We start from the raw sequence: 72,089 nt of genomic DNA, 5'->3' as shown, positions 1-72,089 counted from the left end.
GGGTCCTAGCAAGCTTGCTTCAAGTAGTGACCCTGGAACAGAAGGCTCCACCCAGTGAGCCAGCTAAGCTCAATCAACAAGCATTTATTAAGTGCCTACTATTTGCCAGACCGGGAAAGAGTGTGCCAGGTATGTGTTGAAGTGCTGATGATACAAAGACAAAAGAGAAACAGCCCCTGCCCTCCAGGAACTTCCATTCTAATTGGGAGATGACTTGGACACGTATGAATGGAAACGAATACATCCGAAGTGAATATGCAGGGTCGTTTGGGGAGGGAGGGCATCAGCAGCTGGGTGTCTGCCTGAGAAAGACCCTCTGCAGAAGAGCTAAGTCGAGTCTTGAAGGAAGCCAGGGATGCGGAGAGGTTGAGGTGAGGTACCTGCAGGCACGGGGGCCATCGGAGCAAAGGTTTGGAGATGGGGAATGGTGCATTATGAGCACAAAACAGTAAGGAAGTCAGTTTGGATTGCAAAGTGCCTGGAGGGGGATGATGACTTTTTGAAGACTAGAAAGGTAAGAAAGGAACAAGTTGTAATGAGCTTAAAATGCCAAGTAGAACGGTTTTTATTTGATTCCAAAGGAAATAGGGAACCACTGGAGTGTGTGAAGTGATCAGCAGATACCGGCTCAAGGACCTTACGTCTCCTAAGCTGCCCAGGGCTCGAGACCAGGCATGGTGGAGGCAACACCCGCATTGGGGAGATCATGGAGGTTTGGGGTTTACAAATCCCCACAACCCTGAGTGGGAGTCAGGGGGCACAAGTATTATTATCCCCATTTTTATAGAAAAGGAAACTGATCACAAACAGTTCATAGCATCACAGATTTAGAGCTGAAGTCGAACCTAGGGGCTGTCTAGTTCAGCCCTCCTCATTTTATAGGTGAGGAAACAGGGAGAGGTGAATAATTCATCCAAGGACATGCCACTATTAAGAGAGAGAGAGCCAAGATTGAACTCGAATCCTTTGACTATGCATCTAGTCCTCGTCTTTCTGTAGATGATGGGTCACTTGGCCAGTCAATCTTGGTACTGAGAGATTCTGATATCAGGACTGGTGATCTTTTCACTACAGTATGTTGGTTCTCCAAACAAGAGGTTCCACCAAGTCTGTGGTCCGTCTTATCTTTGGTGACTCCAGCTTCCAACCTTGATACCCCAGCTTCCAGTGGGACTAACTGAGGCCAGCTCTAATTATCAACCTGCAAGATGATACAGAGTCTTTATGTGTGAATTCTGCCCTCTAGAGAAGCACCGGGGCAAGACGCCACCTGTGGGTCCCAAACCTGAGCTGAGCAGAGCAGAGCAGTCCAAGATTCCTCTCATCCATTCTCACTTCTCTCCCGACAAGAAGTTTCCCTGCAAGCACAGAACAAGGGAGCCTGGTCCAATTACCAGCAGGGAGTCTCAGCTGCTCTACTGTGGGTTCTTTGATGGCTTCTGGCTCAAGGCAGAGAAGGAACGCCAATTGATTAGCCTCACTGCAGCTGTGAGATGCTGCAGATGCCCTTCCCTCCCCAACCTATTCACACCTCCCCTCTAGCTCAGTGTCCGCTGCCAGCTTCTCTGTGTATTCATTACAGCCTCTCAGGCCCAAGCATCACTGCAGAAAGGGTATGTGGTAGGGAGTCATGATCGCAATGACAACCACATCTCCTGCCTCCATAGCTCTTTTCAGTTTACCATAAGAGACAGAGTGCCCAAATCCTCTACAGGCATTGGCGTGCTGGTGCTAGCTCCCAGGAGCTGGTTGCTAAATTTTCAGTGTGAGCATTTACACCTCGGAAATTATCAAATGCTACAAATTAGGGCTTGATTTTTCATTCTGTTTATTGTCCAGACTTCAGAAAGTGATGAAGGAAATGTTAATGATGGGAATTAAACTTGAAAGTGTATCCTTCTACATTTTTTCCCCCAGAGAGCCAGTTGTTAAATATTTGCCAGCACATTTCTGACAAGTATCCTTGGGATGTCAGGAGAAAGTTAGGAAGGTTCTCAGCTTGTTGAGTGAACCCCTTTTAGTGAACTTGTGGAAAGACAGAAAAAGAGTCAAGCTTGGGCAGGTCACATCGACATTGCTGGAGGTGACTTCACCAGTGTCACACAGCTAACCAGTGTTCCAGCCAGGATGGGAGACCAGAATTCACGACTCAAAGTCTGGCATGGTATAGTGATTCTTCCTCAGACTTTTACTAGATATGTAACCCTAGGAGAGGTACTTAATCTCTCTGAATTCCAGTTTCCTCACCTGCAAAATGCATATCATAATATTATATACCTTATAATCATGAGGTCCAAATGAGATCACCTGTGGAAACCACTTTGCCAGTGTGAAAACGCTACGTACGTGTGGGCCACTGTTGTTGTGTGCACTAGTACACTGACCTGGGCCTTTCCCACATAGCTATAGTCTCCTAAATGATTATTTACTCAGCCATATGGGGACTTGGCAGCCCCCTCTCACCAACAATGAGGTTTCTATTCCTGAACCAGAGTCTGATAGCTAACGCTGTAGAAAGATGACCGCAAATACCTTATTTATTCAGCTATAAATTATATGCTTTTATGCTGTATAAACAAGTTTTCTAATGTACCTATAAATCAATTGGAGCACAATATAGCAACCAGTCCAACTAGTTCTCCTTCACAAACACTGTTCCTATCAAAATAGACTAACTTGACTCTATTTCCTGCCTTCTAGCATTTGCATAATGCCTTTCCTCAGGCCAGGAAAGTGCACTTCCCGTATGAGGTCAGGAGCTCAGCATCTCCAATCCTTGGCACTCTGGCTTCTCAGGGCTTCTCTGCGGGACTGCCCATCTAGCACCCCACCTGCCACCCCAGCTCCAGGGTCACCAGGGCTCAAACTCCCCAATCCAGTGGGCACTTGAAACTGAGAAATCAAACCAAGTCAACAGAGAGCCCAGGCTCATTTCTCAGAGCCAGGAGAAAAGGGATAGGGGAGCAGGTAGAGGCATTTCCCTCCTCCTGGGCTAGGGGTGAACTGGGTGTGATCTTACCCTCAGGGACCAGCAGGAAAGAGAGCAGGACTCCTTGTTTTAAGTAGGCAGCCAGCAGAAGGAGGCGACCCCCATCCTTGTGGTAGGAAAACAGAGAAACAGGGTGCTTCCACGTCAGGCTATCTGAGCATGCTTCACACAGGCTCCAAGCTCCCCATTCCATGCCTTTAGTCTAGTGCTGCACTCGTCTCCAGACTCCTTTGGAAAGAGGAGTACACCTTTCTCTTCTCATCCTCTTTCACACCCTACACAACCTGGTCACTCTGAATCCCCTGCAGTTCGTCATCCCAACCACATTCCCCGCCATCTGATTCTTTTTTCCCATCTCCCATATCCCTCCCACCCCAAAGTTTCAACCAAACACCCCTTTCACTGTGCCCTCTGGAATGCCTGTTTCATAGGCAACAAATTTCTTTTCATCCTAAATCATTTCTCCTCCCACTCCTTCCACCTTCTAGCTATTGCCTTCACCTGGCTCCCCCTGATAACGTAGTCTCCCAGCTTCCCCTTTCCAGCACTGGTTGCACTTTCTCTCATTCTCCTTAGCTCACTGGTCAAGGCAAGGGAATTGGAACACTCTTTGGTCTCCACTGACATTGTTTTTCCCACTGTTTTTCTCCCTACCTCCATCACGCAGTAACCTCTTCTCTTTTGACGTTCGTGCAAGTTATATCTACCACCCAATCACAATCCTGGTAACTGTAGTCTATAGACTTCCAGATCATTCCCCGTCCTTCCCCACTGAGTTTGGTACCTGGCTCAATTTTTCTTTCCTCCCCAGCTCCTGCCCTTATAATGAGGGGACTTCAATATGTATATTGACTCTTCCTCACACACCCTACCCACTCAGTTCCTCACCCTACTGCTTCCCACAAACTACCCCTCCATCTAAATCAGCCACATGCGAAGATGATCAGACCCTTTGGCCCTCACCTACAAATGTAGTTTAAGAATTCCCGTAATATATTGGCTTTCCACCATTCCTTCTTTTTTTCCTTTTCCTCATCCTACTCTTCATCCACACCATGAACTCTGATCCCTTGAGCACTCTGTGCTCTCTCAGTCCATCTTCCCTTCACTAGCCCCATTCTACCTTTCCAGTCTTCTTACACCTTACTCCCCAACACATACTCTGATCCAGGGGCACTGACTTCCTGGTCGTCCCATAAACAAGACACTCCATCTCTCATTTATGTGCATTTTCCCTGGCCGTCCCCGTGCCTGAAATGCTCTCTCTCTCTCTTCTGCTCTGACTACTGATCTCCCTAGCTTTCATTAAGTCCCAACTAAAATCCCACCTTCTTTGCAAAACCTCCCCTGTCCCCTCTTAATTCCAACACCTTCCTTCTATTAATTATTTTCTATTTTTCTGGCACGGAGCTTGTTTGTACATATTTTCGTGCTTATTGTCTCCTTCGGTAGATTGCAAGCCCCTTGAGGACTTTTGTTGCTGAGTTGTTTCAGTCATGCCCAACACCTGGTTACCCCATTTGGGATTTTCTTGGCACAAATCCTGGAGTGGTTTGCCATTTCCTTCTCCAGCTCATTTTACAGATGAGGAAACTAAGGCAAACAGGGTGAAGTGACGTGCCTGAGGTCACCCAGCTAGTAAGTGTCTGAGGCTGGATTTGAACTCATGAAGATGAGTCTTCCTGACTCCAAGCCTGACCCTCTATGCACCATGTCGCTCCCTAACTGCCCCAACCTTGAGGATAGGGTCTATCCTTTGCTTTTCTTTGTGTCCGTAGCTTTTAGAACAGTGCCTGGCATGTGCTTAATGAATGTTTATTGACTGACTGAATGAGTTCTAGACGAGGGATCTCCCTTTAGCAAGACAAGTCAGCTCCTTCTCTGTACCTTACAGACTTAGAGTGTTTCCTAGAGTGGGAAGTTAAGAAGCCTCCCAAAGTCACATTGTCGTACATATCAGAAGTAGAATCTCAACCCAAGTCATTCTGACTGAGAGTGGCCCTCTATCCATTATGCCACATTGCCTGGCACAGTGCTTAATAAATGTGTTTTCCAAATCAAGTCATATAAAAATATTTTCATAGCAGGAAAGGAATCATAGGAACATAAATTGTGAGAGATAAGGAAGCTGGGGCCCAGTGAGTGATGTGTCCAAGGTCACACAGGTGTGATAGAGCCTGGATTGGAACCCAGGGCCTTGGAGTCTAAATCCAGTACTCTTTAGACTGTGAGCTTCTTTAGAACAGGAACAATTTTTGTCTTTCTTTGTATCCCCAACACTCAGCAGTGCCTAGAACACAGTAGGTACTTAATAAATGCTCACTGCTAGAAATAATATGTATGATCCACTAATGTACAAAGCTCTTATCTTCTCAGCAGTAATACCTTTTTTCTGCTGCATCAAATCAGAAAGTGAAGGAACACCAGTAGGGCTATGCATTAACTTTTTGGGACCAGCAGGGCTAGTGGGATTCTGGGCTGGAAGGCTGGGCATAGGTTGGTTTGAGTCATAAACAGCAGGGGGCAGCAGAGGCCTTCAGAAATGGCTAGGTCATGCCTTTGCCTTCACCTGAGATCAAAGGAAGCAAGGGATGAGGGGAGGCTTGGAGGTTCAGAGTGGGATGGAGGAACTGAGTGCCAAAGAGTTGAAGAAAACAATCAGAGCAGGCAGGAGGGAAAGTCCCAGGAACCGGTAGGCGATCCAAAGATAAAGCAAGTAGCTGGAGGGAAGTAGGAGATAGAGGACCATGTGAAGATGTGAAACTGTCATTGGGATTCCGTATCTCCATCCCAGCAGAGAGACTAGAGAGGAGGGCAGAGGGGACCGCAGGATCCGGCCAGAGAAGTCACAAAACAGGAGGCAGGGAAAAAAGGAAGGGTGTGGGGACAGGGGCCAAGTGATCGGGAACTAATTTCTACCTGAGATGTTTTTGGGGCACAGATTCTGTTTTCAATGGGACCTGGGCAAGAGGCTGCCCATTTCCAATGAAAGGCACCCAGCTCACACTCGCATCATCGGCCTCACTCTTCAGACTTTCTACGTCATGCCACAGAAACCACTTCACCCTGGAAGTTCACTCTACCCATTGACTTCTCACATTGAAAGCATCAGCCACCTCTGCAGCCCTTCCCTCTGAATGCAGGGTTCCTCCCAGACTCTCCATCTCAAGGGGGATGCCTAGGCCAGGTTTCACTCTGCCACAGGCTGCCCTCCTGCACTCTGAATGAATTTCTCTACTATTTTTTCAACTCAGTTTTCTTTTATGTGTTGGCTTCTCCATTAGAATGCAAGCTCCTTGAGGGCAGGCACTGTCTTTTGCCTCTTTTTGTATCCCTAGCACTTTTTCTTTCTTTCTTTTTTTTTGGTGAGACAATAGGGTTAAGTGACTTGCCCAGGGTCACACAGCTAGTGTCAGTTGTCTGAGCCTGTATTTGAACTCATGTCCTCCTGACTCCGGGGCCAGTGCTTCCCCAGCACTTTTAACACTGCGCCTAGTGCATATGAAGTGCCTAATAAATGCCTGTTGATTTGGCTTGGCTCACTCAGGAGCCCCCTAGCAATTGAAGTCCTAGCAAAGGTGGCAAGCAGAAAGTCTCCCTCCCTCCTCCCTACATGCTAAGGGAGCCAGCAACAGGAATGGCAGAAGATAGAGAACATCACTTCCAGAAAATATGAAGAGCAATGGTGATTTTACAGTGACTCCAAGAAAGTTTAATGGTGGTGTTCCTGTTGGGAATAAGTAAGAGATCTGCAACCTGGGATGCAAGCTGAGCCTGAGGTATTTGGCAGGCTGTCTGTGGCTGTGGCTCTGATTGGTGGAGAGAATGACAAGCAAAAGGTGATATGTAAGCAGTAGAGTTGGTGTAAGAACTTTGGACAAGAGAGACATTTCTTTTCAAGAGGACATGTATGGTACCAAACCTTTGGGACACCAGACATGTGGGGAGAGAGACAGAGACAGAGACTGAGACAGCAGAGACAGAGAGAGAAACGGACATAGAGACAGAGATGAGAGAGATAGACACAGAGAGAGACAAAGATAGAGAGAAACAGAGAGAGACAGAGAGACAAAAAGAGACAGAGATAGAGACAGAGACAGAGAAACAGAGAGAGAGAGAGATTGTGGAAGCTGCAAACCTACAGAGGAAGCTGGCTCTTTGATATATTCCTGATTTGCAGCTTGCCTCTCTAGAGAGTTTGGGGAATTTCCCCTTGGGTGAGCTCAGGGCCTCTCTCTTGGTTGAGCTCATTCCCATCAAAAGAGCTCTATTTGCTCTTTGTATTTTCTGGCATATTCTAATCCATATATCTTCTCTAATTTCTATTTGCCTGGATAAATGGGTTTACTCACTAGTATTTGTAACAGTTTTTTGTGTAACCAATGTTTGGTGGGAAGGTGCCAACTATAAGCTTGGGATGGCCCTCCCTCTTTAGGGGATATGACCAGGAAATTTTTAAAAATTGAATCTATTATAACCATATAACATCAATATTTAATAGGTCAAATAGATATTCTATTCCAGAACTCCCTTCAAGGCTGTAGGAAAGAATACCCAGCCTGATGCTGCTGCCTAAGAGATTGCCTGCCTCCTCCCCTTAGCCATGGTGCTGGCTTTACTTCATGACTCAAGAGCGCCCAGACCTTGGTCAAAAGTATGGGAAAAATAGGGGTGTACGTTATGGAGTAGAGAAGCCCTGAGAGTTGCTAATGAGTTTAACAGGTGGAAGCCCCTCAAAAGACCAGTTTAGGGCTGATATAAGCAAACATTCCTAGCAGCTGGAGGGGTCCAAAAGTAGAATGAGCTGCTTCAGGAGGAAGAGAGTACTTCCTCATGGGCATTCCCTCTGGTTCGATCCACACCCTGGGGAACTCTTGCCCAGGCACAGGCTGGACTCAATGATCTTGGCTTCTCTCCAACCCAAAGGTTCTGTCATTCTTTTCTGGACCTTTTACTTCCCAGCATGCCTTGCCTTGATGAAGCCTCATGAAGGCAACAAAATATTGTGGGGTAGGGAAGAAAGGGCACCCAGCGGTGAGCTCTCTACTGGCATCTCTGCAATGACTCTTGCCCTTTTTTATTTGCTTGGTTTTTTGTTTTTTGCTAGGCAATGGGGTTAAGTGACTTGCCCAAGGTCACACAGCTAGTGAATGTTATGTGTCTGAGGCCGGATTTGAACTCAGGTCTTCCTGATTCCAGGGCTAGTGCTCTATTCACTGAGCCATCTAGCTGCCCCCTACTCCTGCCCTTCTTATAGAATTGTTTCTTGAAAGAATAGGTAAAATATGGTGCATCAGAATGAGTGCTTGATTTGGAGACAGAAATGCTGGGCTTCAATCCTGGCTTAGTCACTGTATTTTTGTGTTACCTTGGACAAGTCACTTAACATCTTTGGGTCTCAGTTTCCTTAGCTATAAAATGATGTGGTGGGCTAGATAGCTTTTACGTTTCTTCCAACTTAAAAGCTCTGACCCCATACAGCTGGGGGGACACAGGAACCCTATACATCCGAGGCCATCTCCATTTGTCCTGATCTATATCTGGCCACTGGACCCAGTGGCTCTGGAGAAAGTGAGGCTGGTGACTTTACACGGCTCTCCTCACTTAAATCTAATTCACTTGCAAGTCATGGCATCACCTTCCTGATGCATGGTCCTCTTCCAGAACCAAGGACAAACAGCGACATGGACCCTATAATACCCTAAGTGCTTCAAGCAGAACACAAAAGAAAACACAGACTAGTGAACATCTGGAGCTGTGTAAACAGTATGAGAGTATTTCTATAGACAGTAGAGCTGGGCCTCCTAAGAAGAAGGAATGATGACATGCCTGGCACTAAGTGCCATCAGGTGAGAGGTCACCCAATAAAGGCCAAAGAAAAAGGAGAGAAGTAACGGAGGTGACTGTTGAGCAGTGCTGGGGCAGCTAGCTTCAGAGCAGTGGGGCTGATGTGAAAAAATAGTGTGCTCATGGGGCTATATCTAACTAAAAGTTTTTCAAGACTTGTCAGACCATCATCCAATCCTGGTGATTCATGTGGGGACAAATCAAACCCTACTACCAGAAGGAATCTAGAAAGTATTGCTAGAGATTATAGCCCCCTAGATAAGAAAGGGAAATCCGTGGGGGGCACATGTGGTGTTTTAATCACTGGTGATGATTGAAGGCAGGGGATTTGGAAGAGAAAGGCAGACTTGGGAAATGAACAGCTGGTTGAGAAGATGGGGGCTAAGGATGGGATTTGAAATTCTGGGTCATGACTTTAAACAAAAGAATGATGGGCTCTTGGCCAAAGATGGAATAAACCTAACAAATTCGTAATTGTCTGGAGTCTTGGCAAAGCAAAGCTAACAAGAGGACTTTAAACTAAAAGTGGAGGACAGAGCAAACTACTCACATATATCTGCCAAGTCAGATATCACAGAGAGTAACAGATAAAAAAGGGAAGACTATCTGTAAAGGGTCCAATAATTCACAAAAGACAACACACAAGAAGAGAACCAGAAATCTGAAACAAAACGTGGTCTCAGATGATTCCACACAGGAGCAGAAAGTATTGGTAATGGAAGAGAAATTGAAGAATCTAATGAAAGGAGGCAAACTTGACCTCATAGTTGTCTCTGAAACTTGGTGGGGGTAAAGACTGTTGTCTGGAATAAAACTATGGAAGGAAATGCCTTTTTCAAAAGTAACATAGTAGAAAAGTGTCAGGGCAGTAGCATTGTACATGATGCAATGAAATTCAAGAACAAGAGAAGGGAAGCATGGCGGATGGCATTGAGGTGAAGAGCAATAGAAACAGAAGGAGAAACAATATCATCATACAGCACAGCCTAAAGACAGTCGGGTCAGAAAGAAGAAATAGATGAGATGTTTGGGAAACAACTCACAAGCTTGGCCCAGAGTAAAGGGAGATTTTAATTATTGGGACTCTGGCTCAAGTTATCTCTCTGCCCAAAGCAACTCATAATTTATTAGATTTTCCTAAAGATAATTTCACATTTCAAAGGGTGAAGAAAGCAAGGAAGATTATGTTTCTGGGTCACATTTTCACCAAAGAGAAATGGTTGTAAAAGTGAAAATGGTGAGAAATTTGTGGTCCTATGACTACTGCATCTTTGTGTGTGTGTGTGTGTGTGTGTGTGTGTGTGTATACATTGGAGTTAAGTGACTTGCCCAGAGTCACACAGCTAGTGAGTGTTATGTGTGTGAGGCTGGATTTGAACTCCAGGGCTGGTGCTCTTTCCACTGCACCACCTAGCTACCCATGACTATTGCATCTTAAAACTTGATGTGTAGAAGGGTGAGAAAGCCAGGCATATTCTGACCTAGTACAGAGCATAAAAGGCTAGGCACTAACTCCCCAACTCTCCTTTCCCTTTCCCTTCCCCTTCCCCTTCCCCTTCCATTTCCTCTTCCCCTCCCTCTTCTCCTCCCCCCTTCCCTTTTCTCTCTCTGTCTCTGTCTTTCTCTGTGTATCTCTATCTTTCTTTCTCTATCTCTGTCTCTGTCTGTCTCCCCTACCTCCTGATTTGGGACTAGCTCTCTCTCATATCACCTGTACCCACACTGATAGATCTAGGCAGGGTGGAGCCCTAGAAGGGTGTCTATGATGTTACTACAATTTGAATCTTGGAGTTTTAAGGGAACCCTGATATGGGGGAGCTATATGTCTACTATTCACAACTATAGCTCCTGAGCCCCCATTGATGTTTTCCCCATTTATATCAGTCACAATGACACCATTAACTTTTAAACATGAAACATTTCATAAACAAGAAGGCAAAAACAAGAGTGTGACATAACATTTACTCAATAGAAGGCAAAAAAAAAGAATAATCAAAAGACAATAGTCCGCCCATTTTTCTAATAAACCTAAGTCAAATTCTTTCACCAAATGCATGTAATTGTCTGTAGAGGTGAAGGAGAGAGTGGATACAAACTTACAGGAACTTGGCAGTGAGATGAGTAAGGAAACCCACGTACCCAGCTCAACTCATGACTCTGGTCATCTGGATATCTGTGGTGTCTTGCAGGACAATCTGCACTTTATGTCACCTGCTCATCTTCTGGTCCTCTTCTTTCTCTTGGGATGAGACTGTTTCTCTACTACTCCCAAGCTACCAAAGTAATGTTAAGTTCTTAGCTAACAGTCTTAAGCCTTAAATCAGCAGAGTTTCCCAGGTCTGTTCCCTTTGCTAAGCACTAAGGCAAACAGTTCCCTTAAAATCCTAGAATTTGCAAAGCTGTTCAAGTTGGCTTTTCCTAAACTTTGAGGGGTTCCCCCTCTTCAGCCATACAGGGTAATAAATGGGAATGTAGGCAAGCCTCTAAGGGGTTTCCCTTCTTTCAAGCTGTGGATGGCGTTAGAAAACAAAACAATCTTGCCCAGCAGCCAACATATGATACTGCCTTCTCCAATCAGCTCCCGGAATCAAACCTGTCCTCTCATCAGATCAGTTCCCTGCATCAACTGCAGAGTCTCTGTGTCTAGTCAATTGGTTTCAGCTTCTGCTCTGGTCTCAGCTCTGTTAACTTCTCAGCTCCACAGCTTTTGTGTTCTGTGTTTTATCTTCTGATGCCTCAGCCTCTGTAAGTTTTTCTCCAATCAGCCTCTTTGTACCCTCTCAAACTGGTTTTTCACATGGTTTCTGATTTGGTGTCTAAAACCTCAAAAAAGGGCTTCTTCATGTGCTGACACCCATATCCAACTTGGTTAAGAAACCCCAAAGCTGCATTTCTCCCAACTATGAGACAAATGGTTATACAGTAGTCTTATAGTCTCAAAACAGTTCTTTGATTCAGTTTCCCAAGAATAAACTTACAAATCCTAAAAGTTCTATGTAAATTTTTCTAGTCATTTTTCAGTCATCTCTGACTCTTCATGACCCCATTTGGGGTTTTCTTGGCAAAGATACTGCTTCTCTAGCTCATTTTACACATGAGGAATTGAGGCAAACAGGATTAAGTAACTGGCCCAGGATCACACAGATAGTAAGTGCCTGGGGTCTGGATTTGAATTTAGGAAGATGAGTCTCCCTGATTCTCAGTCCAGCGCTCTGTGCACTATGGCGCCACCTAGCTGTCCTAAGTGTAAATTAGCCTCCAGGAAACAGTGCTCTGAAGCCATGTTTACCATCGATCAGTACTGAGAGGCATGCTTTCAGCCTGGCCCTCTCAGAATCGTATGTGTCTTTCCTCGAGGTCTTTTATATGACGGATGGTTTTTCTCTCAGTTTCTCTTAGAAGTCTTACTTTTTCCTCAAGCTGCTTTCTTTGTATTTCTCACATGGCTGTCCTTTTTCTTTCCCCCTTTTGATAAACAAAAATGTCCACAAGGAAAGGGGCAGTACCTTATGCTAGGTTTTTAAAGAGTAGATTTCAAGAGATTCGTTAAAAAAACAAAACAAAAACCAGGTAGGATCCATTGGCCTAAAATGCTGTGAGGGAAGCCAGCTCAACAGGGACGGAAAGCTCTCAAGAACGAAATTCTGAAGATGCTAAGAGAAAAAATTCCAGTGAGGAAGAAGAGGGGCGGCTGGTATGCAGAATCAGCAAATCAAAGAGATGGAGAGCTGCATTGGACCTCAGTGCCTCCATGTAAACTCATACACAGATGGGGTCTCTGCTAAAACAGATGTAACAGGAGGCAGCCAGGTAACACAGTGGATAGAGCACCTGGCCTGGAGTCAGGAGGACCCGGGTTCAAATCCAGCATCAGACATTTTCTAGCTCTGTGACCCTAGGCAAGTCACTTAATCCCAATTACCTTGCAAAAACAAAGAACAGCAACAAAAAACAAAACCTAAACCAGCCACAACAGAACACACGCATACTTTACTGGAGACTTGCCAAAGATGGGAAACTTAACATCTGTCAGGATAGTCTCTTCTACTTTTGGGCTGCCCTACTTGTAATGAAAAAAAAATCTCCCCCTGACGTCAAATCTAAATTTATCTCCATACAATTCTGCTCATCACTGCTGTTTCTGCCCCCTGGGGCCAAACATTAGAAGGCTAGTCCCTGCGCCATGTGACAGCCCTTCATATGTGGGGAAACAACCACCATGCCCCCCTAAATCTCCTCTTCTCCAGGCTAAAGACATCTCTGGTTCCATCAGCGGGGCCTCACGTGACAAGAAGTCAATCCTTCACCATCCTGGTTGCTGCCTTCCCGACTCTGTCCCCTTATCAGCGTCCTTCTTCGTATGTGGGGCTAAGAACTGAACACAGTACTCCAGCTGAGGTCTGAAGAAGGACAGATGCCAATGGGTGACCAAATGTGTATCAGCGCTGCACATAGACACCCATAAATAGAGAGCCACAGTCCAGAAGGCAGGCCCAGGAAGGAAGATGATCTCTTACTACTTCCCAACTAGTACATGGGTCTAACACGTCTTCCAAACTCTGTCTACCTTCTTTCAAAGGCTACCCCAGAGTCTGCCAGTGAGCCAGACATTCAGGTCACAACCACAAGCGGAGTTAGGCTGGTAGACTGAGGGTCAGACAGAAGAAAATCCCAAATTAATTTCCATTCTGCCCTTGGGAGTTTAACTATAAAACCTATATGAAAAGTGGCTCCAGCCTACGTCCCCCAGGTGACTGCCAGGCCAGGAGTAGTGATCTGGCATATTTATTCTGTGAAATGTAAAACCTCTTTGGAAACATCCCCTCTCTTCTTAGCATACACCAGTGGCATTTACAGTCACACTGAGCAAACCAATGGAAAACAAAACCTTGATCCAAATGAGCCAAATTTAACAACAACAAAATCCCCTCATCATTGTACCATGAAAGATCCGTGTGACAGGAATAGAAAGCTTTAGGGGAAAATAATCTCTGACTGGGAAGATGTGGGGGAGAAAAGAGGGGAAGAGAGAAGAGACCCTCAGCTTCCTGTCTGCACAGCCTGGGGTGGTGGTGGGGGGGAGTCTGTTACTCCTGGAGAGGATACTGTAGCCTTCGCCTCCCAGAGCCAGGCTGGATACATCTCTTTTCCTTAGATACCTGTGAAAGATAAGTAATCTCTTTCTGTAATATAATGGCTTAAGCCCTCACTCCAGCCTGTTCTCTCCATTGTTAGCCACCAGTGACTAGTGCCCAAGCACCCTTTAACCTGGGGCCGCTGGGTGGCGCCATAGTGCACACAGTGCTAGGCCTAGAATCAGGAAGACTCATCTTCCTGAGTTCAAATCTGGGCTTGACACTTAGTAGCTGTGGGACCCTGGGCAAGTCACTTAATCTTGTTCGCCTCAGTTTTCTCATCAGTAGATGGGTCAGACATAGGGATGGGCCCATGCCCTGGGCCACTTCCAGAAAGAATCATGCTCTGGATTCCTTATTGGTCCTGTGGTCCCTGGGGTGCTGGGACACGAGGAGTTACGAAGGGCATATTCGTGTCTGTGCATGTGTGCATGTGTGTGTGCGTGTGTGTGGTGTGTGTGTGTATGTGTGTGAAGGGGATATTATTCTGAAGATTTGCTACTGAGCCAGACTTTAAGAGGAATGGCTCCTTTCTCATACTGGGTCCCCTCTGCATCTGGTTTTCCATGCCTTCTTGACCAAACTTGACTTATTCTTTAGTTTTCATTCTCGAGAAGGCCTAGCCCTAGTTTCCTGCTGTTGGACATTAAAAGCTGACAGGCACAGAAAAGGGCCTATAGAGACAGGGCACTTTCTATTTTCAGCTGGGAACCCAATCTCTTTGCATCTCAGAATGATAAGCAAGTCACCCTATGTAAGCCTACCACATCTTCCTGTGGGGATAGATCCCACATACTACCCTTTTTATTATTAATAATGTTATTTACAAATGAAGGAAACGACAAACACTCCAGTATCTTTGTCAAGAAAACCCCATGGACGGAGATCCACAGGGTCACAAGGACACACCTGAACAATAAAAAGTGTTTGTAATAGGAGCAGACAGTAGTTTGTCTGACGAGGCTCAGGGGGTTATAGTGGACCACAAGCTCCATATAAGTCAAATGTTGGATATGGTCATCAAAAACCTTCATACAGTTGTGGGCTGAATTGAGAGCCTTGTAGTCCAGGAACATGGATGCTGCCGTCTCTGTATTTTGCCCAGTCAGACCTCATCTGGTGTATTGTGTTCGGTTCTAAAGTGCTACAATTTTAAAAGGATTAAACCAGAGGTATGTCTAGAGGAGAGCAACCGGGAGGGGGAAGGTCTTGGAATCTAGATCACAGAAGATCATTTGAAGGAAGGGGGGATGTTCCGCCTGTTGAAAAGAAGACCTTGGGGAAAGAGAAAGCAGCTGTCTCCACAAGTATTTGAAGGACTGACCTAGGGAAGCAGGGTTAGACTTGTTCTAGTTAACCTGAGAAGGCAGAGCCAAGGAAGGAGGGCATATAAATTGTTGTCGTTGTTGAATCATTTCCAGGCATGTCTGACTCTTGGTGACCCCATTTGGGGTTTTCCCAGAGGCAAACTGGGTTAAGTGACTTGCCCAGGGTCATACAGTTAGTACATATCTGAGGCCTCATTTGAATTCAGGTCTTCCTGACTTCAGGCTTAGCACTCTATCCACCATGCCACCTAGCTGCCTGTATCTTTTTGCAAAGATACAAGTTACAAAGAGACATGTCTAGGCTTAACGTCCAGAAAAACCCTCCTATCAATTAAAACTGCCTCCAGGTGAAGTGAGATGCCTCGAGAGTGGTGGGTTCCACTTCACTGGAGGCTGTAAGCATGGATGCTGGGGATGACGCCTCTTCAGGTGTCTCATAGTAGGAGTTCCTCTCAGGTATGGTTCAGACCGGATGGAGGCTGAGCTCCCAGCTAACTCTGTGACCCCACCATGAACTTCAGGAAGGTTTCTTTGAGAAGATTTTTGACAAATTTCTTTGAGGAGACTTTGGGTGGGAGGTTGAGGGGGGTGTGTGCCAAAGACTACTGATGACTCTTAGAGAATTGGACCCACTGGGCTGTCTTTTTGCTGTTCCCCTTCTCACCACAAATTTCTTCATAGCAAACACAGGTATCAGAGAATGGATTGCTTCTCTTTCTGTGATCTTCAGCTGTCATCTCATCAGCCCTAAAAGCTCTGCTTTCCAAATATATCCTCCGTCATGCATGAAGAACAATGTTTCGAGAGAGTCATGATTTCTGTCAGTGCAGCTCCTCCCTTTGCCAACACAGCTCACCACCCCTCTGCTCCTCAGCAGACAGTTTAATGGGCAGCCGTGGTCAGAAATGTCCTTCGCTAGGTGGTAATTCACTGTGGAGATGAGCCTCTCTTGGACCCTGCATGGCAGGCCCACACTCTGAGCCAGGATCTCTAGCATCACCCCTTCTTACAAGAAGGAATCCAAAGAGGTTGTGGGGGAGAATGAATAATAATAACCACTCATAATCATACAGCCCTTTATAGTTATGGCAGTCAGGCCTCCTACTGTGGCCACTCCTAGGTCTGTGGTAGTCAAGGGGTAATTATTTATCCCAGTCCATAGCTTATGAGCCCCCATTTCCTCCAGAGCTAACCCCTACCCCACCAAGCCCAAAGCAATCACCTGACACCACAGCAAAACAAGGGGATGCTTCCTCAGAGTACAAGGGAGGCTTATTGACCTAGAGCTGGAAGGCCAGTTAGTTTAACCCCCTTCCTTTACAGATGAGGAAACTGAGGCTGAGAGGTGAAGAGCCTTGCCCAAGGCTACCCAGGTAGCAGGCACTGGAGAAAGGATTTCACCTCAAACCTCTGGCTCCAGAGCCAGTCCGGTGAGTACTTACACCACCTGTCATCTCTCTACCTGAAGGCCTGGTCTCTGTTCCTGAATAATCAACCACGGGATTATCCTGCCACCTCAGCAATGGGGCAAGAGCAGCAGAGCACGAGGTTAGTTTGGTTGCCCTGGGCTCTTAGCATGGCATCACAGGCGAGGGGCACTCACAGCAGAGCATGGGCAGATGAGCTGCAGAAGGGGCTGAAGAATGTTATTGCTGATATTGTTTCCTGGCAGAATGTCAGGGACTCCTTCCAACTCAACCTTTCTTCCCCCTCTCCTCTCATTCACCTCTGGTTCTTTCAGCCCATCCCCTAGTCTGCATCTCATTCCACATGAGCTTTCTACCCTCCTTCCAAACTGGATGTTCCAAAATTTTCTGAGCTAATGCATGGAATGCACTTTCCAGAGAAAACACAGGGTGGGTGTGCTCAGCTCCATCTCTTGCAAAATGTACAAAAACCTGTGGGCTAGGTAGGACAAGCATTACTATCCCAATTTCACAGATCAGGAAACTCAGCCTCAGAAAATTTATGCTAGGTTCCATAGCTACTCAGTGGCACAGCCCAGATTCAAACCCAGACCTTTCCCCTCCCAGTAAAGTGCTCCACATTGCACGGACCAACATTTCCATCTTTTTATCCTTTAACAGATTCTTGCTTCATAGCACAAAAACAAGATGCCAATGGTAGCCAAGGTCAAAAGCTGTGCAGCACTTTGTTATAAAGACAGTTACAAAAACCACAGAAGTGAAAGGGACCTAATCCTGAATCAAGCAGAATAAAACACAAATCCCAAATATTGCTTATAATAGTGGATCTGCCATCAAATTGAGTACAGTGTGACTTGACTCATTTTCTAGTCGCTTTTAAAGATTGAATATTAAGTCAACAAAGTTTTACAAATACTAGAGTATGTATTCTGTACTCCTTTGTACTCTATAGATGCAAAGATGAAGACCTGTATAGTCCCTGCCAAGCCAAGAAGCTGAAGACCTAATAGAATTGTAACGACAAAGTGTAAGGGTTTTCTACATGCCAGAATATAGCTCATAACCTAAGAGTTTGGGGTTTTTTTTTTTTTTTGGCAGATATAATCAATCAAGACATGACTATGGGCCAGGAGGAGGGAGGGCAATCACTTTACCTTCCTCAATTAGTTTTTTGGTCTTGTTCAGATTCATTTGCATGCCAATCTGTGAAAAATCTTTTAAGTGAGGCTTTTTAGCACCAGCTTTGACACAGTTCTTAGGGGGGTTTTTGGTCAGTACTTAAAATGGGTTTGAGGGGAAGCTTCATTCTAGGTTAAATAGGAGTTACAAAGGAATTTTCTGACCTTAAGTTCAATAATTGCCTCAGACAATGGACTCTGAATCAATACTAGACACAGTCAGACTAAAGAATAGACATAATCTTAGAGGAGGGGGCACTCTGGCTAGTTTTTATTGGATTGCCCTTAGCTAGTTGTGAGCTTTGAAGCCGTGCACTAAAAGACCTCAGCCTGTTCTTGTCAGGGAGAGGCTTTCTAGCCATTGTACCACAATAGACAGGCAGGTCAACATAAGATCTTGAAGAACTGAAGCCTGGGTGTGGGGAAGATATGTGACATCCAGAAGAGAACAACAGAAACCAGTGTAATAATATCACTAGAAGATATAGACAGCTTTATAGTGTTGAAGTTGTGTTGCCCTGGCTCTGTATGTGACCTGGCCATCCTGGTCACCAAGGTTCCTATTGAGTCCCTTTACATGCATGTTCCCTAGCCACACTTGCTACCTATGTGTGTGCCCTCTATACATATTACCTGATCATACATATTCTCTGCATGTATGCATGGTGTGGTAATTCTTTTTTTTTTTTTAGGCAATTGGGGTTAAGTGACTTGCCCAGGGTCACACATCTAGTTAGTGTCAAGTATTTGGTCTGAGGCCGCATTTGAACTCAGGTCCTCCTGACTTCAGGGCCAGTGCTCTATCCACTGCACCACTTAGCTGCCCCGTATGGTAATCTTTCCATGGAGTGTACTCCATATGTGCACAAGAAATAATATTTTCTTATTAATTTATTATGTTGTTTAATTACATATCCTTTGTTTGAGCTAATGTTTTTTCTGGCTGGCTGATAAAAAGTAAACACCAAAAACTATGGTTTTGAATGATTGCTCTTCCACAGTATGCCTCCAATATTGGAATAGTTTTGCTGGGGGCTCACCCAAGGAGGGCTACCCTAGGTGCTACCAATACAAGAAAACATTGGGTTTTTTTCCCCCTATAGACATACTGGAACATACACAGCATATTCTTTATCTTAGTCACCTTGCTCAAAACATTTCTGGAACTCCTCTTGGAATTCTCTTTATCCAGAGTGCCAATTGCACGAAAGAATTACTTTCCTTCCTTTAAACCAGGGTCTCATAACCTTTTTGGTGTTCTGGTCCCCTTTGGACCTCTTCTCAGAATCACGTTTGTAAATGAATAAAATATGTATAAGATCACTTATATTAAAGTGCAGTTATCGAAAAAAATCTTTTTTAAGTTTGGGACTCTCTTCCTCAGTCCAGTACTTCTTCTTTCTTTTTCTCTTTCCTTTGGTCCTTTTGTTCCCCTACATTCTACCCCACTTCCTCCCTTTTCTCCCCAGCTTCTTGTAAAGTGCTTGTGTCAATAGCTTAGAGACCACCAGGGAGGACTTTTGCCCACCTGGAGCTGAGACCCTGAGGAGAAGCTTTATAGCCAGGGTGGGACTGGGAGAGTGTGTGTGTGTGTGTGTGTGTGTGTGTGTGTGTGTGTGTGTGTGCAGTAAATATCAGAGCTATGTGTGACTGTGTGTGTGTGTGTGCGTGTGTGTGTATGTGTGTGATAGTGTGTGTACTTCTGGGAAAGTGCAGGAAGCTTTATACACAGTCTGTCCATCAGGAAACAACTGACTTTTGTGTTTGTCCATCTCCTGCCATAAAGGCCCTAAATGAGTGTAATTGGCTGAATGTCATAAATGGGAATCACAGGAAATGGAGAACTTTCAGTGTTCAGAAACAGATAGCAATGGGGAGGAGCTTTTGCTCATAAGGTCCCTTCTGCCCAGTATATTTAATTTAGGGAATCTTATTCTTTGAAAAAGGAATTGCTTTAGAAACATTTCTTGGGAGTGACTATAGACTGGTAAGAGCAGAAGGTGGCTTATACACTATTGGCTTAAAACTAAGAAGATTAGAAACTTTTTGCCAGGTAGCTAACTTTTCTGTGCCTGGATTTCCTCATCTGTTAATGAGGTGACTAAAACAGATCAGAGACCTCTAAACCTTTTTAATCATATACTCCTATCAGTAAGAAACTTTTAAGCATGTGGCCCTAATATATGCTATATTTATATATAAATCATAGACATATCACTGTACTAATATATTGGGTATGTTATAAAACAAAGACAAAAACAGACATTGAAAAGGATAAGAAAGATCAAATAAATGATGTTAAAATGTATTTTATTTAATGATAAAAACTTTATCTTCTCACTAAAACACTGCTATTATTAATATTTTAGTGAGAACAATATGATTGAATATGCTTCATTATTTTTAAAAGTCCCTGTGTATGTGCTAGGGAAGAGGGTGGACTTGTAAATAATAATTGCACACATAGGCTCTGGATGGTAATTACCCTAACCCACACTTGTGCTGGTAAGGTCTCTAGAGCGTGGTTACAGCTCATTTCAGAGTTCTAGCAACATCCCTGAGTGTCATTCTACTATTATCACTCATGTATCCCCCATCCAGTGTGTTCTTCCCCCAGAGCATCACCAATTAATATTTACTCAACATCATTTAACCAGAGGTCAGTGCCTCAATTTCATGTTGACTAGTTAATATCTTCTTGATAGCATTGATAACCAATTAACATAAATTAGCTTTTACAAAGGGATATTTCCTGAAAAGATATAGCAAGCACCACAGTACAAAAATATTCTGAACCCAGGGAACACTTTTCTCTTTATACCTTAGTGTCCTGGGCTGTGCAGGCTTAAATTTAAAGTGGCTGCTACCAAATATTCCACATATCAAGTTCTTATCTGGGTGTCACATAGCAGACAGACAGATTGCTCCCTTGCTGGAAGTTTCCAGTGTCGCACGGGGTAGATTCAAAGCTGGTCTAGGGCCAAGCAGGCTACTTCTCAGGGCTAGCTCCTTGCTGGTCTCAGCTGCTGGCAAACTCTGGTATGGACTCCAATTCCTATACCTTTGATGGCTTTTCTAACCTTGAAAAGCTCACCAGGTCATAGCCTAGAACTGAGTCCTGCCCTCATTTGCTCAAGAGCAGAAAAGAATGAATCATGGCACAGGTGGAAAAGCAGTGGTGCCATGCATTCATGGCTCCATGGTGACCCAGGAGGGAGATAAGCCAGCTGGCAGCAGGGCCTACTGCCTTTGGGCAGTTCTTGCTCACTCAAAGGCCTTCAGGGAAGACAGAGAAGTTAAGTTCCTTGCTCAGCTCTGGCTGAGCGGCCAATTAAATGTCTTTTCTTCACCATGCTGTAAGCAGACAGGAAAGAATTACAGAATATCAGTGAATGCTCCGAAGTGCAGGGCAGGGCCCCTCTGTTCTGTGTCCTGATGTATTTCTGAAGCAGGATTTCAAATCTCCACGTGAGTTGGCCCCAGGTAGGGCTTTCTGCATATTCTCCAAGGACTATGACCTCATTGGCTGGGCCCCATATTATACTAGTAATTAATTAATAATAGAAATATTTACCATTTATATAGTACTTAATATGTGCCAGGCACTATGCTAAAGGCTTTTATAATTATCTCATTTGATCCTCACAAGAACCATGGGGCATAGGCATTATTATCATCCCCATTTTACAGAAAAGGAAACTGAAGCAAACAGAAGTTAAATGCCTTGCTTAGGGTCACATAGCTAGTAGGTGTCTGAGGCTGGATTTGAATTCAGATCTTCCTTACTCCAGGCCCTGTGTTCTATTCACTGCACCACCTAGCTGCCTCTACTAATCCAATTAATTTGATCAATAAAGCTAAGTTAATTCATCGAGCAAGTGAATTTACTTTTTAGATGCTTTCTGTGAAAAGGTATAAAATACACCAAAAAACACCAAATAACAGGTCATAAGAATCAGTGAACCCAAAGACTTTTCAACAGGAGCAACATTTCTCTGGGTGTGCCTATTTACCACACACGATACAACTGATTTCAACTAAGAGGCAAGTCTTCCATAGAGGATAAAGCCATTCTGCGTTGTGTGGCTCTGCTTCACAGATAGTTGTCAGACTTTAATTTCCTGTTCAAGTATATATCTATGAATGTGAGGAACCGCATGAAATCTGGTTTGGTTGGACCATTGAGTAAAGGAAAGGGGGTATCGTATAACAAGGCAGAATGGGCAGATTGGGACCAGGTTGAGAAGGGTTTCAATGTCAGAGAGTGGAGTTTATATTTGATTTTTGTAGTAATAGGGGGTCACAGGAGTTTGTCAAGTGGAGGAGTAACATGGGCTATTCTGTGCTGCAGGAAAATCACCTTGGGGGCATTGTGGAGGATGGATCGAGCTTTTTGAGAGAGGGAGACCGATTAGGAGGTCATGGAAAAAGTACAGGTGAAAAGGCACGAAAGCCTGAATTAGGGCGGGCGTGCATGTGTGTGCGTGTGCGTGTGTGTGTGTGTGTGTGTGTGTGTGTGTGTGTGTGTGTGTGTGTGTAAGTGAAGGGAAAGGTAGGAAAGGAACTGACTTTGACAACATTTGGCCATTGCTTGGATATGTGAGGTGAGTGGAAGCAAGGAGTCCAGGATTACACTGAGGTTGTACACAAGGATGATGGTGCCCTTGACAGAAATAGGGAAGTTAGGGAGAGAGGAGGCTATGAGGGAAAGATAAGACTGAGATCCCTGGTGGAATCTCAACCACCTGTTCGTCTTCCTCTGGTGTGACTCATCTTCCCACCCTGAAGGAAATCAGAGGGGTATGGGGGGGGGTTGGGTGAGAGAGAGGGTGACTCTCATTACAGGTCACCGTCCCAGATTGCAGAGCCTGCTCTCCAAAGAGTGTATGCTGGGCAATCTGAGGCTAGGGATGGTCCCTGGGCAGTTGCCATTGTGGGTGCCCTGGCTTTGGTGAAGGTAAGAGGGGCAGAGTTTAGGAGCTTGTACAATTGCAGAAGGAAGCGTATAATTGACCAGTTATGAAGGAAGGATAGGAGTGGTTATGTTGGAAACAAGTACCAAGATTAGTGATTGCAGGGAGAGTGGAATGCAATCCCTCTTCCCAGCCTCCAATTGGCTGATCACACACTTCCCTGGGGCCATGCCATGACCCTACTTTGGAGACCACAGACTTCTTGTTTGGTGTATCGGACTTAAAGTTAGCAAGATCTGGATTTAAACGCTGCCATGACACTTACCAGGGTGTGACCATGGGTAAGTCCTTTCACCTTCGAGCCTCAGTTTCCTCGTTTGTAAAATGGGAGTGTACAGCACCACATTGTGAACTATGAGATAACATGAGCTACCTCAGAAGAGATGTTTGTGAAGCACTTCATACACTTTAAAATGCTACGTGCGTGTCAATAATCATTTTCTCAATTACTGCGACTGATTTACTTCTCCCCAGTTCTTTCCTGTTCCCCCTGACACTTTGAACTTTCAATTCAATTAATTCAACACATATTAATTAGGCACCTAGTATGTGTAAGGCAAAGAGGGAGTAGAGTATGCAGAGATAACGTGGTACAGTAGGTCGAGTTTTAGGCTTGGAGTCAAGAAGACCTAGGTTCAAATTCTACCTTGGGAACTACTTTTGAGACCCTGGACAAGTCACTGGACAAGTGTTTGTTGGTTTTAAACTCTTCCTCTTATGGTTTGTTTAACTGAAGTTGTGTTTTGTGAGCAAACTGGAATCATAGAGCTAGAAGAAGCCTGAGGTCCGGCAGCAGCCTGGTCATTTCCTGTGCAGAACCATAAGGTCCATACCTCATGCTGGTTATTGATCCTGTCTGTAAAACACCAGTCATTGCAATGGGCATCATGCCCAACACAGAACCATAACTAGGGTAGGGCAATCTAGGCTTTCCCTCAGGGCACTGAACTTTGGAAGGTGCAAACATTTAATACAGGTTCTCTTTCAGCATCACAGACACCATTGTGATAACTAATTCTCCTCCTTGTTCAATTGAATTTGTTTTAATGATTTCTTGTGACTGAATCTCTTAATCACTTTAATGGGACTGAATGTACTTCATTATTTTTGAAAAATCCCTGTGTATATCCTAGAGGATAGGATAGACTTGTAGATAATAATTATTTTCACTTCATGAATTATGAGTCCATAGTGGGATGGGATTTGGGTTGCTTGCCCTAGGCACATTTCCTCCCACCGGCCCCAGGAGCCAAAATTGCTAGTTATGGCAAACACAAAACTAGGAATTGACATTCTCTACTCACTATAGCTTCAAAGGCACCACCATAACCTCTAGGACAGATAAAGGATGAGGGCTACCATTATGGTCAAAACCAACCAGTCATATAAGGGACCATCTGTTAAATTGAGCCATTCTGACTGGCTGTGACACTAAGGACTGCATTCATCACTGCCACCAACACCTTCAACTTGATCCCTTCCCTATGGAATCAGTCACAAACAGGTCAAGCTGCTCGGATCTGCATCTTCAATGGAAACGCTCTGCAATTGAGAAAATCACCATAGAGCCTTCTTCCTTGTGATTCTTGTTTCTTGAGTGTATGTGAGTCTTTTTTAGATTTTCAGGTGTCAAAACCATGCCTACTGCTCTGATCAAGGGTAGATAGACACTACTAGACTCCCTTGGCCAAGTGCAGAGTCTTAAAGTCAGAGAATCTCCCATTTTGCCTTTTCTTGTCTGCTCTGGGCATCTACAAATATGGAACACCACACCCACCAGAGAAGCAACCTTGTATGAGACTCCAAAGACAGTGGAAGATGTTGGTGAGAGCTTCTGTGGAGGAATCATAGGACAAATGGGGCCCAGAGTCCCACAGCATGAGAAGGTGGAAGGGGCTGTCATTTGTTCCAAAGGAAGAGGAGCCCATATCAATGAGATCAGCACCACGCTGAAGTGTGACAGGGACGTTCAACCCCCCTCCAAGTCTCTGATGTCCTGAGATGTGTATGGTGCTTCCTCAGGAGCATGTCACTGGAACAGGCTGATACTGATGGTGGGTGGAGGGAGATGATGTCAGAACATCACTGGCCATGGAGTTATTTTCTCAAAGTTTTGTTGATCTCCTTTTTTAAAGTAAATATTTATTCATAGCATTTGTTCGTACTTCACCTACATTTCCCACAGTATTCCCTTCCCCTTCAGAGAGCAAATCCACATAACAAAAATTTGAAGAGGAAGAAATAACACTTGAGCCCATCAAGTCACTATCTTGTAAAGGTGGACGTTAGATGCAATGTTCCACACTCACAGCCCCCACAGCTGCAAAGAAGCAGCACTGCTTTGTTCATGATCTTTCCCTTCCCATTGCTGTGGGCATGTGCACACTGTTTTCCTAGGTCTGCTTGCTTACTTCACTTTGCATCAGCTCATCATGCGTCTTCACATGCTTCTCCATATTCATCATTTCTGACAGCACAGTAATGTTCCATTTATGTTCCACAACTTGTTTAGCCATTTCCTGATCAGTGGGCATTTAGCCGCTTAACTTCCAGTTCTTTGCTATTGCAAAAAGTGCCTCTGTAAACATTTTGGGTGTATAAGTGGACTTTTTGTTGTTGGCTTCCTGGAGGTGTATCCCTGGTAGGAGAATATGGGTGGTGGGGATTTTGAAGGTGAAGGTGAGTCGATAGGGAGAAACAGGGATAACACAGGCATCCTGTTGGACCTCCAATGGCACTGGTCCTAAAATCTGGGAAGCATCAACACTTCCTAGGGAAGTCGGGGCTTCTAGGACTGATAGGTCATGGAGGTGAATGGTCCATACCAGCCACAGGGAGAATGAAAAGAGACTTCAAATTGCCAGCAGTGAAGGAAGCTAGGTAGACCATAGTGAGGGTGAAGGGGGCTTCTCAGACTTAAACCACAACACTTATTGAAAGGGTAGATTGTGTCTCCCAATGTCTCATGTCTCAGGCAGGGATGTTTTGGACTAGATACTGTACCAACAGAAGCTGGTTTCTTCCCCATCTTGGGGGTGATTAGGGGACTGAATGGTATATGCAAGCTATGTTATATGCTGCTAAAACTTTTGCTTTGACTATACATTTGTTAATTTGATTAAATTGTGTGTTTAAGTTATGACTTTGTGTGAAGGGAGATAAATTAAGAGAAGGCAAAGAAAGAGGCAAGGCCAAATAGGTGGAAGTCCAATCAGAGACTGAATAAGTCATACTCTATGAGAATTGAAAAAAAGAACTGGGGGGTGACAGAGGTGTATGAGGAGGGCTGGCTGAGCAATAAGTTAGCATTATGTTCCACGAATGTGCTTTGATAGTATCTAAATTTCTATCTTTTTTATCATTGCATAAGCAGCAATTATAATTGTTCACATTTAAATACAGTTATCCCTTCCACATCTCAGGGATTAGGGGCAGGGCACCCCTGTGATCTGGAAAACCCGCATAAAATTTTTTAGCCCTCCCTTCGTACCAGAGAAGGAGTTTAAATTATTATGGTAGTAAAGAGATAAAATATGTTGATATTACATAATACTATACATATTTTTTATGTATTTCTAAGTTTCTGAACTTCTCCTTTGTCTTCTGTTGGCCTTTCACATGTTGTCTGCTGTAAAACTCCCACAAATTCCCATTTAATTTCTTATGCCAACCTGTCAATATCAAAACTGTGAGGGGGAAAGTTGTGATGTAGAAGGGATAACTGTAGTGCTTTAAGGTTTACACAGAACTTTAGACGCATTATTTTGCTTAATCTTTTGGCAACCCTGTGGGGTAGATGCTACTTACATGTTTTATTACATTATTGCGTACTACAAAACATATGTTACTGTTATATATTACATTACACTACACACACACACACACATACACATAAACAGCATTTTGCAGATGAGGAAACTGAGGCTCCAACAGCTTAAATGACTTGCCCAGGGTCACACAGCTAGTAAGTACCTGATGTGGGATTAGAACTCAAGGCTCCTTGACTACAAGTCTGATATACTATCTCCTATGCTATACTTCTCTCAGTAAATATGTATATAAATGGACCTAACAGCCATTTTTCATCGTCTTGCCCTCTTGCCTCTCTGCATTCATGTGAGCTCCTATGCCCACTTATGCCTCTTGAAATCCTTCTCTTCATCAAAGGTGTTATCCCCTCCAAGTTACCCCCAGCTAGAAGTAAACTATTCCTTCTTGAGTTCTTTATAGCACTTTGTTGGGACTTTTCTTAGCCCTTGTTACACTCTATCTTGTATCATACTTAATCCCCTTTTATACTGTATGCTTCTTTGGGCAAGGGCTATTTTTAAACACAGTAGGTGCTTCACATGGTGTTTGAATTGAATAGAAATGAAACTGTCAGGAGCTTGGGAGACATCAGTGGCTAATTTTGCTAAGGCTCACCCTAGAACAATGGGTCTCAAAGTGTGGTTTAGACACCCCTGAGGCTCCTCAAGAGCCTTTTAAGGGGTCTTCAGGGTCAAAATTATTCTCATAATAATACTAAGACATCTGCATTTCTAATACACTGAATATCAGTAGATATAATCTATACAGACAATAGTTTGGAAGGGAGTGTCTTCAATAATTCTGATTAACGGAAGGAGGTTGTGAGGCCAAGAAGTTTGAGAAATAGTACAACAAAGGTAAGTCACTTGATGTCCAACACAATCTCTTTTTGTGCTGGCTACTTAAAAAAAGACTCAGAGCTAAATATATTTCATATCCTCCAGGTAAAGTCACAACGGTTCTTTGATTCCCGAAGGCAAAGTTTTTGCTGGGCACTGTACTTCTTTCTGTTGAGATCAAGGGTTGACCCAGATGGTCCCTAAATTCCTCTCCTTTCTAAATCAAAGTCTCTTTTCCTGGGCAGTTACTGTGCCTTCCTTGTTTGTCTGTGGTCCTGACATGTGGTTTCATCAGAATTCCTTCTGTGGAAACTCCCTGAACTTACAGACACAGCTTAGCAATCTGCCTGTAATTTATGATCTTATAAAACTATTCCTATTTGCAGCTGATATGGTAAACTTGGAAATTCCTAGGGAATCAGCAAAGATATTATCTGGTACAATTAATAGCTTCAGCACAGTTGCAGGCCACAAAATAAATCCTCAAAAATCACCAGCATTTCTATGTAATATTAACAAAACAAGAAGCAATAACAGAAAGGGAAATCCCATTTCAAATAACTACAAAAATATGCATAAAATTATTGGGGATCAACTTCCTATAAAACACAAGATGTATAGATTCAACTACAAAGTGCTCCTTAAAGAAATAAAGAATGCCTTGAATAGCTGGAGGAAGAGTCAGTGCTCATGGCTGTATTGTGCTAATATAATACAAATGGCAATGCTTTGAATGCTATGTGAGGCAAATTACCAAGAGGGTATTTTAGAGAACTTGATAAAATAAAAACAAAATTCATTTGGAAAAACAAAAGATCTAGGTTATCAAGGGAAATGATGAAAAGAAGTAAGGATGAAGAAGGAACAGCCCTTGAGATCTCAAACAATATTACACATCAGCAGTTACCAAAACCATCTGATATTGGTCAAAAAAAATCAAGAAACAGATGAATGGAACAGCCTAGACAAAGGAGATTCAAAAACAACAGAACTCAATAACCCAGCATCTGACAAAGTAGAAACATAAATTATCCAAGGGAGTTTAATTTTATATACACATATACATTTATACATGTACATGTATACACACACATATGAACACATATATACATATATGCATACACATACTTATATACACCTAGAGATATTTTATAAAAACTGCTGGGAAAACTGGAAATCAGTCTGGCAGAAATTAGGCTTAGATCCACATCTTATACCACCTTCCAAATACATTTTATATGAATACACAACCTTAATATTCATTATCAGACTATTGAAAAAATTAGAATAGAAACAGATCATATATCTCCCACAGCTATAGGTAGGAGACATCTTCTTAACCAAACAAGAGACAGAGGCAATTTCAAAAGATCATATTATCTTTTTAATTTTATTGTAACTTGGATTACATGAAACTGAAAAGCTTCTGCACAGACAAAATTAAAGCACCTAGGATAAGAAGAGAAGTGGCTGAATGAGAAAAATATCTTTGTATCAGATTTCTCTGACAAAGGTTTGGTATCCAAGATATATAAATAATTAATAAATATATGTAGCCAATAGCCATTCTCCAATAGATAAGTAATTCAACAGGAGTAAAACTATTCCCAAGTACATGAAAGAATGCTCCATATCGCTAACAATAAGAGAAATGTAAACCAAAACAACTCTGACATCTCACCTCATTCTCTGTAAATGGTCAAAAATGACAACAGCCAATGTTGGAGGGGTTTGGGGCTTGTAGTAACACTAAGACATTGTTGGTGAAGCTATGATATGGTATAATCCTTTTGGAAAGTAATTTGGAATTATTCAAATGAAGTGAATAAAATGTCAATATTTTTGAACTAGAGACTCCATACCTGGGTTTATACCCCAAGGAAGCCATTGATAAGAAGAAAATCCCTATACACACCAAAATATTTATAGTAGTACTTTTTAAGATAGCAAAGAATTGGAAACAAAAGTAGATGCCCATCATTCGGGGGATGGCTAAATGAAATGTGGTACATGAATGTAAAGGAATATTACTGCATTGTAAAATACAATGTGTGATGAATACAGAGAAGTATGGGAGGCTCTCCATGAACTGATGCAGAATGAAATAAACAGTCAAGAAAACAACATGCACCATGTAAATGGAAAAGCACAAGCACACACACAAAATCAAAAGTTAATGTCACACAATCATAAAGATCAAACAAAATTCAAATGAAGAAGTATGAGAGGACACCTCCAAACCACCCCTTCCAGGAGGTGAGAGGTCGACAGGTATTGACATTACATGTTTTGGGACTTTTAAAATGTAGTGATCTGTTGTGCTTTTTAATTTTTCTTGTTTTAAAAATATTTTTTATAGGAGATGACTCTCTGGGAAGAGGAGAGGAAGGGACTCAGGGGGATTCTATGATGACATAAAAAACAGGACATTAATGAAAACTCATCTTTAAAAAAATTCATCATTTTAGATAGTTGCCTAGAGCCTTGAGAACTGAAGCAACTTCGGGGTCACCCAGCTGTCTGACCCTGGACTAGGCACAGCATTTCCAGCTTCCTTTTCCTCATCCATAAAAGTGGCACCAATAATAACACAGGACCAGGTCTTTTGTGAGTATTTTGTAAACTTTAAACGGTCAAAAACGTGAGTTACTCTGATCGCTCTCACTATTCTAGAGGCACGGGAGACAGTGAGGATGGCCTCAGACCTGAGTTCAGGTACTGCTTCTGACACACGAGGGCTATCCTGCGACCCTGGGTAAGCTGCTTAATCCTCCAGTGCTCTGGGCTAGCGGGGTCCCCAAAAGCTCCTCCCAGGACCTGATTGAAAGGTCATTGGGAAACATTTCACAAAATAGATCCATAGACAGTAGGACGCGGATAGTCCGACACCTCGCTCCAGGAACCTCTAGAGCTAAGACTGAGAGCTGCCCTGGTGGAGGGCCTTTCCTCACCTGGGAGCTCCCGAACTCTCGGAAGTCCCCGCCCAATCCCGTCCCCCGTCATAGAGACGCGTAGAGCAAAGCTGAGGCTGGGGGAGGGGAAGGCACGAGCACGTATTAAGCGCCTACTCTAAATACCGGCTCTTTGGACGAGAGCCTGGCCCCTTTCACCGCCCCTCCCGGTGCCTCAGTTTCCCCATCTGTTACAGTAGGATCTCCGGGGTCCTTCGCCTCTCTAGCACCCCAGGGGCTTGTGAGAAGACGGGGCTGGCACTTCTAAGGTGGTCAGCCCTCGCCTCCGGTTGCCAACGTCTCCCAGCCCAGTCTCCCCAACCCCGGGCTCCGAGAGCTCCTCCTTCTCCTCCTCCTTTTCTCCTCCCCACAGAGCGTCCAATCAGCGTCTTGACTCTGCTCCAGACTCAGCCGCAGCCCAATCAATGTCTTGATTCCGCTCCCGGCCTCAGGTCGGCTGCCCAATTATCCGGACCCAATCAGCGCTAGACCCGGCCCCTCGCTCTCATCTCTTGAAGCCAGAGACCAATCAGAGGTTCGGTCCCTCCTCTCTCCCCTTATTCGTCAGACACAGCCCAATCAACGACTAGATGAGTCCTCCTCTCTCGCGTCATCCCCAGCCTCGGACCAATCAGCGGTAGGTTCGGCCCCTCCCCTGCAGCCTCGACTCTCAGGCGCCTTGGAAACTCGGAGGCAGCGGCCGTTCGAGCCGTAGCCTAGGAAAGGAGGGGCGGAGAAGGCGGCCGAGGGGGAGAAGGCGCGGGTCCGGTGGGGCTTCTTCCCGGGCCTCGAGGCCTCGCGTCTCCCGCGAAGGCTCCGTGTGCGCGGGTGGCGGGCGCGATGCAGCGGAGGCCGGGCCCGGGGCGGCAGCTTCTGGTACTGCTGCTTCTGGGGGCGGGCGCGGCGGCGGCGCGGGGCGCGGGGGTGTCCGACGACCCTCACTACCCGCAGGGCGAGCACCGCGCTGACTACGACCGCGAGGCGCTGCTGGGCGGCCAGGTGAGAGGCTGGGCAGGGCGTGGATGGGGCGGGGGGTGCCGCGGCCCCCCCCCCGCCGAGGACCCCCCACGGAGCTCCCGCCCCAGGGGTCCTCTTGGTTGCTCCGGCAGCCCCCGGCGGCACTGGTGCCACGTGCGGGGGGTGGGAGGCGGCAGCAGCTGCCCTTGGTCCCTGTGACCTCTTCGGACATCCACAGCAGCCCGGGGAGGCGGGGCTGGTATCATTCTCATTTTACACAGGGGGAAACTGAGGCGGACCCAGGGTCACCCAGCTAGCGACTGTCCGAGGCTGGATTTGAACTCGAGCCTCTCTCCCTCTGCACACCTAGGAGCAGAAGGAAGGAAACAGCCCCTCCTGGCAGTGAGCTCCCCTTCTAACGATGAAGAGCACCTTGGGGGGAGGTGGAGGGGTCCCTCCCCTCTACTTTAGGGTTGAGGAGGCCAGTGATAGTGAGTGAGTGGCGGAACCGACTCCCAACCCAAAGTCCATGCTACTGAATCAGAAGGCGGTGCTAGGATGATGGTAGTGTCAGTGCCCTTCTGCACACGGGGAAACTGAGACCTGGGGAGATGCCCGGGTCCCGAATGAACTTGGAGACCACCTTCATTTCCATCAGTCTCCTCCCCTGTAAAATCAGCATCTCCAAGCTTTCTCCACTTCCATTTCTGTAGTCCTGTGATCAGACTCCATTCCCTGCCTCAGATGAAGCCACTGGCCCTTTGCTAAAGTCCCACCTTAGCCAGGTTTACACTTGGAGGAAATGTGGGCTGAGGATCCATAGGTGACCCCTTGGCGCCAAACCTAGTGTTCTTTTCATTGCACCAGTATTGGTATCCTCCAATCCACTATTACTTATTGACTTAGAGAACCACAAATTAACATTATCCACCTTGTATTTTTACTTACTTTGTTAAACATTTCCCAATTACAATTTAATATGGTTTGGTGAGGGTGCTGGAATTCATAGATTTGACACCTGTGCTATAGTCCTAAGGCTACTTCTCTGGATAAAGAATGGAGACCCACTGAAGCCCAGAGGGGAGATATCAGGTGCCTAAGATCTGGGCAAGCCTTTGATGTTGCTGGGAATAGAATTCAGGTCTTGTGCTTTCAGTCCTGGCTTCCTTTCACTGGTCCAGGCTACAGCAAGGTCTTCCCTGTAGACCTTCGGGTTGGAGTCAGGGGATGCAGGCCCTGAGCACAAGGAGTGGAGGACACCTGAGGACCTGCTCTCCAGGAACTCCCTCTGTGATGAGTTTTCTGTGGTTTTTGGCCTGGATCCCAGGCCAGAGGCTACTGTCCTTCTGAAGCCTCATAGCACTTGTATCCTCGACATATCTTCACTCTGCTTTGCATTTTGTTCCTCTTGGGGGTTTGTAGTCAGAGCACCTGGGGTAGATCCTGACTATGCTGTGTGTAAACTAAGGTATAGCACTTAAACCTCTCAAGATCTCAGTTTACTCAATAGTAGAATGAAAAGTTGGGCCAAATGGCCTCTTAAGGTTCATCCCAACTCTAAACCCTGGTCTTCCCTCAAGAACTTTGTGGAGTGGGTTAGTACAAGGATTATTATTATCTCCATTTTTAAGCTTAGGGAATACGATTTGGAGATCTGAACTTGCCTATGGGATAGTAAGTTTCAGGGCCAGGTTGGAACCCCTGTCTTCTGTGAAGAGGACACTTAAGACCAATGCTCTTACCACCATGTCATGCTAATCATGAGTGTGACCCTTCTCTTAAGCTCATCAAACTTGTTCCTTGCTTTGCTGGTGCCTTTGCTTAGCAGGCTGTGGCAGGCTACTTCTAAGACCTACACATGGTACTTTGCAAGTTCATGTCAAAATTTTGGTCCCACCAAAAGTAATCCCTGACCTGTTTCATTCATTCTTTTGTCTCTTTCCTTCCAAAGGCAGAAGCAGATGAATATGAAAAACTCAGTCCAGAGGAGCAGCAGAAAAGACTAAAGGCGATCATTAAGAAAATTGATGTGGACTCTGATGGTTTCCTTACTGAAAGTAAGGATTCTTTTCCTCCCTCACTTACTGAAGAAATCAGTTCCTATGAGAAATGTTACCAAAAAATTTTCAGAGTGAATGTCTATTGAACATAGATTGTTAGCTTTCCCCAAGATTTAGAGTATTTTGAGAGAGAAAGGTAGGGGAATATGTTTTATGACTGAAAAATGGGGCATAGGGTAACAAATTGGAGTAGATGCTTTGTCCAATGACTCACTTGTGTATGTATGCATGCTAGTCATGTGCTTTTAGTCGTAATGTAGAATGAAAGTGTGCTTTAAAACTTAAAAACCTTATTCCTCATTGGACTCTTTAAAAATGCTAATAATAGCACTTTGCATTGTTAGAGAAATGCACTTTATGTGAAAAGTGATTCAGTTCATTTCATTGTAGATGTACTAGAGAGGAAAGAAGAATAATTTCATTTGGAATTGTGGTTGAATTGTGTGTTATTTGTCATTTGTTTAATGTAATACCATTTGATTGCCCATGGGATCCTAGGCATTGTTGTAGGTGTTTTCATTACAATCAGATGCACAAACTGATCAGAGCAGTAGGTCTGATTCTCTCCTATGAACTCTTTTTGTGTAAATCCAAATATATTTTTGCAGTCAGTGACCTTAGAGAGATGAGCCAGCTTTTATCCTCAGTTCACAGATGAAGAGATGGAGACCCAGGAGGTGTGAGGACATGTGTGGTACAGCTGGTTAGTGGCAGAGCTGTCAGTCTGGGAGCACCTCGGGTCTCCTCATCCTTTCCTAGTCCATTGTTTTTTCCACTGTAATGAGCTACTCCCCCTAAAGAAGGGCTTGAATGAGGATTTCTCTTCATTAAGAGCTTGAAGACGCCCATTCCACCCAGTGTCCATCATAGAAGTCCTGGACGTGATTGGCCTTTGTGGCCCTGTGCCCAGGATCTCCCCGTGTCCTTGGGAGTGCCAGGGATTTTGCCCATCTGCCTTGTGTTTGTCCCTCATTTTGGAAAGCCTCTGGTTCAGTCAGCCTTTCCCACAATGACCAGTCTTCAATGATGGTCTGAAAGTAATGGCATGACTAGAAAGTGAAAGTATTTTTCCTCTGGGTCTTCACGTATCATTGTAGCTGTCTTATGCTGGATTTCATTGATTGGGTTAAAGTTGCCCCTTGGAGTTTAAGATGTCAGGAACATTGTACAGAATCAGCCCTGACCTTCCCTGTTTTCCCTTCAGTAAACTTTGACCACCTTCCCTGGAGTAAAGAGCAAAGTCATCTCTAATTGGACGTGCTCTCTCCTCACAGCGTTCCCTTTGTCCTCGGCCTGTGCTCCCTTCAGAGTCGTTGCAGGAGCATTTGGGAAGAGTGTGTGTCTTTTTGTTGTTTTGGCTGTGCAGATATTTTTGGCTGTTTTTGGCTTTTTGGACAATGTTTGGGAATCATGCTTAATCGACTTCATCCCAAACTGTCTCAGCACCCTCCCCTTTCACCCTCTACCACATACACAAACGGCTCCATTTTAATCTCCTGTTCTTTGTTAATGCTTTTGCTGTTAGGAAAAAAAAAACAATTCATCTGTTAACAAAAGATTAATTTTGTTTCATTGTTTTAAGGAAATGATTTAGATGCAACTTAATGCCTGTGAAAATACAAATTCTCTGAACTTCTAGTTAAATGAGGTAGTATTGTATTACAACTTTTTTCTTAAACTGAAATTTGAAAAGTCTTTCAAATTTATTTTTTTCAGGAGCTGTTTGAATTTGTTTCTGTTTCCTAAATGTGGGGCTGGGGTACTGTAGTGGGCCATTTTTTTTTAATCTGCAAAGGTCCTTTGAACGTTCAGCATTAAAACGATACCTTCTCTCTGTTATGGTGAATCCCCCAGATGAACTCAGTACGTGGATCCAGATGTCCTTTAAGCACTACGCCATGCAGGAGGCGAAGCAGCAGTTTGTCGAGTATGACAAGAACGGTGACGGCGTGGTGACGTGGGGTGAGTACAACATTCAGATGTACGACCGTGTGATTGACTTTGATGAGGACACCGTGCTGGACGACGCCGAAGAGGAGTCTTTTAGGCAGGTGAGTGCTCAGTGCTGCTCCTGTCCGGGAGCCTTCCCATCCTGCCTGCAGTCTCGGGTCGTTTCCTGTGTGGCCATGTTCTCCAGGCCATGCTTTGTCACGCCTCACTGACCTCTTTGAAAGCTTCTCTTTTCTGTAGTCAGACTTCACGATTCCTTGTAGCTATTGCCCAGTTGGCTGACACTGGGCTCTTGTGTCCCAAGCTCTTCTTTTTATTTTTACTATTTTTATGAGTACTGTTTTTGTTAGCCTTCACGGAGTATCAAATGGAAATAGTTACTGAAGAGGCCATGATGACCAACTACTATTTTGGTTTTTTTTTTTTAAATTTTATTAATTTATTTTGATTTATCAACAATCACTTCCATGTGCTTTTGAGTTGAAAATTTTTCTCCCCCTTCCCCCCCCAGACGGTGCACAATCTGATATAGGTTTTACATTTACATACCCATGATACATATTTTCACATTAGTGAAGTTGTAAGTAAAAATTAAAACCAATAGGAGGAACCATCAGAAAGATGAAACAAAACTCAACAGAAGGTAAAAATAAGTGACAGCGATTCGACTTCCATAGTTCCTTCTTTGGATGTGGACAGCATTTTCCATCCCAAGGCCTCTGGAGATGTCTTACATCTTTGTAATGCTGAGAAGGGTTCAGTTTAACAGTATTAGTCATCACATAACGTGGCTGTTATTGTGTACAGAGTCCTCTTGGTTCTGCTCACTTCACTCAGTATCAGACTATATGAGTCTTTCCAGGTTTTTCTGAAGTCAGCCTGTTCATCATTTCTTATAGCACGATAGTATTCCATTATATTCATATACCACAACTTGCTCAGCCATTTTCCAGTTGATGGGCATCCTCTCAATTTCCAATTCTTTGCCACCACAAAAAGAGCTGCTATGAATATTTTTGTACATATGGGTCCTTTTCCCATGTATATGATCTTTTTGGGATACAGACCTGAAAGTGGTATTTACCGGGTCCAAAGGGTATACACATTTTTGTAGCCCTTCGGGCATACCAACTACTATTTTGAAGATACATTGAATCCCCCAAAAAGGGACTTTGACTTGTTTTTCAAATTCAGTCTGATGCTTCCTTCTCATTATTTAAAGCAGTTACTTTATCTGCACTTAATGTAGTTTTTGTTGACCCTTTAAGACTCTACACACCCCCACCTCCAGGCCCAATTTACAAAAATTTGTACTTTTTACTAGGAAGTCCTGGGAAATTCAGGGAAAGGGCTTTACTTAGGACATAGTAATTTAAAAATACTGCCCATGTTTTTTACATGGCAGGGTTCAGAAGCCACTGTGGTTACAAAGATCACTTTTCACAGTTCTTTTTTTAAGATGACATTTTAAAATGAAAAAAATGAAGCCCACTACTGTATTCACAATACTGTATATTTTAAGAGTATTAGTCATATAGAAGACTTTCCTAAAAAAGGGAGGCCTTTTTCTTATGTTTTTATTCTGCAACTTAGTCAGCTTTTGTGACAGGCTTACTTATTTAAACGCAGAAAATGATATTTTTAAAGTGTTTATTTTAGTTCTATTAGGATATCAAACCATCGTGACCAGCTTGATAATGTTTAGGGGCTCCATGTGCTGGCTGGCGGTGAGGAAGGGGGCTTGGTCAGGTGGCTAAACATTGCATTTATCTGTTCCCTCTCTTTCCCTTCCTCCATCCCCCTCTAAGACCCCTCAGAGATCACAGCCTCTTCCTTTTCTAGGTGTACTAGATGGACAGAGCTGGTCAGAAGAGAAAAACAGGGCGTAAAGAGCCCTGTTCTGTGGTTTCATGGTCATGCTGCCCCTCCTGAAGTAGCAGCTGCCGTCCAGCTAGGAAAGCCTGGCGGCAGTCCTTTCTCTGGTGCTCTGCAGTTTACTCACAGCTCTCCTTACAGTCGTCCTATGGCTGAGAGGGAGCTGTATTACCTACAGGTCACCTTCCTCTTCCCTGAAGTCTGGACTTTGTTGTCTGGACCTCCTCCCTCAGTTACAGAGCTGATCAGAGCCTCAGAGTGGGCAGGTGAGTTAGAAATCCTTTCTGAGGAAGCAGAGGCCTTGCCCAAAGTCACACATCAAGTCCGTTTCAGAGCTAATGCGAGCCTCGTTTTCTGTCTGGGTTGTATCACACTGCCTGTCTCCTAATACATCGTGTGTTAGTACTCTTTTTTGTGGCGTTTCTGTGGTAATCGCTTTTTCCTCAGTGAAGAGACATTGGTCAGTAGTAGATTATTCAGTAGCTTTGTTGGTGAGTAATTTCATTTTAATTAAAAACAATGTATTTTAACAAAGCAGAGCAATATATCAGATTTAGAGTAATGTTATTGCACATCCTATTCAGTTCGTAAGATAAAATTTAGTTAAAAATGCATTTGATTATTACAAAAATTGGTCATTTGTCTGCTGTCGCAGTAATCTCCGGTACCAACTAGATCTCACATTTCCACAGCATTTTGAACTTTGCTGATGGCTTTCCTTTGTGATGTAGGTAGTGGAAGTATTGTCCTCATTTTGCAGATGAGGAAATTGAAGCTGATATTGATGAAGTGACTTTTCCAGAGGATTCAAGGGTTCTAACACTGGCCTGTTCTCAGAGGTGGAAAAGATGTGGAGGCTCTCTGTTCCATTCTGTGCTTGAACCACAGTGTTCTCTAGAAGTCATTCAGCATCTACCTGAACGCCTCTGGGAGGGTGAGGTCAAGGCAGAGAACCCTGATCGTGAGTAGGTTTTTCTTGATGCTGAGCTTGGTCCGACTTCTGCCTGGTGAGGCCACTGGAAAAGTGTAAGTGCAGCTGTCCTGAGGGCAAGAGTAGAAGTGAAGCCCAGTACTTCCAACAGAGACTTTCTTTAAAATTACATGACCCATATACTTTTAAGTTAACACTTCTCAATTCAAGTTAGATAGCTTAACTTGAAGGTTCATGTTTTCACATTGGAAAAGCTGGAGATGACTCTCCTTTGTAAAAACATTTCTTTCTACCAGGAGTGGACCATCTGGCTCTCAGGTCAGGCGTTCCTCTGCTGTCAGGCTTGCTCATCTCAGGGGCCTCTGATTAAAATGGCAAATGCAGATCACTTTTTTTAAATCACTAGGAGATTTTGCCAAGGGCAAATGGGGAAGGAAGCTGAAACTGGTTGTGTTAATAATAAGACTTAAGATCATCTGAGTTTTTCTGTCTAGTGCCTGCTGTCCCCTCCATTATGAATAAAGCATTGACATCAGTAGAACGCCGGCCTTTTCCAAAAATAGTGCATCTGTAGTCATTTCTGTCCTCACAGGGGTTCCCTAGACCTGTGAGGGCTCTTTTTAGTAGTCAGAAAATTTGCACCTTTATGTCTAGCCTGACTCTCTCTGTTCTGATGTTCTGTGCTGCTGTGATGGTTTACGAGACAGGATCTGTGGTGCAGGAAAGTCAGATGAAGATCCAGAACCAGTATCATTTCAAAGTGACAGGTTTATTAAGTGCCTAGGGCATTTGGGGATTTTAATATTAGGAATGTTAGGGAAAATAACTGCATGAAGAGGTCATAGAATACTTGAGAAACATGCTCTTGATTCTGAAGAGAAAATAGCATTTTAGGGAGAGTGCTTTACAGGTTCTGTCATGTGATCCTTGTCACAGCCACCTTGTGAGGCAGGTGCTTTTATTATACCCATTTTAAAGTCAAGGAAACTGCGGCAGACTTAGCCCCTGCTGAGTGACCTGCCCAGAGTCTGTTTTTGGGGCAGGGGCGGGGGAGGGGGGGTCTTCCTGTGCACTAACCACTACGCAACCTTACTGCCCACATGCTGTGAGGTTGTTTATACCTGCTGGCAAGGTCTGTGTATTCATAAAAATGTGTTGGTGTTTGTCTCTTGACCATCCTTAGAATGATGGTCTTTGTTTGAGGCCTTATTTCTTTGGGTGTTCTCCTTGTGTAATGACTCTCCCTCTTGAGAAGTACAGAAGATGGATAGGGAGGGCCCGACAGAGGTAGGCGGGGTTCCTAAATAAGCTTCCTTTCGGTGGGAGCCCTGGGAGGGGCCATTAGAGCCAGTCCAGCCCTGCACCGTACAGATGAGCAAGCTCCGGCTCAGAGGAACACAGAGCAGTCATTCCTTCCATCTCGTGACCTTCCCATAATCCTCTCTGCTGCCTCTGCCCTCCTGCAGTCTAACGCATCATTGTTCTCTGATCGGTTCCTCTATGACCTGAATCAAGCCACCAGCTCCTGTAGGGCAGGGACCATCTCCACTGCTCACTTATCCCCTCTGCTATCTGTCTGGGAACACTGCTCGGCACAGGGCACATGGTAAGTGCTTCTTGGCTAGGGAGCCACAAGTGATCACTAACATTTATGTTGCACTTACTGTGTGTCAGGCTGTGTGCTAAGTACTTTACAAATACCTTGTTTCAGCCTCTCAGCAATTCTGGGAGGTAGGTGCTATTATTATCCCCATTTTACAGATAAGGAAACTGAGGTAAACAGGGTTAAAGACTTGTCCAGGGTCACACAGCTAGTCACGTTTGAGGCTGAATTTGAATTTGGGTCTTCCTGACTCCAAGCCCGTCATTTGTCTCCTGTGCCACCTAGTTGTTGATTGACTGAATGGTTGCCCTCAGAATATCTACTCCAGTCTGCCCCTGAACAAGAGCCTGCTGCGTCTGTCACACCCTGACAAGGGTTTGCCTGTTGCTCTCTGGTGACCCACTGCCTGCTGAGGTAGCTCCTTCTGCTTTGGGAAAGCCCTGATTATTAGTTAGGACATGTTCCCATTCATTGATCTGAACTCTGCGGGGCCCAAGCAGATCGACCTGATCCTTCCATAGGCTGTCCCTTCAGGTATGGGAAGTCTGCTGGCGTGTCCCCCTTACATCTTCTCTTTTCCGGGCTCCACACACCCCAGATTCTTTAATTGATCATTGTTTGGTATGATCTCAGAACCCCTGGACCTGTTGAGATCTCTTAAGAATATTTCTTTCCTATACTTGGTGCGTCTCAGTCCCCCAAAACCATAGAGTTGCCTGGACCCTCCCCAAGGATTTTTGTTTCCTTCTGCCAGGAATTTTAATCCTAAATTAAAATCAGATGCAAAAATCATTTGCAAATGAGTGATGTAAACATTAAACCAAAAGCAGTGTGTGCTATCTGCTCTTTATAAAGCATCTTGAAAAAAACCAGTTGTTCAAGGAAAGTTGAAAGTTGCAGACTTAAAAAGTTTCATAACTCCGAATAAAACGGTATTGATCAGTAAGGATGATTGAATGCCTGGGTAAAATTCAGATATCTCATTCATTGATTTTTGCTTTTTAATAGGCTGCCAGGTAGAAGGGAATTGTTGACAAATGTAAGAGTATTGACCTTTTATTATGAGGTCATGTGAAATGGCTTGGAATAGCATTTCTTGGTTTATTGCGTGAAGAAGTACCCTGCACAGCATCTCTAAGGAGGGGAAGTAAAGTTTGGGGGTTCATCCAGTGAAAGCTCCTGGGTCCCAGCTTCATGAGCTCTTGAAGGCACAGCTTTGCCTCGGCCTCCTCCACGTTTGAGGGGCTGCAACTTGTCCTTGTACTAGTACTGGAACGCGACTGCTGTAGTACTAAAGATCATGTCTTTTTCTTCGTGTAAAATATTGTGTCCGCCAGAAGCTGGCAGCTTTGTTCTTTGGAGGCTCCCGTCCCGGCGTGAAAAATAGCATCGCCGCTTGGATTGCTTTGTGCACATTGGTACTGAAATGAACTTTTAGAGCGTTTTTCTTGTTCTGTTTTTTTGCTGTTCTACCCTGAGCCCCCCACAAACACACAGAAGGAACAAAGGCTTTAAGATTGTAATACTTCACCTTTCTTTCTGAAAGATGTTTTCTGTTTCCAAGGTGGTCCCCAAAAAGTCCTTCCTTAGCATAGGTTTCTGTATCTCACAAGCCAGTTTTCCTCTCTAGTGCGGTTTTGAATGCTTTGAAAAAAGTGTCAAGTTTAGTTTCTTTTTTAAAAAGCCTGACAGTAACTGACAAATGTGAACCAGAAAACTTCATTTTCCTGCAGCTTCAGCTTGTGGAGAAAGATCCTTTCTTTGGTAGATAAAGCTTGCCAAGTAATGCCCTTAGCTGAAACACGGGCCTTTTGCTTGAGAATGGAAGGGTCCTTTCATAAGGAAACCCAAGCACTCGGCCTTTTCAATGGTGGCTTGTTCTTTTTGAACTTGTCTGGCTCAGCGGAGCGCCCGGAGTTCTTGCTTGTCGGCATTTTTCCATGTTTGTGCTCAACATGAAATGCACAAGGTTCAGTTTGAAAAGCAGATGCACAAGACTGACAGGTGTCCTCAGGAGTAAAGATTGAAGTCAAGAACTGTCGGTTTAAGACAACGACTTGACAACAACTTCTCCCTCTTCAGTTTGGCTGGATGATTGGTTCACTGGGGGGAGGGGTGAGAGAGAGAGAGAGAGAGTCTTTGAAAGGAATATTCCCTGTGAGAAAAGCTGGTGACCCTGTGCAACGCTAGACCTCGGGTGAAGGGCTGCCCGGAGGACCCCAAGGCAGGGGAATTGGAAGGGGACAGTTCCCTTAATCAGGCAAACATGTTACGATCTCCCAAGGAAGGGTTCAGAGGGACACTTTACGATGCATAGCTAATTAGAGCAGTTTATGCCATCATTCGGCAAACATTCAGCACCTATCATAGGCAGAGCCAGCCCTGTGCTGATTGAAGCTGATAAGAGTCTTCTTGGTACTAGGGGATGCTGCAGAGTGCTGGTCCTGGAGTCAGGTAAGGCCTGAGTTCAAATTCTGCCTCAGACATTCACTAACTGTGTGTCCCTGGGGGAGTCATTTACCTCTACCTGCCTGTTTCCTTATCTGTAAAATGGGGGTGGGTCACAGTAATGCTTCCCTTTCAGGGTTGTTGTGAGGATTGAATGAGATGATATTTGTAAAGTTCTTAGAAAACCTTAAAATGCTATATAAATGGTAACTTATTGTTATTATTTCTCTATTGTACCACAACACGGGTAACAGGAATAAGTAATAAATAATGTTAACGTAATCAAGCTAGACTTGTAAAACAAAGTGCTAAATGAAGGAGATGGGGGGCAGGGCAAAGTGGTGTGGGTGATGATGTAATAATTCAGTTGGTGAATCAGGAGGGAGGACGTCATAGTCACAGGGAGTGATCCAGGCAAAGGCGTGGAGTGTTAAGGTAAGCCCAGGTGACAGACAGGAGTGATGAGAGAAGGCGTGAAGGGTATTGGTCACACTGCATTGTAACAGTGTCTGGAGTGCTTGGCCAAGGCATTTTTGCTAGCATTTAATGTATAGGCTAGGAACATGCCACCTTTCAAGAGGCAAGAGAGAAGCAGTGATGTAGTAGAAAGAGCCCCCTCAATGTGGAGTCCGAGGACCTGGGTTCGAGTGATGACTGAGGTCACTTGGACACATCACTAACCCCTGAGTCTCAGCTGCCTCATCTGTTAAATGAGACCTGAAATAATCTGGTGCAGATGAGTGCTCTAAAGCCAGGGCCTGGGATCCTGTTAGAACTACACGGAGGCTTTCATTGACCCTTTACTGTAGCATTGCTTTCTAATATGTAATCTGTTGTGGACTCTCTGCACTGGTAGCCTCAGAGCTGTGCACACTGGGGGTCTGAGCATTGGGAATGGGAAGAGTATGACACGCAGTGATGCAGAAGAGTCACTTTTTGTTAGGAATGAAGAAGTGAGGACCAGCCATTCTGGAGAAGAATCTGGAACCGTGCCCAGACTATGAAACTGTGCATACCCTTTGACCCAGCAAGGCCACCCCAGAGAGATCAAAGAAAAAGGAGCAGGACTTATGTCTACAAAAGTATTTATAGCAGCTCTTTTGTGGTGGCAAAGAATTGGAAATTGTAGGGATACCCATCAACTGGGGAATGATTTAACAAATTGGCATATGATTGTGATAGAATACTATGTGCTATAAGACATGATGAGCAGGATGCCTTCAGAAAGTCCTAGAAAGACTAATCTGAACTGATGCAAAGTGAAGTGAGCAGAACCAGAACATTGTACACAGCAGTGTCAGTGTTATATGATAATCAACTGTGAGTGACTTAGCTATTCTCATCAATACAGCGGTAAAAGACAATTCTAAGGACTTAGGAAAAATGCTGTCCACCTCCAGAGAAGGAACTCATGGAGTCGGAATGCAGATTAAAGCATATTTTTTTAAACTTTCTTTATTTTTCCTGTTTTTTTTCTTTCTTCTTTTGGTCTGTGTTCTTTTTTACAGCATGGCTGATATGGAAATATGTTTTGCGTGACTGCCTGTGTATAATCTGTATCAAAGTGCTTGCCTCCCCAAGTGCAAAGAAAGGAATTTAGAGCTCAAAAAATAAAAAAGAATGCCAAAAATTATTTTTACATGCAATTGAGAAAACAATAAAAACATTCTTTAAAAGAAAAAGTAAGGTCCTTTGGTAATAAGAGTTTTGCATACCAGGATACACTTGCTTTAGATCAACATTCAGGAAGCTGGGGTTTAAACTCCTGGTGTGGCAGAGGGGGGAGGTTTTAATTTAATAATTACTGAAGTACCAAAAGAGCCTCATTCATAGGTGATCCAGCCATGATGTAGCATGGGGCCCAATGGTGGTATTATAGCAAGATTTCATTGTATTTGGAGAAAGGAAGATGAGGAAGGAAGGCAACAAAGAACTTGGGATTTAAACCCGCTGTTAGCACTAGGATATTATCCAGTTAAACCTACAAAGCCAGGGCATCTAGGTGGCACAGTGGATAGAGCACTGGGTCTGGGGTCAGGAAGCTGAGTTCAAATCTAGCCTCAGACACCTACTAGCTGTGAGAAGGTGACTTAACCCTGTTTGCCTCAGTTTCCTCATCTGTAAAATGAGCTGGAAAAGGAAATGGCAAACCACTCCAGTGTCTTTGCCAAGAAAACCCCAAATGGGGTCAGGAAGAGTTGGATGCAACCACCAGCACCAGCACCTATAACGGACTCCCTAGGAAGTTGGGCTTACTGATCTTAGACACTTGTACTAGTATTCTAGAATGAACAAGAAAAGGGAAAAAATGGTCTGGAACCTTACCCTTCTAACACTGTTGATATGGGTAGCGATCACAGATGGGCCAGGAAGCAAGGCTCACTCTCTGACCAGGGACAAGGCATTTGCCTCTTTGTTACTCTTACAGATATCTGGCAAATGAATGGCATTTGTTCTGTCTCACTCTTTATCCATGTGGTAGTAAATGATACAGTGTATGTGAACGTGTTTTGAAACTATGACGTGCCTGTGTGAACTTAAGATGTTTTCATGGTGATGTTATGATTCTCTTACTTTCTAATTAGTGTTTGAGTCTTAATAAGAAAAAGGCATACATAAACTCTGAAGTATCTCACCAGGCCTTTGGAAATTTTTCCTTTATTTTTGAAGCTTCATTTGAAGGACAAGAAGCGGTTTGAAAAAGCTAATCAGGATGAAGTTCCTGGTCTGAGCCTTGTCGAATTTATTGCTTTTGAGCATCCTGAAGAGGTTGATTACATGACGGTAAGGAAGAAACATTTTCACAGTATTATCTAGTGATGGTTCTTATAACCTGTATCAGAAAAAGCTACATTAATTCTGTAACTGCTTGGCTTTTAGCTTTTAAATGTAGAAGCCATTCAGGGAGTGAACAGATCTATTTAGAGAATTTGAAGGCCCAGAAAAATTTTCCCTCCCCTAGGCTTCTCTACCTTCCTCCACCCTGCCCTAAGTAAACTTGGATTTCCCATTTTCCCCTTTTTTCATTGCCTAGAGCCTTCACATTTCTTTATATATCAGACATCATTTTATAAATGATAAACTTGATATATTTTTGTGTTTCCAACCAAAAAGTAATTATTAGGTTTGTAGAAGCATTTAAAAAATAATTTGTTTTTAAATTCTTTCAAAAATTTAAATTTCTGTTCCATAAAAAAAAATATTTTCTGCCCCAAAACTTTGGGAAATTTTTGCATACCCTAGAACTTGGAGGAACCCTTTCCCTTTCTATCACAGCATGTTTCTATAGCTCACTTGTGTCCTACTGACTTGTGGTGATTCCACCCTTTCTACAAGAAGCTGCTGCTGCTCAGCCCCCCGTGTAAGGCACTTGTGGGTTGTTGATCAGTTCATGCTCGTGATGTACCGAGCTTTGGGGAAAATCATTGGTCGGTATAAGGGATGGAATCAGGTGCATACCTGATGGTCTTGGCCTCGTTGAGCTAACTAGCTGGTCACAGATCTGCTGGTCTGGAAAGCATACAGGAAAAATCTAGTGCAGCCTCCCAAAAAGACAAAGAAATTAATGTGCTAAGAGGAAAATTCTAATTTGTCTCTGACAGCTGAGCTAACCAGTGATCAAGCTCATAGAAGGCTTCAAACTAAGACCTCTGGGGCAAATCAGCTGTCTGGGGTCTCAGATAGGACCTATAATTGTTGCTTCCTCCACTGTCGGTGTGACACGCCCGCATGTACCACGTGCGCTGTCTGTGTGACACGCCCGCATGTACCACGCGCGCTGTCTGTGTGACACGCCCGCGTGCAACACGCACGCTGTCGGTGTGATGTGCCTGGATATGGCACCTGTGTTGTTGGAGGCCGTCGAGGTCACCTGGTGACTGGCACCACTGCCTTGCTCTGCCCTGGCTGGGGGGTGGTCCTGAAGCTGAGCCTCCTTTCTTCATTCCTCACACACGCATGAATTCCACTTTGGTTTTTCTCTGTCTCACACTGATCCGTGCATCTCCCTGTTGCTCTCCCTGGTGCCTGGTTTGCCTCGGTCAGTACAGGGATTCGAAGCCAGACACACAGCTTTCACTCTCTTGGAGAAGACTATATAAAGGGTGGGCACACCCAAAACAAAGTGAAGGTGGTCATTTCTCTACCCCTAATTCCCTCATTCTTATCCCTGACACTGCCATTGTTACCTGCACTCCATGCTTCCGTCTACAGCGCTGTTAGTTGCTTCCATATGGGTATTGGAAATTTAATAGGTAAAATACATCTTACTCAATTCTTTGACTACTTTTTTTTTTGAACCAGCTCCTCATCTCACTTTTTCCCTGGCTACTCATGTTAACACCATTCTCCTTGGTTCCATTATCCGTTCTGTCTAATCTTTCAGTTTGCCCCTTTTTAGATGGCTCTTTGTTTCAAACCCAGAGTACCGTTGCCCCTCGGGTGTTCCGATCTAGGGCCCCCTCAGACTCCATCAGGCTAAGTGCTAGGGATTCATAGAGAGGCCAGACATGGTTCCTGCCCTTAAGGAGCTGTCACTCTTCAGCTTCGTGCTGACCGCTCTGTCTTTAGTCTCCTTCTGCTGGCACTAGGAGGACCAGGCGTGCCAAGTGATGCAAGTTGATCCTTAAAGGCATTTTAGAAGTTAAGTCCTAGTGCTAGAAATGCCTGGAGAAGGGAGGGAGAAGTGTTCGTGTAATCTGTGGGCGCACTCTTCCATTTTACCCACTACGAGGTTCAGTTCAAATGACATTGAGTGTGCACTGAGCATCGCATTGTCTGTGGCCTTGGAGAAGGGACTAGGGGTTGAAGTAGGAGGGGCCAGTTGTATTGGGAGGTGCTAATGCAGGTTTGTGGGTGTGATGGAGTGAGAAGAAGGACCTGAAGGATGGAGAAATCATTAGTGGCAGCACCAAGCCCAAGATTTTCCCTGCTTAAGGTCAGACAGTACTGGTAGTTGATGATGTGGCCTGGCAATGAGGAAAGTTAACGTAATGGAGGAGGGCATGGTGAAAGCATGGGGTCCTGTGCAATATCAGCCTGGAGAGAGAGGAGAGTGTAGAAGGAGCAGCCAAGTTCTGCTGAAATCATGTAGGACCGTGAAAGGGGTTTTCTGTGGTTCCACATTATTGTGGCTGCTGCTTAGTGAAGGTTTTATTGTACTTGTTTCTTTATTTCTTAATAGATTTGCTGTAGCACTGAAGGTGCCAGAATCATTACTCCCCCCCCCTTTTTTTTTTAAAGCCTATCTCCTTATCTCGCTTAGCGGGAAATGGCGAGGGCTTCTCCTGGACCCGTTCTTGCTCGGATTGGCACAGGAACCAGTGCTCTGGTTTTGGCCTAGAAACTCCTTAGGCAGCCTGGTGACCCCCCTGCCCATGGGGCTGCCCATAGTATTGGCAGACTTAGTTCAGACTTTCAACAGGGTTGGCACACTGGAGCTCAGAGCTCTTGAGCTCAGACTCTGTGGTAGCAGAGATTACTGATGCATTTTTGTATGCCTGGCCAGCATGAATATTCCCAAACAGTTTTTTTTTTTTAATTAGAATTTTTTTTTTTTTTACTTTTTGGTGAGGCAGTCAGGGTTAAGTGACTTGTCCAGGGTCACACAGCCAGTAAATGTCAAATGTCTGAGGCTGTATTTGAACTGAGGTCCTTCTGACTTCAGGGCCAGAGCTCTATCCACTGCACCACCTAGCTGTCCCCCAAACAGTTTTTATGATCTTATTGTATAACCAGTTCAGAAGCCAAGGATCTTAAAGGTTGCTCAGGTTGGAAATATGTATCATACTAAATCCCAGTGACTTGTCTTTTCTTATTGACTATACAATAGGAATTTGTCATTCAAGAGGCTTTAGAAGAACATGACAAAAATGGTGATGGGTTTGTGAGTTTGGAAGAATTCCTCGGCGACTACAGACGAGATCCAAGTGAGTGACCCAAAAGGGTCTGGGGAATTTGGGGGGAATGGGCTTGAGGAAAGAACCAGTGGAAAGGAAGACTTCTATTTAGAGCCATTTAAAAGTAGATAAAGATGGGCCCATAAGAAGTATGACTAACTTCTTTTTGGTAATTTTTCCTATCCAGTCATTTTCAGTTGTGTCCAACTCTTCATGACCCTATTTGGAGTTTTCTTGGCAAAGATACTAGAATGGTTTGCCATTTCCTTCTCTAGCTCATTCTACAGATGAGGAAACTGAGGCAAACAGGGTTAAGTGACTTGCCCAGGGAAACAGGTATCTGGCTCGATTTGAACTCAGGTCTTCCTGACTCCAGGCCTGGCACTTTACTGTACCACCTGGATGCCCATGCCACCTAAAAATAAGTTCTTGGTAATAAGTTCCATTAAATTATAATACAAATAAGAAAAAAGGGTGTATAGTTTCAGAATTCTATCTTTTGTTCTAGTTCCTTATCTGGGGTCAAAATATCTTTCACTTGTTCAAACTGTTATATTAATAAATTATTTTTAATACAAATGGAAGAATAAATAAAAGTTGATAATTATGTAAATAAAATCCAATATTGATGCAAGTAGACCTTACTAAAAGAGGGAAAAGACCTTTAAGATATTATGAAAGTAGGATTAATGTAGAAAAGGACTTTTCACAATATTGGAGGTTAGAATTTTTGTAGTGGCTACCTCCTCCCCTTAGCTTTGCTTAGAGAGTAGCCACTGCTACTTTGTTTAGGTATCAGATGAGTTTAAAACCAGCCACCATCTCCTGCTTTCGCTGATTACCGAATGAGAAAGACTGCCAGGAGGGCTGTTCAACCGGACAGTTGTGGAAGTCACCATAAAAGTATGCATGGTGCGACTTTGTAATAACCCACCATAGAAGAAAGCTGTCAGGGGCAGCCATGTAGACCACAGTTGTCATGATTTTATTTGACCTTCTCTCTGCAGCAAGGTGTAAAAGTGGGCTAGTTTTTAAATTGTTGAGTGGACATTTTATGTGTTTATTTTTCAGTTGTAACCATCCATCTTTCATAGGTTTAATTTTTGCCATGGCTTTTGTTTCTTTTATCCCAGAAACATGCCTGCCTTATTGTTGGATTCCTGTTGGTTTTTTGTTTGTAACTACTTTTGTTTGTTTATCTTTCCTATTAAGCTGCAAATGAAGACCCAGAATGGATACTTGTTGAGAAAGACCGATTTGTGAATGATTATGACAAAGATGGGGATGGGAGGCTTGATCCTCTGGAACTTTTATCTTGGGTAGTGCCCAATAACCAAGGGATTGCCCGAGAAGAGGTAAGTGATGAGCCTGTCTTCATTCTGGTGCAGCAGATAAGTCTTAGTATAGCTGTGTTAGTGAAGAAGTTTATTTAGCCTTAATGCTCCAATATGACAGGACTACCTACGTAACTGAGAAAAATAGAGTGTTGAGGCCGAATCCCTATTATTTAACATTATTTTACTTGATGGTACAGGACGAATAATGTTACGCTTTCATTTATTGTCCCTTTCAGGGTTTGTTTTTGGGATATCCTGGACTGGGGAGGGGGACTTGCTGGAGGAGGGCACGTGAAGGAAGAAGAGAGCAGGCAGCGCCCGGTCCACTGGGTCACCCTTTAGACACGAGACCTCAGCAGTTAGCAGTTGGCAGTTGGGTGCAGTAGCTTTGACAAATGGAGACACAAAAATCTACAAGAAAATCGAATCATTTAACTTAAAATACTCATTTTTAAACTTAAAACCTTTTGCTTTAAAGGCTCTTCATCTGATTGAAGAAATGGATTTGAATAGTGACTCGAAGCTTTCTGAGGTAGAAATCATTGAAAATCAGGACTTGTTTCTTACTAGTGAAGCCACCGACTATGGCCGGCAGCTCCATGATGAACATTTCTACCATGATGAGCTTTAGGAGCTCATCGGCATCGCCCTGCCTCTGGGTCTGTCTGCAGTACTGACAACTTTGTCATCTGTTAGCAGCTTGACTTGGGGGATGTGATGTTGATCTTATGATTTCTGTTCTAAGTTTTGCGACACTCAAACATTATAGATTATGATCTTGGCCTTTTAGCAGAAAAACAAAGTGAAAACAACCAGATGTGAGTTTTTAAAATGTATTTAAGAAATAAAAAATTAACATTTTGCCAAATGAAAAAGTTGAACCGTCTCTAAATATTCCGTAACATAGTACTTAAGTAGATGGAGCATTTGAGTTATATTACCATACTTGAATAAAATGGAGGATTTAAATGATGCCTGAACATTATTATGTAAGTAATAAGTGACTGAGGTACCAGTAATTTTTGTTTAGTTTTATGTAGATTTTAATAATTTTGAAATGGGAGGACAATGGACAATGTTTAGGTTTAGTGTTTGTGTTAAAACCTTCAAAGGAACTTCCTAAAAGACTTACACCTCACATGTTAATGTGGAGAGGTTCTGCTTAATTTTTAAACTGGTTTCTATAGAGGGTTTATTGTATGAAATAGAACTTTATATTTTTGCATATGTATAGATAGTAATTATATTAATGTACAACTCTATAGCATTATGATGTGTGGAATTTAACATTGTCCAGAACCTTTTGCATTTTTGACTGATTAAAAAGGAAATACCTCATCTTTCTATATCTTTGTTCTGTTTATTTATTTGGTAGATCTTCAACCTAAACCAGGGGTGGGAAACCTGTGGCCCTCTAGGTCCTCAAGTGCAGCCCTTTGACTGAATCCAAACTTCCCAGAACAAATCCCCTGAATAAGAGGATTCATTCTGTAAAACTTGGATTCAGTCAAAAAGTTGCACCCAAGGACCTAGAAGGCCACATGTGGCCTCCAGGCTGCAGGCTCCCCACCCCTGAAAACCTTTGAAGTGAGACACTTAGCCCTGTTTTCACTTCATGGGGGCCTAGAGTGGACGAAGCTTTCAGAGGCCTTGTCAGTGGGGCAGGAAACCCATATCACAGCAGGCTGCATGGCTCTCAGCTGGCCAGCCTATCCACTTCTCCACAGACAGTGGGTCCAAGGTCACCCACCAGATCACTTTTTTATTTTCACCACAGCAATTGGCAAAGCCTGTCTACTAGGGCACGGAGAGGTTGAATTCTGTGTCAGTAGAGGGAGGTGTTCATGCCAGGGAAAAAAATCACAGATCTGATCCTGCAAGGGAGAAAGCAGTATCCTAAGTTATCGAAGCATCCATCCCCATTGAGAGTGAAAATGAGCCCATGGAAAGCAAAACTAAGAAGCTGTTACTAGTCATGCTGCTGATGTCTTTTAAGTGCTCTGTGCCAGGCTTTGCTTTTACTTCTGGTATGTTCTTCGGATCTGCTCTTCTGTAAGCCCTGTGACCTCGCACACTAATGAATAAACAAGCCCTCTCCTCCAAGCCGCTGGTAGGGTCTTGGGGCTCGTTAGCTAGCTGCTGCCAGGAGTGGCCACCATTGGTGGTGCAGGAAATCCCAGTTCAATCCAAAATGCTGTGTCTGTGCTATATGTACCAAGCACATACAAGACCCTGTGCTAGGAGCACACAACAGTGCCTGCTTACTGAGGGGAAGGGAATATAACAGCTATAAAAACGGTTCAGAAAAAATCGAGGGAGAGAATGCTGACAACCTGGGACAAAGAAGCAGGCCCTGAAGGGCTCTGGTGGAACTCAGGTACAGGGAAGGAGGGAGGGTTTTTTCCAGATTGTAGGAGTAGTTTGTATGAATGAATGGAGTGGGAGGTGGTCTGTGGCTTTTAGGGACGACAGTTTGGCACAGTTTATGAGGGAGATCAGTCTGAAATAAAGCTACAAAGCATGTTGGAAGCCGCTGGGCCAAGGAGTTTGTATTTTATCTGTGGGCAATATGGAGCTGCTGAGGGTATTTAGGCAGGGGTCAAAGGCAGAACTGTGCCCTAGGAAGATCATTTTGGCAGCTGTTAAGAGGAGGAATTGGAGAGAGGAGAAGCTGGAAGCAGAGAGGCCAGTCATGAGGCTTTCGTAGCAGACTTGATGAGAGATGATGGGAATCTGATCGAAGGTGGTGGTTCTGTGATGGGACAGGAGGGATCAGATGGGAGGTGTTGGGCAGCTGGAATCAACAAAGCTCAGAAACTGGGGCAGAGGGAGGAGGCAAGGGTGATTCTGAGTGTGACCCTATGGGTTTGAGAAGATGGCAGTCTTCAACAGAAGTTTGGAGGGGTGGGTTTTCCACCCAGGCATTTGGTGTTTTGAAAATATACATACTGATATAATCTCTTGCTTTGATACCACTATTTCCTAATATATTTTCCCCTTCCTTCCTTTTGTTATAACAAAGAATGAAAGAAAAAAGTTCAGCAAAACTAACACATTGGAAAAGTCTGATGCCATATACCATAGTCTGTCACCCCTGCAAAGTATGTGTGTGGGGTACCTTATCATAGCTCCTTTGAAACTAAACTTGGGTCAGAGTAGACATAGTGCTGAAATGGACCTCAGGCCATCTAGTTCAAGGCCTTCATTTTGTAGAGGAGAAAACAGGTCCAGGGAAGTTAAATTCCATGCCCAAGGCCACAAAAGCATCAGAGGTGTGATTCGAATCCAGGACCTCTACTGCAAAAGCAAGTGCTGTCTCGGCAGTATTGCACCGCCTCCCTTGATCACTAAAATTTCACTCTCAGTTTTGCTGTCCTTTTCGTTAACGTTGTCATCGTGTGTTGTTTTCTGGTAGTGCTTCCTTTCCTCTGCATCCGTTCGTTCAAGTCTTCAGATGTTTCTCTTTTTAAATATATATAAATTATTTATTTTTAGTTTTCAACATTCACTTCCACAAGTTTTTGAGTTCCAAATTTTCACCCCATCCCCCCTTTCCCCCCACCCCAAGATGTCATGGATTCTGAATATCCCTTCCCCTACTCTGTCCTCTCTTCTCTCTCTCTCCCCTTCTCTTATCCCCTTCCCCTTCTATTTTCCTGTAGGGCAGGATAAACTTCTGTACCCCATTTCCTATATTTCCCAGTAGCATGTGAAAACATTTTTTTTAAACATATATTTTTAAAACTTTAGGTTTCAAATTTTCTCTCTTCCTCCCTCCCCACCCACCCTCATTGAAAAGGCAAGCAACTCAATATAAGTTATACATGTGCAGTTATGCAAAACAGGTCCATAGTAGACATGTTGTGAAAAACTTAACTCTATTTCCCTTAATCCTATCCTGCCCTCCCATTTATTCTATTCTTTCTTTTGACCCTGTCCTCCTCAGAAGTATTTACTTCTGATTAACCCCTTTCCCAATCTGCCTCCTCTCTATCATCCCCCTGCTCTCTTGTCCCCTTCCCCCCTATTTTCCTGTAGGGTAAGACAGATTTCCATACCCAATTGAATGTGTATGTTATTCCCTCCTTAAGCCAAATCCTATGAGAATAAGATTCACTCATTCCCTCTCACCTTCCCCCGTTTCCCCTTCCACTGTAAGAGATTTTTCTTTTCTGTTTTTTTTTGAGATAATTTACCCCATTCTACCTCTCCCTTTCTTCTTCTCCAAGTATAATCCTCTCTCATCCCTTAATTTTATTCTGCAGATATAACCCCTTTATTTTCAGCTCACCCTGTGCCCTCTATCTATCTATCTACATATACATACATACACACATATTTTTTTCCTCCAACTACTCTAATACTGACAAAGGTCTCATGAGTTATAAATATCATCTTTCCATGCAGGAATGTAAACAGTTCAATCTTAATAAGTCTCTTATGATTTCTCTTTCCTGTTTACCTCTTCATGTTCCACTTGAGTCCTGTATTTGAAAGTCAAATTTTCTATTCAGCTCTGGTCTTTTCATCAAGAATGCTTGAAAGTCCTCTATTTCACTGAATGACCATTTTTTCCCCTGAAGGATTATACTCAGTTTTGCTGGGTAGGTGATTCTTGGTTGTAATCCTATCTCCTTTGCCCTCTGGAATATTATATTCCATGCCCTGCAGTCCTTTAATGTAGAAGCTGCTAAATCTTGTGTTATCCTGATTGTTTCCACAGTACTTGAATTGTTTCCTTCTGGCAGCTTGTAGTATTTTCTCCTTGACCTGGGAACTCTGGAATTTGGCTACAATATTCCTAGGAGTTTTCCTTTGGGGATCTCTTTCAGGAGGAGATCTGTAGATTCTTTCCATTTCTATTTTGCCCTCTGGTTCTATATATCAGGGCAGTTTTCCTTGATAATTTCTTGAAAGATGATGTCTAGGCTCTTTTTTTGATCATGGCTTTCAGATAGTCCAATAATTTTTAAATTCTCTCTCCTGGATCTATTTTCCAGGTCAGTTGTTTTTCCAATGAGATATTTCACATTGTTTTCTAATTTTTCATTTGTTTGGATTTGTTCTACTGTGTCTTGATTTCTCATAAAGTCACTATCTTCCAATTGCTCTATTCTAACTTTTAAGGAAGTATTTTCTTCAGTAAGCTTTTGGACTTCCTTTTCCATTTGGCCAATTTTGCTGGACCTCTTTTGCCATTTGGGTTAGGCTGTTTTTTAAGGTGTTATTTTCTTCAGTATTTTTTTGGGTCTCCTTTAGCATCACTCTCAGTTTTTCCTCTACTTCTTAACTTGCTTCTCAAAATCGTTTTTGAGCTCTTCCATGGCCTGGGACCAATTCATATTTTTCTTGGAGGCTTTGGATGTAGGGGCTTTGAATTTGTTGTCTTCTTCTGGTTGTATATTTTGGTCTTCTTTGTCACCAAGGTAAGATAATATAGTCTGACTCTTTTTGCGCTGCTTGCTCGTGATCCCAGCCAATTACTTGAGTTTTAAACTCTTTGTTAAGGTACGAATCTGCTTCCAATGTGGAGAGTGTACTGTCCCAAGCTTCGGGGGTTTGTGTAGCTGTTTTCAGAGATACTTGTAGGGACCTGTAAATTTTCAGTTCTTCCAAGGTGGTATGATAAGGGGCGAGGTGTTTACTCCTTTCCTGGCCTGTGACTACAAGTATTCCTTTCTGTCCCGTAACTGTGAGGAGGGGTTCCTCTCCACAACCACTACAAGCTCCACCATGCCAGCGCTCCTCCTCACCCCAGCACCGCCTCCCAGAACTGTGACCCAGATCCAAACATGGGCAAAGCAAGAGATTCCTGCCTCAGCACTGGCAAAGAGATCCCTGCAGTCCCTCTCTGATCAGCCGCTGGATTCCCCCTCAGTACCGACAGAAACAGACTTTTCCCACTGACCTTCTAAGTTGTCTTTGGCATTGGTGGATTGAGGAGTCTGGAAACCTCCACAGCTGCCATAGATTCAGTCCTCTGAGTCAAGCTCCAGGTTCACTGCACCCTGCGCGCCCACGCCGCTCTGCCCTGCGCTCCCAGCCCGGCGCGATACACCTTTCTGATCAATCATCCAGGTTGTCTTGGGCTGGAAATTGGTTTCACTCTGTCTTTTTGTGGGTTCTGCTGCTTCAGAATTTGTTTAGAGCCATTTTTTATGAGTATTTGGAGGGGTTTGGGGGAGAGCTCAAGCAAGTCACTGCTTTCACTCCGCCATCTTGGCTCCGCCTCCTCCAGATGTTTCTTTACATTCGTGATCTGCATTGTTTCTTATAGTGCAGTAAAGCTTTCATTATATTCATAGCCTCAACTTGTTCAGCCGTGTCTCAAAAACTGTCCCCAGGGAGGGCCTTCTTTGTTTCTAGTTCTTTGCTGCTACAGAATCTGCTGCTATGAATGTGTTGGAGCAATTGCAGCCTTTCCTTTTGGCACTGACTTTCTTAGAGTGTGTGCCTAGCAGCGGGATCCCTAAGTCAAAAGATAGGGACATTTCAGTGACTTAGCATAAGTCAAAATTGCTTTCCAGAGTGGTTGGATCATTTCACGCGAGTGCATTAGAGTGCCCGTGTTTCCACACCTGTTGGAGGGGGATACCATTTGTAGAGTGGAAGGTAAAAGACCTCTGTTTGGGGCATGTTGTAGTCAAGATGCCTTGAGGACTTAACCTATCTGTGGCAAAGGAAAGAGATTTGCAGAGGGTCGGATGTAGAGGTTGAGGAGTCATTGTGTATATAGGTGATACTTTAAGAGATGTCCAAGGGAGAGGGTGAAGAAGAAGAGGGAGGAGCCCTGGACACACCCCTGAAGAGTCTTTGCTTGAAAGGGCTAAGCAGTCAGCTGGTCCCAGCCTAGAAGTTTCTCATGCTAAAATCAACTTTTCTATGTTGAGACAGAGCTTTTTAACTCACCTTTTTTTTTTAAATTTTTTACTTTTTGGTGAAGCAATCAGGGTTAAGTGACTTGCCCAGGATCACATAGCTAGTAAGTGTCAAGTGTCTGAGGCCGGATTTGAACTCAGGTCCTCCTGACTCCAAGGCCAGAGCTCTAACTGATGGGGTGCTTGGGTGCTTGTATTTGGGTGCTTGTACTTGGACCCCAATTTCCCCCTAGCCTCAGAAACACTGTCCCTGACAGTTTCTCTCCAGCCCAAGGACCCTGTGCTTAGCGATTACTCATGAGTGGGCCCCAGCAAGACCCTTCTCTCTCTCCCTGGTGTAGTTCCAAACAGCACCTGAAGGATTTATTAGTTTAAACTGGCTTTGCACTGGGTCATAAAGACATTCTTACCCACTACTATACTATCCTACCGCCCTACCTCATTATCTACATCCTGGGCTCCTCATTAACTGTATTCTAGACTTAACACATATGTATACTCCCTACATTATCTTGTCTAACAAGACATTGATTGGTGGCAGACTGGACAACTCTCAGTTACCCTGAGCTCTAGTTGACTTAGTGACGTAGCAGGCCTAAAACCACACCACCATGTGGCCCCCTTTGTGGGCTTTTCCTAGTGAACTCTGGGTAAAACGCCTGCACAGTAGGTACAATAAGAACTGACCACTCCTTAACCATTCCCTAATCCTACCCTGAATCCCCTAGTTAGCATGTTTGGCACATGTTTTATTGTATTTTATCCTATATAAACTTTAACTGTACCTCTCTAAGGCTGCAGGATCCTTTAAGAATCCTTGCCCGCTGAAAAGTGTAACAATAAACTTTGCCACCTTGGCTTAAAGAATGCTTGAGTCTGAGAATTCATTCCAGACGACCCATCCTGTAATTCAGTCTTTGAGGGGTCACAACCTCTCAACCTCTCAGCCTGCAACATAACCACTTCACCACCTAGCTGCCCCCTTTACTTATCTTTCAAAAAAATGTTATGGATTTTCTCACAAAATTGATTCAACCTTAAGGGGTCCCTGCTCCCCTCCCTCAGGCCATTATGGGAAAGGAGAGCAGCTTCTTCTTTCCCAACAGAATAATTACTTTGCCCCTCTAGCTAATGGCAGAGAAAACTAAATCATGAGTTAAATGTGATTCAGATGCCGCCAAAGGCTTTTTCATGACATCTGATATTGGAGAGTGGACGTATAGCTGACGAGTTAGCTATTCCTTGCTGATTTTGCAAATTAAGTTAGACCCATCAGACGGCCAGTACTCAGGTTGTATTATCTCTGCTTTCTATGGCTTTTAATGAATCCCATTTAAGTCTATTTTAAGTGTTAGAATAAGCAGTGTCTATTTGAAAAGCATTTATGTCTTCTTTGAAATCATACCCAATTATTTTATCCACTCTTTTCCTTACTGCAAGGACCCACATTCTTTCTTGAGTTAACTTCAGTGCCCAGTTGTAATGATTATTATAATCTCAGCTTCCTCTGTAAAATGGGCGTAATATGTTCTGAGGATTAAATGAGATAACAGATAACGGTATGTAAAGAGCTTTGCTATGCAAAAGTTAGCTATTATTATTTACTCCTTAATTGTCCCCTTTTTACATTGCTTAATCTTGTAAACCACATCAGCCTTTCCCCCAGATTTTAAGAGTGGAATTTGAACCCAGGTCTTCCCCCTTCACCTTCAGTTCTCTATCCCCTGGCATGCTGGCTGCAAAGCTGACTTTGGTAAAAGAAGTCCAGCTGCTGTGGCTATGTGACCTCAGGTCCTGCTTCAGATGGAAAATTGAGTGGATTTGCACAAACCAGGTCATATGTGGCTCTAATGAGACCAGGACCTAGGCCAGAAAAGGACTGTTTGGTTTGTGATTAAGCCTTCCAGAAGCAAGGAAATTCTGTTTGGATGCCAAGATGCCACATTTCCCTTTATATAGCTCAGGGGACGATTCATTTATTTGTACTGTTGCTTCATTACATTAAGGCATTTTGGACTGGAATCATTCTGCACCAAAGGGAAAGATGTAAATTAGGTTTATATTGAGAAGCTGCCATTTTGGACCCTGCATTAGGAAAGCTACCTATCATCTGATTGATATGGCAAGTACGCTACACATTTAACAGTGACTGACTTACTTCTCATTTACAAATTGGCTACCAATTTCAGAAGTATTTTTGATTGGTTGAAATCTTTGGCCAAGTTCCTTGGATTTTGGGAATTTGTTTTTTTTCCCCTTTACAAGTGATAATGCAGAATCATTGTATCTGGGATGGTAGCTGGCCTGCTGAGGGACATTAAATACAGCTATTAAAATGTCTCTGCTTTATTTGGAAAAAGGATTAATGCCAACAGTAGGCAAAATAACTCTTAAGTGAAATGGCTACAGTTTGCTATGTCTTTAAAAAAAATGACTGAAGGTATATAGTTCACACCCTGCAGATAAATCATAAAAAGGAGCTGTTTGAACTGCCATAGAAAATATCTTCATCCAGTTAAGGTGATTTGTCGTTTGACTTTAAAAAAAAAACAATTTATTTATAGTTTTCAGTATTCACTTCCATAAGATTTTGAGTTTTCCATTTTCTCCTCCTCCCGCTCCTCCCCCCCACCCAAGACAGCCTGCAATCTGATATAAGCTGTACGTATACATTCACACTAAGCACAATGAGAACTAATGGGAGGAACCACAAGAATGAAGCAATAAAACAAAATAACAAAGGAAAAGGAGAGCAAGCAGTCTGCTTCCATCTGCCTTCAGATTTCTCATCTGACTTTTTATAAAACACTTCTAAGACCCTCCCCCACCAACACTGTCTTGTTTCGCCTGGCATAAGGCCTTTGTTTTCTAGCTCCGGCTGATTTCAGCGGAACAAGGTCGCAGTGTCTTTCCTTTCTGCCTCAGCACTCAATGAGGTGAAGTTATAACTGGTCGCATTTGAATCCCATTGCAATTAATACCCCTTGAAAGAAGGCTTCTATAGAACACAGTTATTTCTGTCTGCCAGACAGTCTGTTTTATGGATCTGACTATAAAAATCTTATGCACGTATTTTCCTTTTTTTAAAAAAAAAATATTTAGTCTCCAGGGCAACACTCAAGTGGGCCATCTGTTACCCTCATTCCCACCATGACATGACCAGCCCGTGGTGTCTTTCAGGCTGGTATCCGTGGAGCTTTAAGAAGACCCTGCCCGTGTGTTGGTTGTACGTTTATGGAGGGATATGGAAAAGAATTGTATAGAATGAAGTGAGCTCCTGACCAATGGGAGACACAGAGCCCTGGACTTGGAGTTTAGAAGATCTGAATTTGAATCCTGCTTCAGACACTTCCTAGCTTGTGTGATCCTGGACCATTCCCTTACCCTCTCTCAGGTCAAAATGGAGATGGTAATAACGCCTTCCTCTCAGGATTGTTTCAAGGATCAAATGAGTTAATGTGTGTAAAGTGCTTTGTGAAGCTTAGGGAGTATATAAATGCTAGGATGACGATGAGGTTGGCACCAAAAAAAATCACTGACCAACCTGAGCGTAAGTATTAATAGTTTGGTGAGCCGATCTGTAATGAAACCTCGAAGAAAACCACAAAATTTGAACTTTTTTCTATTTTAACAAAGAAATCAAGAGGAAAACTCACTTGTGTCAATGTACTTTTGAAAAGTTTTACTGTTGAAAGAACTCTGGATTTGGAGCTCCAACAATGGACATATGACCCATCCCTGCTTTGGGGCACCACCCCCATTCAGGGTTTCATCCTCTCTTAATTAAATTGTCTGGAAAAAAAGGATTACCTGGACTATTATTGTAGAAGCTTCTCAGTTGGTCTTTCTGCCCGAAATCACTTCTCCCTTGTGACCTTCAGTTTCTTCATCTGTAAAATGGGGATAATAATACACTCCCTCCCTCAGAGGATTGTTGGGAGGAAAGCATTGGATAAATTGTAAAGCACTTTGCAGGGTGTCCCAAAGTCTTAGGGCAATTTAAACCTTACCCTGTGTGATAGATGTGAGTAGAGATTATACGAATGAGGTCAACATTTATGTTCTAATTCTACTTTCTTAGCATCACCAAGATGCTTTCAATGTCTTTCAATATTTCCTTTTATTCTCGTTGGTTGCTTTTTGCTTCAGCATTTCAATTCGCCCATGATCCCGTTGACGTGAATACTCCCTGCATTGGTGCAGGTCACAACTGGCTGTCCATCTGTTTATTATCCCTCACTGTCACCAGCTGGCCAACCCATGTCCTTTCCCCAACCTCCATTTCTTCAGAGAAATTCTTTTGTTGTTTCTTGAGTGTAGGTCATGCCTGGGAACATGCTGTGGCCTGCTTGCACCCACTGCACGTCTCTCCATTTCCCTTTACTCTTACCCACGATTTTGATTTGTTTGTGATTGTGGAGTTCCAACACTCACAACCATAAAGCGTGTTTCAATGATAGTATTTATTATAGGAAAATAAAATTTAGCCCAGAGAGCAGCTGTGACTGTTGAAAGCACTGCACAGTTTCTTTAACCCAACACCTTCCCTCTCTTTTCCTCCAGTTCAGTCCTGTGGCCTATCCATTGCCCATCGGCAATGCTTGTTTTTAATCAAATGACATATTTGTAAAGTGCCTATCACAGTGCCTGGCACACAGTAGGTGCTTAATAAATGCTTGTTTACTTTCTTTTTGAACCACAGTAATATTCCACTACATTGATCTGGAACTAGTCATTTTGTTGACACAGGGAACTCCCAGGTGAGGAAAACCCCTTCTACCAGTGCAGATCAACACCTTCTCTACAACTGGCATTTTTGGGTAGGGGTTATTAACCATTTTGACATCATGGCCCCATTTGGTAGTCTGGTGAAAACTACAGACCTCTTCTAAGAATGTTTTTAAATGCACAAAAATAAAATATATGCAGTTAAAAAGGAAACCGAGTATATTAAAAATACAGTTGTCAAAATTTCTTTTTTTAAATCAAGTTTATAGATGCCAGGTTAAGAACCCTTGTAAGAGAGTTGCCTGGTGCCCTGACTGGGTAAGTGACTTGCCCAGGGTCACACAGCCAGTAAATGCCAGAGGCAGTATTCGAACCCAGTGGTCTTCCTGACTTTGAAGACTGTGCCTCATTGTCTTTTCCATGGGAATATCTACCACATTTTTATTTTCCAGGCTTTCAATTATTTTCTTTGTTAAATTACTCTTAAGGGTGAAAAGTGGATTCTATGTCTCTGCCATTGTATTGAGGACAAGGACAGCTAAGCAGAGGTATTCCGTGTGGGGAAATCTATCCAAATATCACTTCTTTTAGGCTGCAAGTATCTTTTTAATCCTTTCTCTTTACTTAGACACTAGCCATCTGAGCTCTCAGGGTAAATAACGAAGCAGCTTGAGAAGTAGCATGGCGCTGCAGTTAAAGTGGGTTGGCATCCAGAGGACATAGGTTCAGATCTTCCCTTTGACACTAGCTGTGTGGCCATGGGCAAGTATGAGCCTCAGTTTCCTCATCTGTAAAATGAACATGCTGGGTGTTCCCAAATCCTCCGGGCTTGGGAAAAGAAAAGGGGCAAATGTGGCTTGTACCTAAGTCCTGTGAAGGGATGGATTTTTCCTCTTCAGCATTTTGCTCCTCACCAAGGGTGAGAGGTGGAAGGAGGTCAGGTTGCATATCTCAAGTCATGATTGAGAAAACAACCTGGGGAGAGGAGACCGTCTCTCCGTGATCCCACAGGACATGACAGGCCCATGTGGACTTGACCTAGTTTTCCATGAAGAAGAAAAGGGAATGGAGGAGGAGCCACCCATGAATTGGAGTGGAGGAGATTTGGGTAGGTTTCCTTAGCTTCGGTCCAGATGGGATGCGAATGGGCTGCTTAGCTTACAGCCTGTGCCAGACCACCTGTTCCCAGATTATAGGAAGCTTAAATCAAGATGCCTATGTTCTGTAAACTCTCTAGTTCTCTGCTTTATTAAAAGACAACAATTTTCCCCTCACTTGTGATGCAACATTCTTTTTCCAAAACCTCAACTCCTGCTCTGAATCCCCTTTGTTCAGAGGCCCACCACCCCTTGCTTCAGTTATTACAATGGCTCCTCAACTAGCCTCCCTGCCTTGAGCCCCTCCCCTCTCCAATCCATCCTCCACTCAGAGGAACAAAACGTTTTTACTAAAGCACAGGTCTGACCCCTTCACCCCTCCTCCCTCCTTCAATAAATGGTCCTGGATCCCTATTACCTCTACAACCAAATATGAAATCCCCTGGTATTTAAAGCCCTTCATAACGTATCTCCAATTTAGTTTGCCATGCAGGCAAACTGGCCTCCTTATTCTTCCTCATACATGACTCCATCTCCCACCTCTGGACCTTTGCAGTGGCTTTCTTCCTGCCTGGATCCAGCCTTCCCATGTATCTAAGCCAAGTAAGTCCCTTAACCGCTCTTAGCCTTGGTTTTGTCATCTGCAGAATGGAGACAATTTTTGTGTCTCCTATCACAAGAGACTATCTCCAGGAGGTGTCTCCCGGTCCCTCCAGCTGCTAATGCCATCTTCATTCAGGTTATCTTCCATCCACTCCCTCTCATGTATATCTTGTATGTACCTAGTTACTTAAATGTTCCAATAGATTGTAAGCTCCTTGAGAGCAGGAACTTCTACACTTCTTTCACTAACACTTAGTACAGTGCCTAGCATATATTTGGGGTTTAATAAATATTTATCAACTGACTGGCTGAACCACCCTGTAAATGTTAAGGCTCTCTATAAGTTGTTAATTCAGAGGAGGAAGGAAAAGGGTTGGGAAAGACATGACTTTTTTCCTTGTGGACTCATCCTGATTCTCATCCAACCTGTGTTATCCAACCCATACTCAGACGTTTTCCAGCTTGGAAAGACCTGCCACAGCTTGCCTTGTATTGGCTGAGCTAGACGTGAGAGAGGTACCTTTATAGTTGTGTGACCCTGGGCAAGTCACTTAATCTCTCTGTGCCTCAGTTTCTTTATCTGGAAAGTCCTAAAACATTGTACATACATTGTCCCTTGTAAGCCTCATAATACCTCTTGTGAGGTAGGTGGTTCAGGAATTGTTACCCCCATTTAGCAGAGAAAGTAACAGCTTCAGAGGTCAAGTGACTTGTCCATGATCACACAGATAGCAGGTATTATAGGCAGGGTTTGAATACAGCATCTAGTTGGAGCAGTCAGGGAAGACCTCAGGAAAAAGGTGGCATTTGAGAGGAGCCCTGAGGAATGGATAGGATTTTGACAGCAAATATATAGATGGGGGAGGAGAGTGGAAGGAGGCCTCACATTGTTTATAAATGTCAATGTGATGTTTGTAAAGTGATTTGTAAGCCTTCAAGCACTATTTAAATGCTCTCTGTGATGATGGTGGTGGTGATGATAATTGTGAAGATGATAATGGTGTTGGTGGTGATGTTGATGATGGTGATGCAGATGATAATGATGATGCAGATGATGATGGCAATGATGATGATGGTGGTGGTGGTGGTGATGATGATGATGATGGTGGTGGTGGTGGTGGTGATGATGATGATGGCGGTGGTGATGGTTGTGGTGATGATGATGATGATGGTGGTGGTGGTGGTGATGATGATGATGATGATGGTGGTGGTGATGATGATGATGATGGTGGTGGTGGTGGTGATGATGATGATGATGATGGTGGTGGTGATGATGATGATGATGGTGGTGGTGGTGGTGGTGGTGATGATGGTGGTGGTGATGATGATGATGATGATGGTGGTGGTGATGATGATGATGGTGGTGGTGGTGGTGGTGGTGATAAACAGAGCGAAGAAGGGGACATGGGAAAGTTGTTTCTCCCTTATGAAGTCCTTGCCTGTTTGGTCACTCCTCTCTACATCTCTGCCTTACCTCAGCCAGTAGCCTTGGATTTAAAAAAAATTTTCTCACCCTGCTCCTGGGGAGAGAATACAAAAAAGACATAGGAAATGTTTTTACCCCTAAATTCCATGGGCAGATCCAATTTAGAATATTATTTAAGCAGAGTGGGAGAAACTGACTTCAGGAGAATTTGAAAACCAATGACTAGCGACAAGTTCATTTAGTGATTGAATTTTAAAATGCCAGGCATCTGTCTGTCACGTTGTTAGATTTTAAAATGTAGTTGGTTATGAAAAAGTCCAGATGTTTAATTTGTTTCCCCTACAATTTCACATAAATGGGATTACGAGATTCAAATCTGGAAGTGAATTTAGATACCCTCTAATCCAGTTGTCCATTTCACAGATGAACAGCTGAGGCTTAGGATGGTGAAAGGACTAGCCCAAGGTCACACAGGAGCCAGGACTCAGTGCCAGGTCTTCCTATTTCCAAATCCAGGGTTATTTCCCCAGCTTTGCTTTGTTTTTGTCCAGTCCTCTGATTGCATCAATGTCTGTCAAGAACTATTTCTGCCAATGAAGATGGTCACATGTACACATCTTTAGAGATTTGCTTGGGGGCACTGAAAGGTTGAGTGACTTGCCCAGGGTCACACATGCAATAACTTGAACACAGGACTTCCTGACTCTTAGACTCTTACACCATGTTACTTCTCTTTCCACTAAATCAGACTATAACATGGCAGGGACTCCTGTCTTTGACGTATGTCATTACACAGGTACTACAGACCAGCATCTAAATATGAGGGAGAAAACCTCCTTGTTTTGTTCTACCAAACAATAATAATAATTTACAATTATAGAGTACTTCAAGTAATGATGCTGTTGACATTTTAATTTTAGTTCTTATCTACCAGTAATTTCAAATGACCTTTAATTTTAGTTAACATGATTGTTTATCAGTGAGGCAACATAATGCAATGAAAAAACCATTGGACTTGACATTGGTAGAGCTGGGGCCAAGTAACAGCTCTGCCACTAACTCATGATATGACTTTGGACAAGGGAGGCCTTATCTCACTGAGCCTCAGTTTCCTTTTCTGTAATAAGTGAGCAAATAATATTTGCACTATTTATTGGGTTGTCAAGATGATGGCTATTAAAGCTCTCTAGCAAAATACTTTGTAAATGTGAGCTACTGTCTATTCAAAAGAAAATTAAGATATTTTACAAATTGGAACAGATTCAGGTTTTTTTTTAATATGATAGAATTTTTCTTTAGTTAGAAAATGATTTTTAAAAATGGAATGAAGGGGCAGCTAGGGGGAGCATTGGATAGAGTACCAGCCCTGGAGGCAGGAGGATCTGAGTTCAAATCCAGCCTCAGATACTTGACACTTACTAGCTATGTGACCCTGGGAAAGTCACTTAACCCTGATTGCCTTGCCCCCCCCCCAAAAAAAAAAGGGATGAGGAGAAAGACCTGAAAGAGCCAAGGTTTAGACATGGTAGAAAATGAAGCTGTTCATGGAAGATTGAAATAAGGAGGTGTGTCAGATCTAGGCACCTTTAATAGAGACTATGTGCCCTGTGAATATTAGGCAAGGTTATTTTGTGAAGAATCAATCAACAAGAATTTATTAAGCACCAACCATGTTCCAGGAACTGTATTAATCAATGGGAAAATAAAGACCCATGTGAAATTATCCCTCTGCAGTGAAAGGAGTCCTAGAGATGATCCAGAGCTGTGTATGTAATATGAGGCCGGATGGAGTCCAGGAGCCGAGGGAGTGTTGGCAGTGGTAGATTGGTGGTTATGGTTCTACTTCCTTTGGGTTCTGCCTTCTTCTGAAAGTTATCAAGAGAAGGAAAGGACAGAGAAACAGAAAGTGTTCTTTTTTCCCCCACTTGTGGGCTACAGAACCTCAGGGAAACATCACCTTCAGGGCTCTCTCCCTTTCAGAATGTCAAAGCACAATCTCATTTCGAAGACGAGATCTCAGAAATTCATCAGTGAATTGTTTTGTAGTCATAGCTAAGGGGTACTATAATGGCCAATAGAAGTTAGCAAACAGGAGATAAATAAACAGTATTTCCTCAAAAACAATCCAAAAGGAGTAGAAGTCAGATTTTTGGAAATGTTGTAATAAGGACAGCTAAAGTGCATTATCCCCCAAGCATTCATAAGTTAGGCTTTCATGAGAAGAATAATCAGAAAATGAATCAAATTTCTTAATATTTGGATAATAACCTTTTTTCATCACGATCAAAGATAGTAGAAAAAGCATGGCATTTAATTTCTAGTGTATAATTTAATGAAGAAAAATGATGGTTCAATTGTAGATGAATCAAAGAAAGAATAGGCCAAAGAAATATATGCTGGAAGCAACACAATTTTTAAATCATTATTGCATTGTGTTAAAGGTATCACTAATAGTAGAAGATAAAAAAGGAATGAGAAAAAAATCAAAGCATAGCTGCTAACATACAAGCTTACATTGTCGTCTTTATTAACTCTTAGGAGATCGTGCATACATCTATCAGTAGCATTTCTATGAAAGTATGAGAAGACAACAATACAAATGATTTTTTAAAATAAAAGACCAGGATGATACAGTGACATAACTGATGGAAAGGAACAGAGCACATAATATTTTGTGGTATTTGTTCTTTATTGAGGTGAATTAATATGATAGTATTATATTAATACTAATATATAATTAACAAATAAGTATTAATAAATTAAGTATTAGTAAATATTAATTTTTTGAAAGTAATGAAAAGAGAAGGAAAGCACTATAAAAATAACAAAAGCTTAAGCCTCCACAAAGATGAGGATTTTGTGAGCTGGATAATGCAAAGAACAATATTCCTATTTTAGAGATAAGGAAATTGAGGTTAAGTGACTTGTGCAAGGTTACAAAATGTCAGAGCTGAGATGCAGGCTATTGCCACCCAGCTCTAAATTCAGCCTCCTTCCCACTGCTCTGCCCTGATGCTTTCTAGGTTTCCAAGGAAGGCTAGAGCATGAAATATGTAAATGACAATTTAAGTCCTTCTAAGTTCTGCCACAGTCCCTAGAGAGAAAAACTGTGCCTCAGTGGGACCTGGAGATGGATCAGAATCTGGGCTTCTTGAAAGTTATGGAAGTAGAGCCCAAGATCTGGAAGGTTCTATCAAACTTGGATAATAATAATCTGAGGATCATTTTTTTTTTAAATTTCATTTTATTTTTCAATTGAAAAACATTTGTTCTCTCTCCCTTGAACCTCCCTCCCATTTAAAGAAAAAAAAAAGAGACCAAACCCATGTGACAAATATGCATAGTTGAGCAAAACACATTCTCACATTGTCCCAAAAGATGTTTGTCTCTTTCTGTGTCTTGTGTCTCTCCTTTATCTGTTAGGAGGCGGATAGCATGCTTCATCGTCAGGTCTCCCAAATCGAGGACTATTCAGAATTTATAAAGTCCAGCCCCTTCATTTTAGAGATTTAGAAACTGAGACCCAGAAAAGCCAAGGAAGTCATTTATGGTCACTTGGGTAGTAAATGGCAGCGCTGGCTTTAGAACCTGGATCTTCAGACTCAAAATTCAGAATTCTTTCCACTCTGGCTGACTCAGAGGAAACTCAGAGAGTTAAATGACTTGCCCATGGTCACACAGCTGGTAAGTGTTGGACCTGGAATTCTTTGGATTCAAGATCCAGTCTTCTTTCCATCGGGCCGATGAGCCTGTCAACTAAGGACCAACCTAGCTAAGTTAGGAGAGGCTCATCATTATAGGCTGGCCATAGGCGACATTTTTAGCCATAATGTCTCATAAAGACTATTTATTAAGGCCTGGAGAATATAGTGCTGATTATTGACAGTAAGAGTATCCATTCCACCCTAGGGAAATCCTAGGTCCTTGGAGCAACTTCTGATACAAACAGATGCTGACCTGAGAACCCCAGCATTCCCTGAACCTTTCATCTTTCTCAGGTAATTTCCTAAGATGTGAAGAAGCCCCTTAATTACATTGTGTGTTGAATGAGATGAGTAGGTAAGGAATAGGTGAAACACAGACATGCCACTTATAGACTGGCTGTCACCTCTGATTGCTCCATCCTTATCGCACCTTCACACCTTATTGTCAGTCTTTGATGCTCAGCCATAGCTCTTCTCCCACGCCCCTCAGCTTAGCCTATAAACATTCCAGCCACCTTCTTATCCTTCCTGTTGACTTCCCAGAAATACACCCGTGCTTTGAAAACAGCTCTACCCGCACAATCAGGGAGGAACCCTGAGTTTTAAAATGTTCAGAGTAAGCAAAGAGTTGAATAAAAGCAGTTTAATTACACTTCCGTTCTTCACTTTCCACCCCCTCCTCGCTTTGAACGCTTTTAAAGAGGCTCTGCAGATCAATTTAACTAGCATTTGCCGAGCACTCTAGACCAGGGCTTCCTAACTTGGGGTCCATAGGTCCCATGGATACATTTCAGGGGGGTCTGTGAACTTGCATAGGGAAAATTTACATCTTTAATTTCACTAACCCCAAAGTGAAATTCAGCTTTTCCTTCAGTTATTTAAAGACATGCTTCTGAGAAAGAGTCCCTAAGGCTTTACCACATTGGGGCTAAAAAAAGGTGAAAAAACTTTACTCTAAACCCAGGCCTGAGTAGTGTTGTGGGCAATAGAGAAGACAATTGTCTTCTAAAGCTGTCATCTATTTTCAGAGATAAGACTAATGCTATATGAGCTTAATAGAGGATAACACTAATAACAATATCTGACATTTATGCAAGCAATAATAATAATTTATATAAATAGTAATAATTTCTGACATATAAATATTAACAGCTGGTATTTGTATAGATAATAATAGTTAACATTTATATAAAAGCTCACGTTTATATGAATAATAATAACACATTTATATAAATAATAGCTAACATTTATATAGCACTTTATATTTTTCTTTAATTTCTTGTTCCTATCTTGATTTTACATTCTTAACATATTACTTATAACATATAATAAAAAAGAAAGAGATAAGAAAAACCAGTTGAGGAAAAATAACAAATCCATTGAGTGTAACAGTGTTTTCATCCATAATTCCCCACCTCTCTGAAGAAGGAAGGGATGAGCACTTTCTTATTTCTTCAGGATCAAGCTCAATTCAGGAAAAGTATTCAGTTTTTATTTTGTCTGTGTTGTCATTGTTTTAATCATGGACTGTTTCAGTTGTTTAATTTAAAACAATTGCATTGTTTTAATTGTGGACTGTTTTCTTCTTTCTGCTAGCTTCCTTTTGCATCAGTTCATATAAATCTTCCCATATCTTCTGCCATTTTTTGTGCCTTTATAATATTCCATCACATTCATGCGTGGTGCTACAAGGGGTTTGGTCCTTTTCCAATTGGTGGTCTTCTACATTGTTTCCCCTTCTTTGCTGCTCCAAAAATGAGTGCTTTCTGTTTACATTTTACAGACATCATTGAATTATTTCTTCCCAACAGCTCCCTGTGGTCGGTAACACAGATATTATTATCCGTGTTTTATAGATCTCAAATTTTGAGATGACCTGTCCAAGATCACCCAGCTATCAAAAGCCAAGATAGGAATTCAGGTTTCCTGATTCCAAACTCAGTGTTCTTTCCACCCTAGAGTAGACATTTTCACCCAGGGGATCATTCTGAGGTTCTGTAGGCAGCAAATGAAATCAGGAATCATAGGTCTAGAGCTCAGAGGCCATCTAATCTAACCTCTTCCTTTTACAGATGGAGAAACTAAGGACTGGGAAGGACAAGTGCCTTACCCGAGGTAACATTAGCAGTAAGCATCAGAAGTGGGACTGGACCTGGGTCCTCAGACTCTGGGTCTGGAGCTCTTTCCGTGGTGCCTTCATATCTCCCTATTGACTAGTTATAGGTTTGTCTGCAGCAGATTTAGGTTTGTGATGAAAGAGGAACTGAGGAAGTGAGCTTTCTAAAGTGGTCACAAATTGTGCAGGTGCAGCTTGGTGGAGGTTGCCTTCACTTTGAGTAGTAGAAAGAGAGTAAGAGTTGAAATGGGAAAAACCAAACCAAACCCTGGAGTCTGAGTCTGGGCTCTGCCACTTGGTAACTGGTTGACCACGGACCAAGGCCTTTTATTAGTGGGATTTGTTCTGTGAAGTCTGGATTCAGTCAAAGGGCTGCACTTGAGGCCACATGTGGCCTCGAGGCCACTGGTTCCCCGCCCCTGGGCCCAGCACTTATCTGATCTGAGCTGAGGTCTCTTCCAGCTCTCTTCTTTTCGTCATCTCCTGTAAAATAGCTCTACTTTGACACCTCCCCCCATCAGGGCCCCCTGGATTTAGGGTAAGCTTACCAGAAGGGTAACAGAAATTTAGATTTCACTTGGACTGTATTTTGGGCTGAGACCCCACCTGTCACTCTGAGCCTTACAATGATTCTCAAAGTGTGGTCCAGGAACCCACAGGGTTCTCAGACACCCTTCAGGAGGTCTTCAAGGTCAAAATAATTTTCATAATAACACTGTTTTGATTTCTAATAAGGTAAATAATGACAGATATAATTCACTTAAACAAAAACCTCTGTGTGTGTGTGTGTGTGTGTGTGTGTGTGTGTGTCCTCAATAATTGTTAAGAGTGCAATAAAGATCCTAGGACCAATAACATTGAGAGCCCCTAGTCAACAGGCTAGGTGTCCAGAAGGGCTCAGGCAGCAGCTCTATGTGGAGGATGATCGGGAGGTGATCTCTCCATGTGGAGGAAAAATGTAAGAGAAATGCCTTGGAGAGCCAGACTGTGGAGTATGTCTACACCTGTGTAGACATCTATAATTAGTATCAGTCAAATACTGCATATCGAAGGGAGACTCTTTTACTGACTGTAGAGACAGACATTCAGAAAGACCCTCATTTCAGAAATTACTTCATTTACTTCTGGAGAATCTCAATGACTCCTTTACTAATGAATCTGGTGAAGGGCGTGGGGTCTCCAGCCTCTGGAGTTTTGAAATGTTGGGAAAGTGAGCTCCAGGAACTTGGAAGTCAGAGTCCAGGCTGGGTATCTCAGCCATCACAGCACTGACACTCTGGGGAGTAAGGAGTGATCTTTGAATTTCCCATCTAGTGTAAGCTGGTATGAGGACCCATCTTACCTTTGCATGTGAACCTGGTGGGACCAATGCTTTGTAGGAACTGAGTTCAATTGAACCCCTGCCCCTCCTACCACTGGCCCTCAGACTAAGAGCATAGGGGAGAGTTTGCCCTGGTGGGGCTGGGGGAAATAGTTATGTGGTTGTTCTGGCTATATTCTTCAAGTAAATATCTTTTTGCAAAAGCAATTATATTAAAAGACTAAAAACGGGGGTGCTAGTCATTGGCCCCTTTACAATGGGGGCAACACAGCCAGGGCGCCAAGTGGATGTAGGTAAAGAAAAAAAGCACCCAAAGCTACCGGGCTGCCCTAAAATCCTGAGGAGAGTGAGCCACAGCCCGTCATGAACGTCTGAACATTACCCACCAGTAGTCCCTCAGCTCTGTAAAGAAGTGAGACACATTTTCTCTTCTGTTCTTTTAGGAACTATTTTGTCTCTCTTGTCTACTACTGAGATCGTATTTTCCCAAAGAAAATAATGTCATAAGCTCATTGATTAATTACTGCAAGGTCATCAGAGGTCATCTGGCTCAACCCCCTTATTTTTCAGATGAGGAAGCTGAGGCAGGAAGGGTTATATGATTGCCTATGGGCATGCATAGTAAGAATCAGAACGAAGCTTCATCTCGCCTCCCTCTGCACGCTGACAACGTCAGTGGGT

At 43.3% G+C, this 72,089-nt stretch overlaps 1 protein-coding gene across 1 annotated transcript; it reads left to right on the top strand.

The window, feature by feature from the left end:
- The first annotated feature begins 31,118 nt into the window (after window positions 1-31,118).
- RCN2 (reticulocalbin 2) lies at window positions 31,119-50,881 on the top strand. The gene is made up of 7 exons (XM_020976013.2): window positions 31,119-31,476; window positions 33,386-33,491; window positions 35,349-35,545; window positions 44,972-45,085; window positions 48,132-48,228; window positions 49,411-49,553; window positions 50,014-50,881. Exons 1-7 carry the CDS (start codon window positions 31,318-31,320, stop codon window positions 50,164-50,166), a joined length of 969 nt encoding a protein of 322 aa, XP_020831672.1. The 5' UTR covers window positions 31,119-31,317; the 3' UTR covers window positions 50,167-50,881.
- Window positions 50,882-72,089: the final 21,208 nt, after the last annotated feature.

The sequence above is a fragment of the Phascolarctos cinereus genome, unplaced genomic scaffold, assembly GCF_003287225.1.
Source record: "Phascolarctos cinereus isolate Bilbo 61053 unplaced genomic scaffold, phaCin_HiC Scaffold_3;HRSCAF=262, whole genome shotgun sequence".
Taxonomy (NCBI): Eukaryota; Metazoa; Chordata; class Mammalia; order Diprotodontia; family Phascolarctidae; genus Phascolarctos; species Phascolarctos cinereus.
Note: the sequence above shows the minus strand (reverse complement) of the source record. Positions and strands in the feature narration are given on the sequence as shown.

Bases quoted from the DNA above. Each gene is read 5' to 3' on its own strand.
- RCN2 (XM_020976013.2), top strand. From the start codon at position 31,318: ATGCAGCGGAGGCCGGGCCCGGGGCGGCAGCTTCTGGTACTGCTGCTT. The intron at 45,086-48,131 runs GTAAGGAAGAAA...ACTATACAATAG, and splicing joins AAGAGGTTGATTACATGACG to GAATTTGTCATTCAAGAGGC. The intron at 49,554-50,013 runs GTAAGTGATGAG...TTTGCTTTAAAG, and splicing joins AAGGGATTGCCCGAGAAGAG to GCTCTTCATCTGATTGAAGA.